Genomic DNA, 71,183 nt, shown 5'->3' on the forward strand with positions numbered 1-71,183 from the left:
TCCCTGAACTCTCTGGGTGCCTTTGCAAGATTAAACTTTGCAGCTGCAAAGAATGCCTTACTAGGGCTTTCTTGTCCTGGCAAACCCCTACTTACTGCACTGCTTCCGTTTCTTCTCTTTTTTTTTTTTTTTTTTGAGACAGAGTCTCACTTTGTTGCCCAGGCTAGAGTGAGTGCCATGGTGTCAGCCTAGCTCACAGCAACCTCAATCTCCTGGGCTCAAGCAATCCTCCTGCCTCAGCCTCCCGAGTAGCTGGGACTACAGGCATGCACCACCATGCCCAGCTAGTTTTTTTCTATATATATTAGTTGGCCAATTAATTTCTTTCCATTTATAGTAGAGACGGGGTCTTGCTCTTGCTCAGGCTGGTTTCGAACTCCTGACCTTGAGCAATCCGCCCGCCTTGGCCTCCCAGAGAGCTAGGATTACAGGCGTGAGCCACCGTGCCTGGCCTGCTTCCGTTTCTTCTCAGGGCTCCTCCGCCTCCTGCCGAGTTAGGGTGCACTTGAACCCGGTATTGCTCTTCGCCATGACATAGAAGCCGTGGTTAAGTCACTTAGAAATATGTCTGCTCACTGAATTGTGAGTTCCTCAAGGGCAGGGAATGAGGCTTAGTTGTTGTTGGTGTTGTTTAAATTCTTCGGGCTTATCATAGAGCTTGGTAGACCACAAATACTTGAATGAGTGAGTGAGTAAAAGAACAAATTGTTCTTCAGTTGTATTTTACTATTGAAAAATTAGTGGCTGGATGCGGTGGTTCATGCCTGTAATTCTAGCACTTTGGGAGGCCAAGGCGGGAAAGTTGCTTGAGGTCAGGAGTTTGACACCAGCTTGAGCAAGAGTGAGACCTGTCTGTACCAAAAACTAGAAAAAAATTAGCCAGGCATGGTGGTGCGGGCCTGTAGTCCTAGCTAGTTGGACGGCTGAGGGAGGAGGATCCCTTGAGCCTAGGAGTCTGAGGTTGCAGTGAGCTATGATGATGCCACGGCAGTCTAGCTAGGGTCACAGAGTGAGACCCTTTCTAAAAAAAAAAAAAAATTATCTCAGTGGCTGGAATGGTTTTATATGTGAGTTGGATTGTTTATTGAACTGAAGATATGTTCAATTTCAACAGCAATACCAAAAGTTGTAACTCTAATCTTTGGAAATCATACATCTGTTTTTGACCTTTGGCCTTACCACCTACTAGCTGTGTGACCCTGGGCAAGAGTCTTAACCTCTCTGAGGGTATGTTTCTTCATCTGTAGCATTAGCATCTTAGTAGTATCTATGTCCAAGGGTCACTGAGAGGCTTGGATGTGAAGGGCTGGAAATGTGGTGCTTAATCACTGTTAGCATTTCTGGTTGTCATTGCTACCATCTTGAAGGACAGTTCTGTACCTGAAAGAAATTAGCCCAGACTAAAGGAAATTGAGAAAAAGGACATTTTTTTTTTTTAAAGTGACAGGGATTTGCTCTGTTGTTCAGGCTGTCTTTGAACTCCTGGCCTTACTCAATCCTCCTGCCTCAGCCTCCAGAGTCGCTGGGATTACAGGTGCGTGCCACCACGCCTGGCTTAAGGACAATTTTTAATATGGGTTGGAGATACAACTCCATTTCCCAGTTACTGTCTCCCTCCCCGCCTCCTTATTTATTTATTTATTTATTTATTTATTTATTTATTTATTTATTTATTTATTTACAATGAAGCCTTCTGTTGCTAAGTGCTAGCAGATGTATTATCACTAGCTCCATAGGAACTGGAGGAAGGACTGGAGAAATTATTTTGCAAAGTGAGGAAGAATGGGGGAATTGCGTGCACTGGTGAAAAATGTTTCCAGGCCAAGGAGCTTGGGAAACCTATTTGCAAGACTGGCAATCAGGGAGGCCAGAGCCTCTCCGACTTGCCTGGTAGCCCCGGGTCTGACTATTGGTCATGAAAATACTTGGAGATCAGCTGAGCTAAGGAAACCAGGAAGCCTGGTGGGTAGGGCTATTGCATTAGCCCTGGGGCCAAAAGTTCCACGAACTTCCAGACAGTGTCCACCTTTTCAGTGGGCTCCTTACGCCCAGAACTTCTGTATGGCTAAACGTGCTGACAGGAGGTGTCCTCAGAGGCTCTGTCTGCCTGGCAGAGTGATCCTTAGCCCACTCGCACCCCTGGGGAGAGAGGGCGGGAGGTAAGGAGGGGCGACTGATGTGCATTTTGTGTGGCCACACCCAGAATCTTCCTTGGGTCTAGCTGCAGAGTGTCCCTGGGTGTGTGTCATGTGGAAGCAGAGAGCCATTCCTCACCCGACCTTCATAGCTGTAGAGGCCGAGGGGTGTGGCCCTGGGAGTGCATTAGGGGCCAGTGAGGACAGAGCTAAGCTCGCAACGTGCTGGTTTACATGGCACTTTCCCGAGGGAAGTATTTTGTTTGCTCTACACGGTGTTTGCAAAAGTAATGATGGCAACAGCTAAAACTCATGTAGTGTTTAGTATGTGCCAGCCACTGTTCTCATCTTTTTTTTTTTTTTTTTTTTTTTTTTGAGACAGAGTCTCACTTTATTGCCCAGGCTAGGTTGAGTACCGTGGCGTCAGCCTAGCTCACAGCAACCTCAATCTCCTGGGCTCAAGCGATCCTGCTGCCTCAGCCTCCTGAGTAGCTGGGACTACAGGCATGCGCCACCATGCCCAACTAATTTTTTCTATATATTTTTAGTTGGCCGATTAATTTCTTTCTATTTTATAGTAGAGACGGGGTCTCACTCTTACTTGCTCAGGCTGGTTTCAAACTCCTGACCTTGAGCAATCTGCCCACCTCAGCCTCCCAGTGCTAGGATTACAGGCGTGAGTCTCATCTCTTTTATATATACAATTATTGTATAGAAATTTATTTTTCTCTTTTACTCCTCATAGTAACCATATGACATAGACACTAATATTGTCTCCATTTTTTAGATGAGGAGGGTGAGACATGAACCGGTTAAGTAGGTTGTTCGAGGTCACAGGTGGGTAAATGGCAGAACTGGGATTCAGAAACCCAGCTGGTCTGATTTTGGAGTCCGTGCTCCTAACTGTCGCAGTATATTGCCTCTCAAATTTTTTGTGTTTTTTTTTTAGAGGGAGTCTCGCTCTGTTGCCCAGTCTAGAGTGCCATGGCATCAGCCTAACTCACAGCAACCTCAAACTCCTGGGCTCAAGTGATCTTCCTGTCTCAGTCTCCTGAGTAGTTGGGACTATAGGTGCATGCCCTAGTGCCTGGCTAAGTTTTTCTATTTTTAGTCGAGATAGGGCCTCACTCTTGCTCAGGCTGGTCTCGAACTTCTGAGCTCAAGTGATCCTCCCGCCTCAGCCTCCCAGAGTGCTAAGATTACAGGCGTGAGCCACCACGCCCGGCCCCTCTGAAATTTTTTGAGTCAGCATTTAAAAATTGGGAGAGTTCACAGAAAAATATGGAGCGTTGGCTTCTGTTGAAAAAATCAGAAGGAGGGAGGACACTGGGTGGGTCGCATGCCCTGTGGTGACAATTGGCTGGAGCCGCGTCAGGCCAGCCCCTTCCTGGGGTGGTGGTCTCCCATTACCCCCAGACACCTGCACTCCTGACTCTGAGTCCCTGCCCACTGGACCCCGTTCCCATAAACGTTTCTATCTACAGACAGTTCAGTCTCGAACCCCTGGGCTGAAGTGCGTGAGGATGTTTATAGATAGGAGTGTTGATAAAAGTGCCAAGCCATTTTCCTCTGACACAGGGCGTATTTGCATCCCCATTTCACCTGGGCGGTCGCTGAGGCGTGGCGAGGGCCAGAACTCTCATGGAATAGCAGAGACAGGGTCTGGACTGTGCTTCGCCGACTGCATTCTTTCCCCGCCCCGCAGGGTCTGGGGGTTCCCACACCTCGTTAGAGATTCTGCTGGTAAAGTTGATCGTTCAAGCAGTTGGAACTTTGGTGCTGAAGGAACCCAGTGTGAGGAAGCCAAACTAACAGCCCGTGTCTGTTCTTTTTTTTTTTTTTTTTGAGACAGAGTCTCGCTTTGTTGCCCAGGCTAGAGTGAGTGCCATGGCGTCAGCCTAGCTCACAGCAACCTCAAACTCCTGGGCTCAAGCGATCCTTCTGTCTCAGCCTCCCAAGTAGCTGGGACTACAGGCATGCGCCACCATGCCCGGCTAATTTTTTCTATATATATATTAGTTGGCCAATTAGTTTCTTTCTATTTATAGTAGAGACGGGGTCTCGCTCTTGCTCAGGCTGGTTTCGAACTCCCGACCTCGAGCAATCCGCCCGCCTCGGCCTCCCAGAGAGCTAGGATTACAGGCGTGAGCCACCGCGCCCGGCCTCCGTGTCTGTTCTTGTCTCTGCACTGCGTGGACTCTAGCCATGCAGAGCGTGGCCGATCTCTACAACTCTTTGCTCAACGGAAAGTAGACCGGGAAGAGTTATCTACTGGGAGTTTTTTTTTTTTTTTTTTTTTTTTTTTTGAGACAGAGTCTCACTTTGTTGCCCAGGCTAGAGTGAGTGCCGTGGCGTCAGCCTGGCTCACAGCAACCTCAATCTCCGGGGCTCAGCGATCCTTCTGCCTCAGCCTCCCGAGTAGCTGGGACTACAGGCATGTGCCACCATGCCCGGCTAATTTTTTTTTGTATATATATTTTTAGTTGGTCAATTAATTTCTTTCTATTTTTGGTAGAGACGGGGTCTCGCTCAGGCTGGTTTCGAACTCCTGACCTTGAGCAATCCGCCCGCCTCGGCCTCCCAAAGTGCTAGGATTACAGGCATGAGCCACCACGCCTGGCCTACTGGAAGTTTTGTACAAAGAGAAATCTGACGGAATTTCAAGAAGTGAACCAGCACCTTAGTAGAAGTTAAAAATTATCTTAATTACCAAACTTTTTTTCCCTTTACAAATTGAGGAAATGCCCTGCTTTTTCTAGCCGGTGTCATTAAGGATTTTTTTAGTTTTGTAAGAAAAGGGTACAGTTCTGGCCCATTTCTCAAGTAAGTTGATTTTTAAAATCCCAGGATTCTCTTTAAGTGGTTTGGGAGTCGGAGTAGGGGATAACGAGGGCGGCTGAGAAGTGAGGTTTAGGTCTGGTTATTGTCTGACCAGGTGGGCTGGGAGCCCGAACTTTAGGAAGCTTTTGTGCTTCCAGCTGTACCAGGGGGATTAGTGGCTTAGTCCTACCTCATGGGAGCAAATTGCATTGTTACCTCTTATAAGGCTGAAACCATAATTTTATGGGTTTTTTTTTACACAGCACCATCTGCTTCAGGATTTCAACGTGCTTAGAGTTTTCCCCTCCCCTGAGTCCCTCCCTCCAAATAAGTTCAGTAGCTGGAAGAGTGAGTTCACTTTGGGCACAGAAGCAGATGTGCATGGTAATATGTGAAATGCAATCGGTTAGTTATCGATCAGTCATGCGGTCGTCGAGTGTCTAAGGCAGGCAAGGCAGTGTGCTAGACTGCTGCGACGGAAACAAAGATAACTGAGATGTGGTTTTTGCCTTAAGGGACCTAGCTGGGGCGCATTAGACAAAAGCATACAAAAAGTTTAATAGCTATCGGAAATAAAAAAGTTAATGCCGATAAGTAGAAGAGAGACTACGCCGCTCGTGATTAATTCCCAAATGCAGGCTGCAGGTGTTAAGTGCTGCAGGAAGTCTGAGTTCTCTCTGATAAAGTTCCTCCTCGAGAAGCAGCGGGGTCCAGAATGAATGTGCACAGTGCAATTAGAGGGACACCGTGATGGGAACAAAGCTGCTTGGGTGAGTGCAAGGGCAGGGGGGGATGGGGGGGCTGGTCTCTCTTCGGCATAGTCCGGAAATTCATTCCGTAACAAAGGACTGTAATTCCAAGTCAATGACACCTTCTAAATCCTCTCAGACGCCGCCCAAAATTAGAGAGAAGGAATGGCGAGTCAGTTGCCCTCAGTCCGAGCTGGATAGCTGTGTGCTCTGCTCAGATGCCTGGGATGCAACGGAGATGGGACAGCAGCCAGGAGACAAAGCAAGTCAATGCAGGAGCGGGCGGACTCTGATGCTGGAGCAGATAATGAGGAAGGGGCCAGGGTTTGAAAGCCTGACCTCTCAGTCTTCCTGTGTAATGAACGGAGTAAAATGGGGGCTGAGACCCGAGACCCCAGCGCACCTGTGTCTGTGCCTGGCCTCCTGTCTAGGCAACTCGGATGAGCTCTGTGGGAACGCGACAGCCCTCAGCCTACCTGTCCTGCCTGCTGGAAAGAGTAGAAGGCAAGAGATTTCCATTAAAGGAGATTGGAAGGGGCTTAGTGGTTAAGAACTTGAACTTCGGTGTCAAGACCTAGCGCCTCCATTTACCAGCTGTGTGGCCCTGAGTATGTCGCTTACCCTGAGTCTCATCATCTGCAAAATGGGATAAAAAAAAATGATAGTACCCACCTAGTACCTAGGTACAATCCTTACTATTGTAAGGATTCAGAAAGGGACAAAAAAGCGCTTAGCAGTGTAGATGGTACACATGAGTGCACGAGAAATTGTATCTATTAAAAAAAGTGATCCTGAAGATAAATATTTTTAAATTACTTTTTCCTTCTCTAAGTTCTGGCCCTGGCTTAGAGACAGAGTGGGAACGTCCCGCTCTTGCCTTAGTTCTCTGTCTGCAACCTCTGAGAAGATGTAGACCTCTCCCCATGGAATGGGGAGAGGGTGGGCTGAGGATTTAGAGCAGGGCCCTCACTTCTCTAGCCTCGAAATCCAAACTTACATAAAGCCGAAAGGGCAGCTCTCTGAAGGCGCAGGTGGGAGACTGCTGCTGATGGGCCAGAGTATTTTTATTTCTCTCTCCTTAGAGAATCTTAGACAGATTAGTGCTTAAGGTCTCACATGCATGTGAGTCACCTGAGAGATGCATTTCTAACAAGCTCTGGGCGATGCCAGAGCTACTGGCCCTCAGACCTTGAATCATTTAGAACCCTCTCCACCACTTCCTTGAAAATTCTCACCCAGTTTTGCTTGAAAGCCTCCAATGCTGAAAAGCTTCCTACCTGCCAGGTAGCCATTTTTTTTTTTTTTTTTTTTGCGACGGAGTCTTGATCTGTCACGTGGGCTAAAGTGCCATGGCATCAGCCTAGCTCACAGCAACCTCAGACTTCTGGGCTCAAGCAATCCTCCTGCCTCAGCCTCCCAGGTAGCTGGGACTACAGGCATGTGCCACCATGCCTGGCTAAGTTTTCCTATGTATTTTTAGTTGGCCAATTTATTTCTTTCTATTTTTAGTAGAGATGGGGGGTCTCACTCTTGCTCAGCCTAGTTTCGAACTCCTGACCTTGAGTGATCCTCCCGCCTCGGCCTCCCAGAGTGCTAGGATTACAGGCGTGAGCCACCGTGCCCCACCCTTTCAGTTCTTCTGAAAAGTATAGTATCTTCTTTGGAAATGTTAGTACACTTGACAGTACTAACAGTTTGGAATGTTTATGTTGCAGATTAAGAAAAAAATCCAACAACATTTAAAGAGAAATTGTTGGTATATTTACAGAGCTGGGGACAGCGGGGTAGCAGTGCCTTCAAGTGAGGCTTAATCCAAGGGGTCAGACACCTTTACCCAGGACCAAGCTTTTTGTTCTACCCTAGGCCCCATCTTCCACCATCCTGAATGCTCTGTGGTGGTTTTTGGACCATGTGTGCAGGACTCGATATTTATTCCTATGAATAAGTATCTTGTTAGCCTGTAGTCCTGATTATACCATCGCCCCTCTCAGCCTCCCTGTCCAGCGTGGAATCATCTTGAAACCTGGTCAGCATGCCAGCAAATTAATGATGTTGAACTAGACAGGGTCAAGAATGGAGCCAACGACAATGGCCCCAGACACCCCTGCCAGGGGTGATGTCACGTATACTTTGATCATGGATGAGTGTTTCTCAAAGCATATATATATATATTTTTTTTTCAATTTCCTCTTTTGAGCTCACTTCTAGCAGGCTATTTATTTTTATTTTTAGAGATAGGGTCTTGCTATGTTTCCCAGGCTGGCCTCGAACTTCTGGGCTCCAGCAATCCTCCAGCCTCAGTCTCTTGAGTAGCTGTGAGTGGCCACCACGCCCAGCTCAGAGTATATTCTGAAGGACGCTGGCCTGCTGGATGGTCCTCCAAAACAGGGCCCTATAATAAAACATGTTTAGATAGTGCTACATACCATAACCCTTCCTCAAAAACTCATGATGCTGGCCGGGCGCGGTGGCTCACGCCTGTAATCCTAGCTCTCTGGGAGGCCGAGGCGGGTGGATTGCTCGAGGTCAGGAGTTCGAAACCAGCCTGAGCAGGAGCGAGACCCCGTCTCTACTATAAATAGAAAGAAATTAATTGGCCAACTAATATATATAAAATAAAAAAATTAGCTGGGCGTGGTGGCACATGCCTGTAGTCCCAGCTACTCGGGCGGCTGAGGCAGGAGGATTGCTTGAGCCCAGGAGTTCGAGGTTGCTGTGAGCTAGGCTGATGCCACGGCACTCACTCTAGCCTAGGCAACAAAGTGAGACTCTGTCTCAAAAACAAAACAAAACAAAACTCATGATGCGTATATTACAAAATCTGAGAAAATAAATTGTTAGACATAATTTTCTAAACATAGCCACTAGGCTCTCTGCTCCTCTTCCCTGCCAGGTACCACTTAATAACCTATATATAAACATCCTATGGAGCACCATCTGAAAAATGCTCGTGTACATGTTCAACCAGCTATCAGTCCATTTAGTTGTGTTATCATCTGGCCCAAATTCCTCTATCACTGACCACACGGGCGAAATGACAGATGACATAAAATGCGTTGCTGAAAACCAGTTTATCTTGTCAGTGCATCACCCATTCAGAAGGGAGACTACCTTCGGCTGAGCACTATTTGCCTGTGGCTGCTGTCATCCCAGATCTGCCAGGTGCAGCTCAGGTGCCCTGGGTGGGTACTTTTCAGATGTTCTCTTAAGAGCAAAACCCAGGCCGGGCGCACCGGCTCACGCCTGTAATCCTAGCACTTCTGGAAGCTGAGGCAGGAGGATCGCTTGAGCCCAGGAGTTTGAGGTTGCTGTGAGCTAGGCTGACGCCACGCCATTCACTCTAGCCTGGGCAACAGAGTGAGACTCTGTCTCAAAAAGAAAAAAAAAAAAAAAGAAGCAAAATGCAGACATACTTGGAGGCTGTCGGGAAAGCTAGGTAGTAGCTTGTCATCAATCACAGTTTATGATAGTAATCGAAATATAATGACAGGCCACAGACACTGAACTTTTACGTTGTGCCAGGCCCCTCCTATGTAACACCCACTGAGTCCTCACAGGAACCGTATGATGCGGGCAACACTATTATCTTTATTTTACAAACGCAGAACCTGAAGCGCACAGAGCTTATAGAAGTTACTCAGAGGGACACAGCTAACAAGAAACGGAGCCAAGCGTCAAGCCCAACTTTGACTGCCCCCGGGAGTCCGTGCGCTCATCAAATTCACTGCTGGTTTTTATTTCCTCACAGCCACGCAGTCATCAGGCATTTATCAAATGTCAGCATTCGGGCCTGGCCCTGTACTTAGTGAAATCGAAGACGCCGACAAAATGGACAGTCCTTAAGAGGAATGGACGCTTTATTTGGGGAACTTTTGTAGTCCAATGACGAGAAGACTTAACCAAGCAAACAGAAGCGGATGCCTGAGAATAGAATGCCACGCGCCACGTACGTGGCCCCGGACGTGCTTCTGTGGCCGCCTGCTCAGACCTTGGCCGCCCGATGTCTACGGCTTGCATTGGGACACCCACTTGCCTGTGATGTCCTCCCCGCATTCTTCCTCTTCGCCCGTTTCTCACAAATGCCCCCTCTTGGCCTTCATCTTCCCCTTGCGTGACCTGGACTTGTCCCCAGGGGAAACCACTAGCCCCCTGGCTCCCGCCCCCCTGTCTGTGGGGAGCTCCCAGCTGACAGCCCCAGCACTTGGAGGTGACCTGGTTTCAGTGAAATGCTGGCTTTTCAGTTATCGCTGCACCAGGCTGAGCTGGCAGCCTGTCAGCAGGCTTATGTCACCTAATGACTGTGTCAGTTCCCCCCTTGCCCGGCTTCCTGTTAGTAAATATCCTCAGGATGCTCTTGGAATCCAGAGGTGCAGGAGGCCTGGGAGGGAGCCGGGAAGAAAACAGGAAGAAGAAAAAGCGAGAGAAACAGAGAAAGCCTGCCCCTCCCTGCCGAGAGAAAAAGAATGTACAGGAGGGGGAAAATTCTCTGAAAGCACAGGGAGAGATGCTTGCGGTGGGTGTCTCGCTACCGAACGGTTTTGCTCCAAAGGCCGGTTGCTTTTTTAATATATACACACAGACATCTTCCAGCTGGCTCTGATCTGCCCGACTCCCCCTGCCCTTCCTTCCTGTTTGGCGCTTTTGCACTGGCAGTACTTCTCGTCCACAATGGGGACCTGCTGGGAGCAATAGCAGAGGCATTTCCTCTCCTGCGGTTTGAGCTGTATTTTTAATAATCTCCCCCCTCTCCCTTTCCCCTCTGTTTCTCTGCATAAACATTTCCCTAAGTCGGGGTGGAAAAGCTTCAGGTGCGCCCATTCGCGCTCTCAAAGGTTGGCTGTGTTTGGGGCTTGGCTTTGTCCTTCCCCCGGGGTCCAGCCTCCTGCCCCTCCCTTTCCTCCCTTTCGCCTGGTGAACTGCAGCCCTGAGCGTGGACGGTGCGCGCTCAGAGGTTCGGCTGCTGCGTTTGAGGGGAGCAGTGACTTTGTGCCCCCGCTCCGTGAGAGCTGCTCTCGGTCTCTAGGCCCTCCCTGCCCCGGTGGAGCTGGGTTAACGGTTTCAGGCAGGGATGGGGACCTTGCCTGTCCCGCCTCGCCTGAGGCCGCACAAGGTCATCCTCAGAGGCCTGGTGGGTTGCGTGGTCCTCCCCAAGGACTGCTGCTTTGCAAGGCAAAGTTCAAGTTTGCACAAACCACCAGAACAGATGAATTGGTTGAGAGTTCTCTCCATCATTTTCTCCAGACAGGTGAACACATGGATTCACAACACTAACGTTTAGTCTCAACTGTGTTTTTTTTTTTTTTTTTTTGCCAGAATACTGCTGCTCTTAGTGAATGTATATCTCGCAGACTTGAGAAGCAAGTCTTCCCTCGCTTCAGCCCTTCCTTCTTTTGATTGATTAGTTCATTCATTCATTCGCCCATCTGTTCAGTCGATAAGCGTGTTCACCCAGGCACCGGGCGAACAGAGCGAACGAGACCCCTGTCCTTCCGACGTCTGTGGTCTGTGGGGGTGACAGATGGGACAGATGTGAACCAGGACTGTGTGGCAGCCCAGTGGGGACGCTACTCCGGAGGGAGGCAAGGGAAGAGGCCTGGAGAGGGTCATCAGGTGAGGCCACCTGAGGAGGGGGCGTTGGAGCTCAGGTGCAGGGGACGAGGCAGCCGGCAGGTCTCCCGAGCTTCCCTGCGGAGGGTCGCAGGTGTGGAGGCTCCTCTCGGCACAAGCGAGCTGGGCGGACGTTTCCTTAAACAGAAACACGTGGGATTTGGGGCGAGGCTCTGCGTGTATGTTGCTTGCAGTGGTCTTGATTATCTAGATTTAAAGGTACCAACCACCACTGGTAGAGCGTGGGATGGTGGCTCCGAGGGCTTAAATAGCCCACAGGTTTTGCAGCCTGGGGGAGCGGAGGAGCTGGGGACCAAACCTGCAGTTCCGGACTGTTCCGTGACTCTCTCGCCTCGGTGAGTTGCCGTTACCGTCACGGACACCGGCAGGGCACAGTTTCTGTTTGGAGTCGTCTTGGGAAGGGGCAGAACAATGGAAAACCTCTGGAATCCAAAGAATCTGCATCCGCAAACCCCCTGTCCCTCTCGCCTCCCCTGAAGCCCGCTCCGCTTGTCCCACCCTGGCGGGACTTTAAAGCTGACCCTGAGCTGAGACGCCCAGACGGAGTAAGAGTATGTGTGATGCTGTTAGTATTTAATAAAGGGCGTGTTGTTCCCTGCTTGGCAGGTGGGACCAAGTGGCCGTTCTAGCAGGTGGGGGGGGGTTAACTGGACCCAAGCCCCCGATCTTCGCTCAGGAACTCCCTGGCCAAGCCTTTGATATCAGAACAAGAGGAGAAAGCAGTGACACAGGACACTTCCTGTCCCAAAGGGGATGTGACACAGGACACCTGAAACAACAGGCAGAAGGAAAGCTGCCCTAGAGCTGGTTCGGGAGATCTGGCCTCAGCCTGCCCTCCACAAGTCCTCTCAGATGGGTAAGGAGCGGGCGGGACGGGGACGGCCGCTTCCACGAGGCTCAGCTCAGCGTGCTAGTGCGCGGCCTCTGTGGGCTAGGCGCGCTGGGCGCTGACGTTCCAGCTCCTGCCACCGCTAGAGCGTGTGGCCCGGTGATGGAGGTGGATGGGCTAGCAAGCGGGGAACAACAATTAGTGTAATGAGGCTTCATTTAAAAAATTTTTTTTATTTTCAGAGACAGAGTCTCGCTCGGTTGCCCAGGCTGGAGTTATAGTGGTATGATCATAGCTCACTACAGCCTCCAACTCCTGGGCTTAAGCGATCCTCCAGCCTCGGTCTCCCAAAGTGCTAGGATTACAAGCGTGAGCCACGGCGCCTGGCCTGAGACTTAATTTTTAATAGAGAAGGTACAGAGGGTTGTGGGAGCCCAGGTGAAGGGGTCCTAAACTATCCTGGGGAAGTCAGGGAAGATTTCCTGGAGGAAGAGAGATCTAAGTTGGGTCTTGAAGGATGAATAGGAGTTTGACCATGCACGGCTGCATGGGCTCCAAAGGCCCTAGGTTGAAAAGAAAAAGGAAAGCTCAGCCTCAGGAATTTTAACAAAAATAAAAAAATTAAAATTTTAGTGCTAGGCTTGTTCCCCTCTCCTCCACCCCCAAATCCCTGACCAATTCTCTAGCTCCACACTCTTGTTAGAGATATCATTCCCATTGCATGGGGCAGTGGAAAGGACTGATATTTAATTGTTTGTCTCAGGGGTAGAGGTATGCAAATGAGAAGGCTTTTATCTTCTAAGGCAAAATGCCTGGAAGCAAGAGTCCCAGGTTAAAATCACCCAACATGCTTCAATTGTTTTAAGCTGATGCATATCCAACCAGTAATTAACTGCAGAACCCTGAAAGTTACCTGGATTGAGAGTGTCATGAATTTCAAGTGAGTTGTTGTGTGCAGTGGGCATTCAAAAGATCTGTGAGTTTGGATATTTTGGTCATAATCTCGACTCTGCCAGAAACTATTGTTATGATCTTGAATAAATAACATCACTTCAACCAAAAATGAGGGAGCTCTGACATTAATTTATCCATCTGTTATTTTTATTTTCCCCTAACTTTTTACTTTGAAAAATTAAAAACCTACAGAAAAATTGTTGAAGAAGGTTATGTATAGGTGTGTATAGACTTACAATTTATTTTTTTATTTTTTATTTTTGAGACAGAGTCTCACTCTGTTGCCCTGGCTAGCGTGCCGTGGCGTCAGCCTAGTTCACAGCAACCTCAAACTCCTGGGCTCAAGAGATCCTCCTGCCTTAGCCTCCCGAGTAGCTGGGACTACAGGCATGCACCACCATGCACGGCTAATTTTTTCTATTTTTGGTAGAGACGGGGTCTTGCTCTTGCTCAGCCTGGTCTCGAACTCCTGAGCTCCAGCGATCCACTGGCCTTGGCATCCGAGAGTGCTAGGATTACAGGTGTGAGCCACCGTGCCCGCCTTAGACTTACACTTTATTTTTGCTGAGCCATTTGAAAGTAAGTTGCAGGCATTATGGCATTTCCTTCCTAAGGCACTGCGGCATGCATCTTTCCAGTCTCCTACCTAACAAGGGTGGAATGATCAAATTCAGAAAAATTTTTTTAACAACATTATGCATTTTATGACAAGAACGCGTACAGATTCAGAGTACCCTAGGGCTCTCTCTTTATCCTAAAGAAAACGAGAATTTACATTATTATGGGTTGTACCGAAATTCAGAAAATTTAACGTGGATATGATACTCTAATGTGCAGTCCATATTAAAATTTCCCTAACTGTCTACATCAAATCCTTTATCATTTTCATTTCCGATCAGGCCAGTCAAGGATCCATCCTGCATTAAGTTGTCATATGTCTTTGGTGTCCTTTAATGAAGAATGATTCCCTAGTCTTTTTTTCTCATGAGTTGACATTTCTGTGGCGTCCAGGCAGGCAATCTGCAGGTTGCCCGGCTTGCTTGTTTAGCAGTTAGTGGGGCTCGAATACCTCCGCATGTGTGCAGGTGCCGCTGACAGGGAAACGCCCGAGGCGGGTGGGGTCCTTTTCCTTGTGGTGCTCACAGTCTATTGGGAGAGCCAGAGGGTAAGTGAGTAGAGTGCAGAAAAGGGAAAACTGTGAAGGACTGAAGAAACTTCCAGGCATCTGCTGCAAAAACAAACAAACAACAACAAAAAAAACAAAGTGTGGTGGGGATGCCAGGTAAGAGTGGAGAAAAGTATTACTTTTGATGGGGTGCTTTTGAAGGAAGGTCACTCTTGGAGGTGGTGATATTTGCACTGAGACCCAAAGGACGGGAGAATAGCAAGGAGGAGGCAAGGGTGATGCTGGTGGCAGTGGCATTCCAGGCAGAGGAAATGGCGTGTGCAAAGGCCCGGGGGCTGGAAGCGTTCCGGCCTGGTTGAGGAACTGAGACGTGGCCAGTTCGCAGGTGGTGTGGAGGGAGTGGGAGGTGGGAGGTAAGGCTGAGGCCGTGGGCAGGGCTCAGGTCATGGTGTGGCTTCTCCATCTAATTCTAGGTGCAGTGGGAAGCCCCTGGGGAGGTGATAAAGTGGAGCCTCATGAACGGAGGCATAATTTTAAAAGATCACCAGCTGCTGTTTGAAGATCACCCCTGGGGGTAGTTGCCAGGTTGGAATGAAATTTCTTCCACAAATTAAAGAGAATTTATAAATGCAAAGTTTTGTTTGCAAGAATGTAGAGGTATCACAGAGGAGGGTTTAAAAATCCTGATTTCTGTTTGTATTTTAAGTTATACCTGGGTAATTTCTGGGGCATGGACTTGGCCTTGCAGAGAGGTTGGTGGGGATGTCTCTTGTTCTCTCCTCTTGTGTTTGGTTTGTCCCCTTTGTCAAGACATCATCACACCCTGGAAACCACACAGTGGTCCCAGTGCCTCCCTGGCAGTTTCTAACCTGGACTTGGGCTGGTGTCTCTGCCCCCATTGCTCTCCCAGTACGCCCCTCCTGCACAGCCACCACCTTGGCTTCCGGCCGACCCCACTGGAACTAAACCAAAGCTTAGGAGGAAACGCAGCAGCAGGCCCCTCGAGGCACCCGCCTGTTCCTGGGCAGGCCCCGTGTGGCTGGAGGCGCAGGTCAACAGTGCCCGTGCTCACTAGCCTCCTGCCTGGGCCTAGACGGCCAGTGGGTGGGAGAGGTGTCCTCCAGCTGCCCAAGGGCCACAAGGATGTTAGCAACGAGCTCTAAGCTTCAGAGTTGGAGAAGAAAGAATCCTGGTTTGCAGAAGGCCATCTCCAGGGGTTAACTGCACTGAAGTTCAAGTTAGCTTTACCTGTCTGCTCCCGCTTTATGCCGGTTGCTGTGTATTGAATTTGCAGGCTTGCATTAGTTCCTCTGCTGTACATCCTCCACGAGGTGTGTCCCCGTTACCGCTCTTCTCTACTCGCATTCAGCCGGTCTTTAGTGCCTCCTGCATCGGGAGCCGGAGGGAGGTCACTGAAGAAATGTGCCTGACCCAGAGAGTTTGGGGAGGTGGGGACAGCTGTAGCGCAGGGCTGCAGGTCCCCGGGTGCTTAGCAGATGCCTCCTCCCCAGGCGGCTGGCCCCTGCCGTCCACACTAAGCTGCGGGAACCCTCTCTTGGGTTCTGGAACATGCCATGCTCCCTGCTCTTTAGGGTCTTGGCACCTGCCGTTTCATCTGCTAGAATGCTTTTCCTGCCTGCGTCCTCCAGCTAGCCACCTGCTGCCCACCCGACCGTGCCTGCGTGCAGTGGGACTCTTTCCTTCGGAGTACACAGTTACATTTTGAATGACACATGTAGGAATGTGCGTGATGATCTGATTGCTGTTTGTCTCCCCTACTTGGCTGTCAACCCTGCCATCGGCGTGAACACCTCCGTGGTTGCTGGCGGCATAACCCCAGCGTACCCCATGCCTAACCCCTCAGCGGTAGGTTCTCCAGAGAACTGCTAGTTACGGCTTGAAGCTTAGGAAGTGTGTGTGTGTGACAGGCAGCTTCTGTAAAGTCTGGAGGGCCAGTCTTGCTCCCAGCAGGCACGAGCTGGTCTGTGACCCACCTTTGGCAGATTTCAGAGAATCCTGGAAGATGAAATGAGAGCACGCTGGAATGAGGAGCGAGAGGGAGTGTTTGGAGACACCGGGCCTTTTCTGTGCTCCTGAACAGCGAGGACCCAGCATGCCCGAAACAGCAGCCACCTCTTCACCTTCAGAGCAGGCCGCAAGGAACCTTCCTGTTTGTCTTACCGTCTCCCCCTCTCCCTTTTGACATCTTGGCTTCCGTTCCCCATCTTGAGAGTTTTCTGGAGAGAAGCAAGGGGTGTGTTTGATTTTTCTGTTCTATGCCAAACCCCAGCTAGGGAGAGGAAGTTCTGTAATCAGGTTTTCTCCTTCTCGGCAGCTTTGTTAGGATGTTGCTCTTGAAGGATGCCCCGTTCCACTGGAGTCCTGCGCCAGCCCCAGCGTGAGCACGCTTCCACTTGGACCGTTTTGACTTCCGAGTGGCGATAGGCAGATACGCTTCTGTGTCCCCACTTCCCCGCGATGTCCTGCTGAGCAACTTTTTGCATCAAAACGGAGAATCTGTGTGGCGGGGCTGAGTAACGCAGGGGCTGGGTGGTGACGTGGTAGCTGCAAGGTGGAGGAAGAGACTCTTCCTGGGTGGTCCCAAACTGCGATCCAAGCTTGAGCGTCCAACTAATCCTTCTCCTTCCCCTTCTGATAAGGATCTCTGCAGCAGCAGTCAGAGGCCAGAAACTCAAACGCCCACAAAGGCTAGGCAGATGGATGCCCAGTTAGTTGAAAACTACTCTCCATCTAGTTAACTTCAGTCCCCGCCACTCCATACTGGCCCCAAGGTAAACACGACTACCGGTTTTGAAGAACAGACTTTCCCTGGGTGGTCACACGTCTTCCGTCTTCCCGTTTCTGTTTTGGTTGTTAGATGTTTAGGGGTGGGGACGGCAGGGAACTAGAATGCCTGTGCCCACCTAGGGTGGCAGCTGCTTCTCAATTCAAGATGATTGTTGCCATATGAAAATATGGGCCCAATGTCACCAGATAATCTGTTTCTCAAATAGAAGCCAGATATCTGGATTTGTTTGTAAACTCTTCTAATTTTTAAATGTCAATAACAAATCTATGCTAAAAAAAAAAATTCACATGTATCAGACGAGACCGGTTAGCGGGCATTGGTTTTGCTTTGGTTCAAGCGATGTCAGTTAGCAGACCCTGGGCCAGTGCTGGGTGGGACGTCTGGAAGCTTCCATTTCTTTAGGTGGCAGAACCGGAGCACGTGGGTGTCCGTGAGAGGAGGGTTTGAGCCTAAGGAAGAGCTGCAGGGGAGTTCCATGGGCTGGCGGGAGGAGGGGGGCTTCGGCCCGGAGAGGCCCAGATTTGGGCCCCAGCTGTCCCATGTATGAGCGTGTGAATGGCCTGGTCACTGTGCCTCGCTGAGACCCGGCTTTGCAGTCTGTGAAATGGGAAGAATGGCGCTTGTTTCGTAGAGTGACAGCTGCTGTCACTTGGCAGACCTCGCCTTTGACAAGCTGGGACATGGCCCCGGGTCTTCCTGCTGGTTGGTGAGTAGCCCTGGGCTCCCAGTCCCAGCTGTGGCTCAGTGCATTGATCCCTAGGCATTTTGGAGTCCTGTCCCACCTCTGTGCTGTCTCTCTTGAATTCCTTCCACTTCGAAGACACTCGTTACCTTTTAGCTGGACTGTGCTCACTGTTCCATACCCGGAGCCCTGCTTCCTCCCAAGTCGCCTGCCTGTGTCTGCAGGCCACCTCCCTCGGGTGCAGCTCTGCCCGTGGCAGTGTTCGGACCCCGCAGCCTACCGCCGGGCCTTCCCTAGCCTGGCCTTTCGAGCTCCCAGCAACGGGCCTCCATCGCTGTCCCTTTTCTCCCCTGCCAGCCGCTCCCGACTCGCCTCCTGCGCTCCTGCCTCACCCACCTCACCTGTGCACTCTGGTCCTTTAGGCTTGCTTTCACCCCCTCTGATTTGCCGCCGGGTCTTCGCAGCTGTTGCTCCCGGTACTTGGCACATCAATGTCTTCTCTCCCCCAGCTAACCCTCACTCCTCCGTGGGGGCTGCCGCAGATAAGCCTCTGTGACCTCCCCTCTTACCTGCCTCCCCTGCGCCCCAGTGCCCCTCCGCTCCTACCGCAGTGGCCGTGAGTGGCTCGTGTGTGCGCTGCGTCCGTCCGCGCTGGTAGGCTGAGCTCTGGGGCGCGGCGCCGTGTCTGGCCGTGGAGTGCATCTCGCCAGTGAATGAGCGTGGACTCTCCTTCCGCAGCTCATCTCCCTCCTGCTGCGGAGAAGCGGGATTGCTGCTCCCTGCACGCACCTCGGAGTCCTTACGTGCACGAACTCTGGCATCGTCTGTCTAGGTTTCAATCCTGGGCAGGATTTGCCCCTTCCTGGCTGTATTGCCCCGGACAGGTCACTTTACCTCTCTGTGTCTTAAATTCCTTCATCTGTAAAATGGGGCTGATAATAGCACCTGCCTCGTATTGGCCGTGCAGTGCCGGGCCGCTTGACCGCCCTGAACCTGGGTTTCCCTGAAAGTAAAATGTGGATGGTGATGATGATAATAATAATAAAATCCCCATTGTTGTGGGGATGAAATGAGGGAACGTGCAGGAAGTGCACGGCCCGGTGCCTGGCGCAGAGCATGGGCGCGTTAAGTGCTTATTGCTGCTCTGACTGCTGTTAGTCTAGCGGCGGTTCTGGCACAAGTTACGGAGACCTGTGTTGCTGGTGTGCTTTAGGGTCACCTGTGGGGAGGTGCATTAGACCCTCCCGGAGTCTATCCTGGCTTAGCAGTACAGGAAGAGAAGGGACTTATTAAATAGACCCCCCAATCTGATCCTCCTTAATCTGGCTCGAGTACTTCATCACTGGGTCTGTTTTGTGCCTTGGAAATAAAGAATTAGCAGAATAATCTGTTTTGTGTGGCTCTTCCGCCTCGGGTCATATATGGCTTCCCCGGGGCAGCCATCCCTGAGGCCAAGGTGGGAGGATTGCTTAAGGCCAGGGGTTCAAGACCAGCCTGAGCAAGAGTGAGACCCTGCCTCTACAAAGAAATAGAAAAATTAGCCAGGCACGGTGGAGTACACCTGTAATCTCAGCTACCTGGGGAGGCTGGGGCAGAAAGATCACTTGAGCTCAGGAGTCTGAGGTTGCAGTGAGCTATGATGACATAGCTCTGCACTCTAGCTGGGTGACAAAGTGAGACTGTCTCAAAAGAAAAAAGAAACAGAACTTTATTGGCATCAGTGGTGCAGTTTTGACTCGGTTATTGGTGGCCTAGCTGAACCCAGATCCTCTCTGGGTGACCTAGATCACAGGAATAGAGCAGGTAGTAGAAATAACTGCAGCTAACGCTCGTCTGCAGACCCTTTCCTGCGTGCTTGGTGCTTTGCATGTGTCATGTCATTACATTCTCATAGTGACTCGGTGAAGGAAATCCTCTTGTTATCCGCATCTTATGGAAGAGGAAACTGAGGCTTAATGAGCATAAGTCGTTAGCCTTTAATCATAAAATTTATAAAGAGCAGGGCCGATGTTGGAACCCTGCCATCTGTTTAAAAGTGACTGCCTAGCTGCTGAAGACGTCACATTATTGAATTTTGGTTTTGGGACGTACTGCGGGCAGGGAGAGCGAGACGGAGCAGGGGAAGAACATGTCGCAGATTTATTCTCCTAATTTTACTTGGCTTAGGCTAATATTAAAATTATTTTGAGCACTCCACTGACAGAGGCGGAAGAGAGAACCCAATTTGGTATTAAATATTTGCAATGGAAAATTCGCAAGAAGTCTCTTTGCATGGAAGATATTTCTGAGTAACTCCCGTGGGACTCATTCCGCCAGTCGTGCCCTCCTGCGGCACGCTTCCTGTGGTTGCTTCACTGTTCTCAGAAACGAACGTTCCTGACTTTGAAGTCCTGGGGTTATGCCGGGCTAGATGCGGAGCTGTGCCTTGCTTTCCCTGGCAGTGTACGAGTAAAGGGGACAGGGCTGCGAGTTGCACTTAATTGCCTGCGTTGCAATTCTGGGATCTGTGCAAGTTACATTAAACCAGGCGCCTTTGGTCAGGCATGGGCTCGATCACGATCGTGCTAGTCACAGTGGCTGGTGCTGAGTGGGCATTTGCCTGCCGCACACGACGCTGAGCACTTTACGCGCCCCGACTCCTTTAATCCTAATGACTACCTTGTAGTGAAGGTTCCATTAATCCTGTTTTATAGACTAAGAAACTGGGGATCAGAGAGGTTAAAGTTCTGGGCGCAGTCGGCAGCAAGCAGAGCTGGGACAAGGAGCTAGGATGGTAGGACTCAAAAATCCCACGCCCTGAACTGGTACGGCCGAGCCACGGTGGGGACTGCAGCCGGCTCATGGAGCAGCTGGCGATCGCTTCCAGACCTGTTGCCACGGTGAGCTAGAATCCCTGGCATGGAGGGTGGCTCCTTGTCGGACTCAATTGCCCTTGTCACCTGCTGCCGCATTCCCACGGATGAGCTCAGTCTGGCCTGCATCCCAACAGATAGGGAAGGAGGGGCTCTCCTCACTTTAGGTTTGGAGGCCCATGCCGTGAGCCTTTCAGCTGAGAAAGCTCTAGAGTGTAGGAGGTAGTACTGTCTTTTTCCTCGTCACGGCCGTGTAGTTTGAATTAACCCCATGTCTGGCAGAGTCTGGTTTCCAACTAGGGTTAGCCTCTGGGACGTCAACTCCAGGGACAGGGACTTTGCATATTGTGTTCACTGCTGTGCTCCCAGCGCTCAGAAAAGCAGCCGGTGTGTCTCGGGGCTCGCTGCGCACCGTGGCTTCTCTGCTCCTAGCCGGTCAGCCGCCTCCACGACAGGCCCCTCCAGTCCGCCTCCGCCTGAGCTGGGCCGTCCCATGTGTGCTGTTCCCTCGGAGAAACACGCTGTTCCCTGCTCTTTGCCTGCATCGTCTTCTCTCCCCTTCGGGTCCCAGCCTCAGTGTCACCCCTTAGATAGGCCACCTCAGATCTCCGTGGAGCCTGTCCCCTGTGGCCAGGTGGGGGTCTGTGTTAAATGGTCTCATGACACCTTTCACTTTGCCTTCAAGGCGTGGGCCTGAGTGTGCAGTTTTACATACGTGAGTGGAACTGCTTCACCTCTGACCTTTCCCTGATCTCTCGGTTCCACCAGGGCGGAGACCCTCTTGTCCTCGTAGGGCTTAGTGAGCTCTCACTGAACATTTGTGAGCAAAAGAGTTCTTCACCCTCTGCCCCCAACCGACACCCCCGGGAGGATGGGTTCTAAGGTATTTAAATTTTTTTTTTTTTTAAGACAGAGTCTCACTTTGTTGCCCAGGCTAGAGTGAGTGCCATGGTGTCAGCTTAGCTCACAGCAACCTCAAACTCCTGGGCTCAAGTGATCCTCCTGCCTCAGCCTCCCGAGTAGCTGGGACTACAGGCATGCGCCACCATGTCTGGCTAATTTTTTCTATATATATTAGTTGGCCAATTAATTTCTTTCTATTTATAGTAGAGACGGGGTCTCGCTCTTGCTCAGGCTGGTTTCGAACTCCTGACCTCAAGCAATCCACCTGCCTGGGCCTCCCAGAGTGCTCGGATTACAGGCGTGAGCCACCGCGCCCGGCCGTATTTAATGCTTATAATGGTCTGAAGGCCTTTCTCCCCAGCCCCAACCCTCATGGCCACTTCCTTGGTGCTAATCAGACTGCCTGCATCCTACACGGGAGTGATTTATTTTCCCTTTGGATCCACGGCAGTGGGGGTTCAGGGGAGGCTGCGGGCTGCCCTCACCATGGCTGCCCGGCCCCTGGCCAGGGGAGCCGGGGCTGCCACCTCGAGTAACTCCAGTCCTCGAGACTGATCTACAAAAAGCCTTGGTTTCCAACCCTTTATTCGGTGGGCAAGGTGAAAAAAGGTGTGTGTCTGCAATCCTGCCCGCCTCCTTAGCACACACTCTCCCTCTTTTGTTTCTCATTCCCTGCTCGCTGTGTCTGGTTAGGGCTGAAATGAATGGATCTTTCACCGGGGAAAATGGGGGAGGTCGGAAACATCAAAACCAATAATACTTTTCATCAGGTAGGAGCTGGGTTGTTGCGGAAGTCTGGGGGTGAGCAGAGAGAGCACTAGCTTTGGAGGTCAGAGAGGTAGGGAAGCATCTGGAAGCATCCGAAACCTTTCTCGGGTTGTGAACTGTCGCTGGGCCTGGCAGCCCTGCGGCCTCTCTCACGAGTCGCCGCTCTGGAGGATGAGACTTGCAAGAGAGGCCAGAAATCCCGCTTGGCTCCCGCTGGTCTCGCCCATTCCCTCCTTCCCCTTTCTTCTCTTCCAGCGCAGCCTCGGCCCTTCCTCGCTCGGCCCGTCCGCGTCAGTATTGGCTTTCAGCTCTCCCGGCCCCACATCCTGTGGACGCTGCAGTTCCGACAAACAGCAAGATCATCAAAGAGAGCAGCGTGAATGAAAAACTGCTTTATGACGTGCCTTCAAAGTGTCTTTTTAGAAGTTCAAAGGATGTGGAGAGGAGGCAGGGGAATCAAAGAAGATGGGGAGAGCAATGAACTCTCCAAGGAACCACTGGGTTTTTCATTGTATATTTCCTACGACGCTGGCGATGCAAAAATCAAAAGTGTCCCCAGCCCTTGAGGGTTCTCCGCAAGTCGGCCCGGCGCAGGGAAGGAAAGGACACGCCTTGCTGGTGGAAGGCTTCACCCCGGCGGCGCTCTGAGGCGCTCGTTTTCGTGTCTGCATTTCCTGTGTGGACCTCGATCGAATATTTTGGTCTGGGAAGACTGTGCAGAGGTGGAGATCGAATGCTGCCTGTGTGGTTTGATGGAGATGAATAATTTAGTCTGTGCAGAAATCCCCCATCACCTCTTCCGTTTAAAGACAAACTAGAGGCCGGAGGTAGCAACGCATGTGCAGGGCTTAGAGAAGGTGGGGCTCAGAGCGGACGGTCCCAGGGACTTCTCTCCTGGCAGACAGGAGAACCAAGATTCCGCTGGGGACTGCAGTTGGCGCTGACGGGTATGCGGGTGGGAGCACCGCTGATGTTTTCATGCAGAAACGCCTTATGCCTAGTCTACCCAGAATGTTTTTGCAGCTCACAAGTCAGTGCCTGGCACATGGAGGGTGCCTGAATGAAATGAAAGAATGACCAAGCAAATGAACAGCTTTGCTTCTGTACTCCTAGAGTAGACTCTTCCGTGGGGATTCTCCTCGGGCCAGTCAGGCCCAGGATGCAAAGACACGAGATGAGATTTGAATTGCTCTATTAGCCAAGTCTGCAAGGGATTGCAGCTGCAAGGGACAGGTACCCCAACTGAAACTGGATTGAAGTAAGAGGAATTTTGTTGAATTAATATTATTGAGGCCAGGCGTGGTGGCTCATGCCTGTAATCCTAGCAGTCTGGGAGGCCGAGGTGGGCGGATAGCCTGAGGGCAGGAGTTCGAGACCAGCCTGAGCAAGAGCGAGACCCCCATCTCTACTAAAAATAGACAGAAATTACTGGATAACTAAAAATATATAGACATAATTAGCCAGGCATGGTGGTGCATGCCTGTAATCTCAGCTACTTGGGAGGCTGAGGCAGGAGGATTGCTTGGGCCCAGGAGTTTGAGGTTGCTGTGAGCCAGGCTGATGCCACGGCACACTAGCCCGGGCAACAGAGTGAGACTCTGTCTCCAAATTCTCAGTCCATCACTTACTAGTTGTACAAACTTACACAAATCCCTTAACATTTCTATGCCTCCGAGTCCTTGTCTTTAAGTTAGAAATGATGATGATGATAGCCATAGCTAAAATTTATCGAGCACTTGCTGAGTGCCTGGTGTTCTTCTAAGTGTTCCACATATATAAACTCACTAGTCTTCACAACCACCTATGAGGTAGGTATTATTATTAGCCCCATTTTATTTCATTTTATTTATTTTTTTTGAGACAGAGTCTCACTGTGTTGCCCAGGCTAGAGTGAGTGCCGTGGCGTCAGCCTAGCTCACAGCAACCTCAAACTCCTGGGCTCAAGCGATCCTGCTGCCTCGGCCTCCCGAGTAGCTGGGACTACAGGCATGCACCACCATGCCTGGCTAATTTTTTCCGTATATATTAGTTGGCCAATTAATTTCTTTCTATTTATGGTAGAGGTGGGGTCTCATTCTTGCTCAGGCTGGTTTCGAACTCCTGACCTTGAGCAATCCACCCACCTTGGCCTCCCAGAGTGCTAGGATTACAGGCGTGAGCCACTGCACCCAGCCATTAGCCCCATTTTATAGAAGAGGAGACTGAGGCAAAAAAGTTTAAATATTGCCTATACACAGCGAGCCACAATTCAAACCCAGGCACTCTGGTTCCAGAGTCAGTACTATTGACCTCTAAATTGTACTACCTCAAATAACAGAACTTACAACTCATGGAGTTGATGTGGGAATTAAATGAGATAATATATAACAAAGGTACTTGAGGCAGTTCTTGGAACAGAAGGTTGATTTAATTTTATCTAAAAGAAAAGAAGCTGCTGGTAACTTTTGGCTTATATTCTAGGCTCTCAGTAACATGAGCAGAGAAGAGCAATTCTTCCTAAGAGTTCCACAAAACTCTTAGAACTGGGTCTTGTTGTCTCTTTTTGGGTCACTTATCCCTTGTTGAACCAGTCATTCTGGCTACGAGATCGCATGTTCCGATGAGCCAGGCTGGTTCACACGCTCACCCTGGGCCTGGGGGTAGAGTTGGTACCATCCGGACCACATCGACTAAAACGTGAAGAAGGGTCGTTTCTTTGGAGCGAAAAAGGCGGAGTCCCTACTAGTAGAGAAACCAGAGAAGCCCCCCGCAGCAAGCTTCCACGCCGGCAGTCTGGGCTGTCTGGGTTTCTTGGGCAGAAGTGGCGTTGCGGCTGGTGAACCAAATGAGCAGGGGGCAGAGGCCCTCCCTCTAGGTCCTACTGAGTCCTGCAGTCTGGAGGGTGAGGGAAGAGGGGCGGTCTTCGGGGCAGCAGCCGCAGAGGCAGGGCAGGAAGTCCTCGCTAGTCCTCTGCCTGTGCAGGAGGGCAGGTGGGACGTAATTAGCCACACTGCGCGTGGGCAGGTCCCAGGGCCGTCCCACGCGCAGCGCTGGGCAAGCGTCCGCAGCCACTAACGATGCCCCTCCAGGCCCCGGTGCTGCTCAGAGATGGCGCTACCAGCCCCGGAGCCCACGTTCCCATGACCCCGGGTGAGTCAGGCCCCCACCTGATTCACCAGCCCCACTTCCTTTACTTCCTGGTGGTCCCCACCCACACTCCCACCACACCCAGGTTAGCACTCACCAGTGGGACAAAATTAGCTTCGGAGGCAAAGTGGGAATCTTGGTCTGAGATCCTGTGGGTGGTGGATAAATTGCAGAGGAGCCCAGAGCTGGAGATAGCGGTTCACCAATGCCCACTGAAGTCCTGACCGCCTTCCCCTTGCTGGGCCGTCTATTGTTTAAACAGCTAACTCCCGTCAACCATGTTTAAGGGTTAGTTTGGAGATGAGAGAGTGTGGTGGCGACTAGCACAGCAGAAATAACTTGGTGGTGTTACCGATAAGTAGCTGCTTTCATAATTGCTGATTTGTGTGTTGGGGGTGGGGTCTAGTCATTCCGGATACTATTCCCAGGCTTGTTATTCTAAAGACGACTTCTCCTACCCTCCCCTGTCTTACCCCCTTCCATACGCTGATGACTTTGCATAGTAAGTCAGTGAAAAAAATGAGACCAGCAACTTGACAGCTTTCCTTCAGCTCCTCACTGAGATCCTAGAACCATCTCCTCCTGTAACTTTTTCTATTATGTTATTAATTTGTCTTTTCTGATTCCTTCCTTTAAACCTATATTAAAATGGCCCATCTTTTAAAATTTGTTTTTGGAGTCAGAGTCCAGGGTCTCGCTCTCTTACCCGGGCTAGAGTGCCGTGGCGTCAGCCTAGCTCACAGCAACCTCAAACTCCTGGGCTGAAGCGATTCTCCTGCCTCAGCTTCTCAAGTACCTGGGACTACAGGTGCACATGGACTACAGCCATCATGCTCGGCTAATTTTTTCTATATATTTTTTAGTTGTCCAGCTAATTTCTTTCTGTTTTTAGTAGAGACAGGTCTCACTTTTGCTCATGCTGGTCTTGAACTCCTGACATTTTAGTTGAAAATCAATTGACCATAAATACACGTTATCTATTTCTGGAGTCCGTTCTTTCTCATTCATCTGCATGTTTATCTTTATGCCCATACCATGCTGTCATGATTACTGTAGCTTCATAAGAAGTCTCCAAATCAGATGTGTAATTCTTTAACTTTTTAAAATCAAAATTGTCTAGACCTCTTTACTTTTTTTAAAAAATCTAAGATAATGGGAACAAAAGACCTCTTTACTTTTTAATGTAAGTGTGTAAGTCTACCATCTTGCTATTTGCCCTGTCTGTGTTTTGTTCTTCCTTTTTTTTCTTCCTGCATGCTTTTGGACCAAGTGCATTTATTATTTTTATTTCACTTTTCAGCAACTTTATTGAGGTGTAATTTATATACCATAAAAGTCTCCCATTTTAAGTATGCAAATCAATGATTTTCAGTAAATTTATAGAGTTGTGCAACCCTCACAACAATCCAGTTTTAGAATATTTACATCACACCAGAAAGCTTGCTTATGCCCATTTATAGTCAATGTGATTTCACTTTATCTCTTTTATTGGTTTAATTAGCTATACCTCTTTTTATTTTATTTATTTATTGAGGTTCCTTTAGGGCTTACGGTATCAATCTTGAAGTTATCACAGGCTTTCTTCAAGTAATGTCACACCTTTTAAAATTTAGTGTAAGAACCTTCCAGCAGTATATTTTTATCCATTAACCCCTTATGTCCTTTGTGCTATTTTTGTCATTCACTTTATTTCTACATGTGCTATAAGCCCCTCAAAACAGTGTTGCTATTTTCCCTTTAAACAGTCACTTGTCTTCTAAGAAGATCTTTAAAAGTCAGAAAAATAAGTATTTTACATTTACCTACATATTTTCATTTCTGCTGCTCTTCATTCCTTTGGGTAGATCTGCATTTCCATTTGGTATCATAAGCCTTCTGCCCGAACAGTTTCCTTTAGCATTTCTAATAGTGGCAGTCTGGTTTTGATGAATTCTTTCTTTCTGTGTTTGAAATGCCTTCATTCACCTCTGTTTTTGAAAAGTGTGTTTGCTGGGTCTAGAATTCTAACTTGACGGTTTCTTTTTAGTTTCAGTATTTTAAAGACATCATTGCCTTCTGAGGTGCATTGGTTCTGACAAGAAGTCTGTTGTCAATCTTTGTTTTCTCTTTATGTTTTGTCTCTGGCTACTTAAATTTTTTTTCTCTTTATCCCTAGTTGCAAGCAATGTAATTATCTTGGTGTAGTCTTCTTTATGTTTTTTTTCTGTTTGAGATTTGGTAAGCTTATTTCATCTGTGGGTTTGTAGTTTTCCTTAAATTTGGAAAATTTTTGGCTGTTATTTCTTCAGATGTATTTTCTGCCCCCTACTCCTGTCCTTTGTTTTTCAGACTCCAATTACAAGTATATTAACCTGCTTAATGTTCCACAGCTTACAGATGCTCTATCCTTTATTTTTGCCAGGTTTTTGCCTGTCAATATTTTAGAGGGTTTCTATTACCATGTCTTTAAATTCATTATTCTTTTTTTCTGCAACATCTGATCTAGTCTGCTCTTAATCCCATCCAGTTTATTTTACATCTCTGATATTGTATCTTTCATCTCTAGAAGTTTTATTTGTAACTATCTTCTGTCTTCTATGTCTCTATATCTTACTCATGATTTCCTTTAACTTTCTTGAGCATACATAGTTATAATTCTGTTTTAATATTTTTATATACTAATTCTGTCATCTGTGACATTTCTGGGTCTGTTCTTTTTTATTTTTTTTCCTCCTTATTACAGGGTGTATTTTTCTACATCTTTGTCTGCCTGGTAGCTTTGGATTGGTTGCCAAATATTGTGAATTCCATATTGTTAAGTGCTAGAGTTTTTTGCATTCCTGTAAGTGTTGTTGAGCTTTGTTGTTCTGTGATGCAATTATGTTCTATGGAATTCATTGGCTCCTTTTGAGCCTTGCTTTTCAGCTTTGTTATGGTCAGTCTAGAACAGCATTTAGTCTAAGCTTGGGATTGACAAATTGTGTCCCACAGGTAAAGTTTTATTGAGCTGGGTGTGGTGGTTCATACATGTAATCCCAGTAATCACAAGAGGCCAAGGCAGGAAGATGGCTTGAGGCCAGGAGTTTGAAACTAGCTTGGGCAACATAGCAAGACCCTAGCTCTAAAAAAACTAGGTATGGTGGCTGGAGAAGATCCGCTTCATACTTTCTCTGTGACTTAAACTCTGTATATGCTTGTTAAGTGTTTTGTATGGTGTTCGATACATAGTAAGCGCTTAAAAGCAGGAGCTGTTATTACCGGTCTGGTTTCTAGCCCTTCTGAATATATTGCAGCAGACTTTTGTCGTTCTTTGTAGCTACCCAACATCTGAACCTCATTCCCCTGTGTGGGGCATCTCCCTCCCTGTGAGGCCTGACCCATTTCCCACTCTGGAGGCTCCCCCACCCTACCCCACCCCACCCCACCCCACCCCACCCCACCCCACCCTACCCTGCAGCCAGAGCACAGGCCCCACCTGTCGGAAACCCGTGCCCTGATTCGGCTCAGAAGCAGGGCCCTGCAGAGCTCATCCTGGTGAGGATGGCAGTGGCGGCCGCATCCAGGCTCTTGGGTGGCAGGAGTGTTCTGGAAGCTGAGCCCCAAGACAGGGCTGTGAGCTAGAGTCTGTCTCCAGTGCTATCCACAAGGGCTTCCTCGGTGGACACAGGTTCTAGAGTGAATCTGATGCTTGCTCCTAGCTTGCAAAGGAGCCAGTCTTGGTTCTCTGGCTGTTCTGGAAATTCTATCAATTGCCAGATGTCCTTTAGAAATTTCCTTTTGTGCTCGAATTAGCTAGGGTTGCTTGCTTTTCACTATGACTGAAAGCGCTGATACCTGTACCGTCTGGATGTTGTAGACATTTCGAACTTATGGGTCCCAAACTGAACTCGCTGCCTTCCCTCAGAGACCTGCATCTCTTGTGCTGTTCCTCTCAAGCACAGTTAGTTCCTCAGTATCTATTGGATTTATGAAATTAGAAAGCAGGGAGTCACCTTAGACTCCTTCCTAAACCCCCAGCCCTCTGGGCATCTATGCCTCTTCTGGGTTTTCCTCTCTCTCTCCTCTGCCGCTGCCTCCACGCAGGCCCCGTGACCCCTCACCCTGGTCACGCACAGCCTCGGCTCTGGTCGTGTTTCTGCCGTTCCCCCGCAGAGACTCGGAGCGGGGAGCAGAGAGGGTCCGGTGTGGCTGGCGAGGGCTGGGATGAGGACAGAACAGACGAGAAAAGGAGGTGGATGTGGGTGGATTCAAACTGGGGAACTCAATCCCTGGAATGTGAGAGGAAAAACCTTTTTCTGAAGGTTCGAAAGGAGACAGAGTAATAAATACAGTCGATCCTCCTCATTCAGGGATTTCGTATTTACACATTCACTTGCTCGCTGAAATGTGTTTGTAGCCCCCGAAATCAATAATGGCAGTGTTTTTGTGGGCATTCGTGGGCTGACTGGGAACGGTGAAAAATTGGTGTCTCCTGATGCAGATGGTCCCAGCTGAGGTGGAACAAGGCTATCTGAGTTGTTTGTTTTTGACACAGGGTCTTGCTCTGTTGCCCAGGCTAGAGTGCAGTGGTGTCATCACAGCTCACAGCAACCTCAAACTCCTGGGCTCAAGGAATCCTCCTGCTGCAGCCTCCTCAGGAGCTAGAACTGCAGGTGACAGCCACCACACTAGGCTAATTTTCTATTTTTTATAGGAACTGGGTCTCACTCTTGCTCAGGCTGGTCTCAAACTCCTGGCCTCAAGCAGTCCTCCTGCCTCGGCCTCCCAAAGTGCTAGGATTATAGGTGTGAGCCATCATGCCCACCCAAATGTTGGTTTTGATGTGAATTGTTGTGTTTCTGTAAGTTGGAATGATGAGTTCTGCATGAGTGAGGTCACATGGTTTCACTTGGCTGTCATCATACCCACCCTTGTTTCACAAGGCCCTCCCCTCTGTTTCCTAGGACCAGCCACCATTCTGAGTGCCTTCCACAGACCAGGTACTTTGACCGCCCCCATTTTATAGGAGAAGATGCTGGAACACAGAAGAGTTAACTAACTCCGTGAAGCCATGGAGCCAGGATTTGAACCCAGGTAGTTGAGAGCCAAAGCCTGTGTTCTTCACCTTCCTGCTATGCCAAGTCTCAACAGGGCCTTGGAAACAAGTCATTTCTCTTCAAGACTCCTACATGTTTTAGGAGGTGTCGGGCTGTACAAGGACCACATGAGAACTTGTGGTTCATGGCTGTCTGGTAGCAGAAGGGGGCATACACTCTTTTTGGAGCCCTTAGTGTCCCTTTAAGTGCTGGAACTTCACCCTCTATTTCCAGACCTCCAGGCCCTCTGCCCCTTTTCTTGGGCCATGTGCCATCCAGAGTCCCTTGAACTATGTCATCTTTGGAGTCATGCAGCTTCCCCACTTGCCCCACACTCATGCCTTATTCTGCAAAGTCGCCCAGATTTGTGCCCCGAGGCTTCCAATAAATCTCCTGGCCAGGTTAGACCTTCGCACAGAACTTTCCTGTTGGGCCCTGTCCCCTCCCCCATTCATTCACTCATGCATCCGTGCAGCCGAGCAACCCGGTGTTTGAGCATCTCCTATGTGCCAGGTGCCATGCTAGGGACTAGGGATATAGATGTTAATAGGACAGACAAGCTCTCAGCACCTCCAAAAAGATTACATTCCCATGTCCCAGAGAAAAAGCCCGGGGAGTCGAACTGCCTGTCCCACGGGAGAGTGGCCCGTGACGCCTTGCGTACTGCCTTTCTTCCTCATTCAGCAGATACTTGCAAGAGTGTGTGTTTCTTCTCTTATAGGTGACATATTCAAATAATTTTATATCGGTGAAAGTCCCTCTTCACCAACCTCCTTGGCCTTTTTCTTCCCTGCCCCCTGCCACTGTCTACTCCAAAGGTGACCCTTATTATCCATTTAGTATGTATCTTTCCAGATCTTTCTTCCATGCACGTATAAACAAATACAAGCATATGGTGTTTGAAAGGATTTATAATTGTACGCGACAGTTATTCCATAAATGCTAATTGGCGGATGGATTAGTTTTCACGCGTGTTTTTCCCCAGTTTCTCTGCTGCCCTCCCTGAATTCTGTACCCTTCCCAGGCAGCGTGGCGAGGCAGGTATGGAGAATAGTGTCTTTGGAGTCCTGTATTTTTCCCCCACGAACCACGTTGACTGGATGTAGACATAAGAGCTTGTTGTCTGTGTAAATCGGCTCGGGCTGCCATAACAGATCCCACAGGCTGAGTGGTTTCAACAGTGGAACTTTATGTCTCACACTTCTGGAGTCTGGCAAGTCTACGATTGGGGTGCCAGCATGGTCAGTCTCTGGCGAGGGCTCTCTTCCTGGTTTGCAGACAGCCACCTGCTCGGTGTGTCCTCACGTGGCGGAGAGAGACCAATCTCTCTCTCTGTCTTCCTCTTCTCATAAGGACACACCAGTCCTAGTGAATTAGGGCCTCACCCTTATGGTTCTCATGCCTCAATGACCCCTGAGAGGCCCTGTCACCAGACAGAGTCATATTGCGGGCTTAGGACCTGTGAATTTAGGGGCGGGGGAGACACTGTTCAGCCCATAGCATTGTCCTGTGAAGTCTATATGTGCCTCAGGGCCACTGCTACAGAGCTGGGTTGCTCCTGTGTCCCTAGCTCGGGGCTCTGCCCCCAGTGGGTGCTCTCTAGGAGGTTTGTTGACACATGCATTTTTTTTTTTTCTGCATTTTTTAGAGCAGAGCTACTTGCCCTGCGACTCAAGGGGAGCTGGGGGCCTCCTGTGGCCTCCCTCCCTGGCCCAGCATTCCATCTGAATTAGTGGAAATTTCAAGCACCACTTTGTGAATGGTTCCAGATGTGCAGGCTCGGCGGGGAGAGCAAGATAGCGGGAAAGCCAGGCTTAAAACTAAAAGTTAAATTAAGCTTGGGGCGGAGGACGGCGACTGTCACCTAAGGATTTAAGAAGGGGGAGACATGCTGTCCGGGGACGCCTTGAGGCCAGTTAAAAACGGGGGTCTAGACCCGTGCCCTGATGGCACAGGTGGCACGAGGGAGACCTGTTAAATAACCCTGCCCCTTGGCTCAGAAGGACAAAGGCAGAAGCAGATAGAGGAGGAAATGGAGTCCACACTGAGCACCTGAGAGGACTGTTCGCTGGGAGATTCGAGGGCTAATGAAGAAGGCGACTTCAAAGGAGAAACAGTCAAGTGCCCAGACGGAGATTCTGCCGTGGGGACTTCCGGTCCCTGGGGGTGCTCTGAGACACGTCTCTGTGGCTGTTCAGAGGCCAGCATGAAAGAGTATGAAGCAGGGTTTGGGGTAGATGGAGCAGAGGGTAATGGTGGAGGAAATGTTGGGGGGGGTGAAGTGAGTTCCTGGCTAGACGTGGCAAGAATGCTCATGCGGCAAGCCAGGCGTGAAGACCGCGTGCATCACCCAGAAAGGATATGACACAGCCATGTAGCAAATGGGACCGCAGAGTGAGATGTGCAAAACCCGGAAGTGAGCAGAAGACCAGGACTGTGAGGCTGGGGACCTGCTCTCATCGTGGGTCGACTTACATCAGCTATGAATGTGGATTAGGGACAATTGCTCAGGCTGAACTGTTCACATCGGGCAGGTGGCTACAGTGTGGAAAATGACTGTGCATCACCTGGCATTGGGGGGAAAAGGTACCAGAATGGTTACAGTCCTAGACCTTATGATCAGACGTCTCCTCCAGCACTTTCTGTAGACAAATTATAATTTCTCTAAGTTTCCTCATCTGTAAAGATGGATAAAAATAGTTCCTACCTGTTAAGGCTGTCAAAAGGACTAAATTGAAGAAATGCCCCTGGAAAGGGTTTAGTGCATGATAAATGCTTAATAAATGTTAGCTGTGATTATCACAGTTATATAATACAGTTTGTGTCCTTATGATGAGAAACTCAAGTAAAAATGCCCTTCCTTAAGTCGGAAAGAATAGACAGGTGGAGAAGGAAATAAATAGGATACAGGTGCGATCAGGATTTAGTCCCAAGTCACGGAGCAGGGAGAGTTCTCAGGCGATGGTAGAAGTGTTCATGGAGTTAGGAAGGGGAATTCAGTAACATGAGTGTGGGAAGGTTGAAAGGGAGAAGGAAAAAAGGAGTGAACTTTATATCCCTGTTATCTCGACTGTCATCAGCCTGTGTAAAGCACCCACTGTGTACCGTGTCCCCCATTAGATAGGGGGTTGCATGGAAATAGACGGGCTGGCACCTGCTCGCGTGGAGTTCCCTGTGCACATTGGCGCAATCAGCAAGTGAGTGGAGCAATGATGTAAGAGTTAGATACAGTGAACGGCGGGATTGCAGTTCCAGCGCAGGTCTGATTCTGTCTAGTCGAACGCATACAGCCTCAAGGACTTCACATATATCTCTGACAACTAGAGTGCCCGTTCCTTGTTCTGGCTTATTCTAGATACTCTATGAGATATACAACCTGATCCCTGATTTTAGTCCCATTTTGGAAGAAAGTAAATGGGGAGGCCATTTAGGAAGCTTTGGTGATATTCCAGGTACAAGGAGATGAGCTGAAACGGAGGCGGTGGGCCTGAAAAAGAGGCAGATGCAGAAGCCAGAGGTGCCATTGGTGAACGTCAGGAGGACCCAGCAAGAATGAGGTGTACAGGGAAGACCCGCTGGTTCTAGCCTGCGTGACCAGAAAGTCCTATTAGGAGAGCTGGGGGACGCTGAAGGAGCTTGGACCATGATCCTCACATTTTTGAGTGTTCAGGAGTCACGTGTAGAGATCGTTAATACTGCAGATTCCCAGGATCCACCCACAGCCTACGGAACCAGAATCTCTGGGCTGGGCTTGGGAATCCGCCTTGTTAGCAGGTGCCTCAGAGGGTTCTGATGCAGGTGGTCTGCAAATCACACCTCCAGAAATGCTGGACTAGAGAAAATAAACATCTGAGCTTTGGTCCTCCAGAAAGCAGTTAGCGAAGGCTACTTGCTAGTACTTTACCAGGGAGGTGGCATCCCAGGGTGAGGGTGCGGGAGGCAGGGGAAGATGCAGCAGGACCCAGTGGTCTTGCTGTTGGTGACCCTTTCGATACAAGCCCTGATGAATCAAGCAGGTCCCTCAGCACGTGGGGCCGCTGCAGGCAGGCAGTTTACAGCAGGAATCCTCCCTCTGCACGGTTGGAGGGGGCAGAAAACGGGGGGGGGGCTCTGGCACCCTCCCCACCTTGCCCTGACTCCTGTTTCCTGTTGGCAAATTCGCCCCACTGGGAGCTCACTCCTCTGCCTTTGAGGGTCACCCCACCTGTGCTTTGGGCGGCTCCTCAGGAAGCCACACCTCAGGCCTCTGGAAGGAGAGGGGCAGAGGGCAGAGGACAGAGGGCATGCTGCCTGGAGAGAAAGGAGGAAGGGAGCCGTCGAGAGGGAGGGTGTGAGCAGGTGCACAGGTTTGTTCCCCAGTAGAGTAGAGAAGTCAGGCTGGGAGGGACAGATTGTTCGGTTCCACAATTCCTTACAGTTTTGAAGCCAGATATTAAGAAGAAAGTTCATCTAAACTGAGTTATGTTAACAGTGGTAATACGAAAGGAAGTCTAGAATTTGTGTGCATAGTAAATGTCTTTAAATTTTTCTTTCTTTGTGTTCCTTTCCCCAGAACAGCTTCCAGTGAAAGAAGGCACCAATGACCACATGAGACATGGAAGCGGTTGCAGGTTTTTATAAGAAGGAGGCTGCGTAAATTCAAGGTATCACTTGTTTATATTTACATCCTGAATTAACTTCGGATTGGGAAGGTGGAAAGTTCTAATAAAGAGGTCTCACCAGGACTAGAGAGCAAATGAGTTTGTGAATCTCATCCAAAATCCCACAGCTTTTTCTCTGAAGACCTGTAAGTTCCTAACACAACTCTAAAAGGAATGTAAAAATACTAATTGTGATTCTTAAGGGCTGCCAACTACCTACTGGGTTCCAGAGAGTAATAACCTCGCTTAACGTTTACACCAAGCTTTCCATCTGTGTGTTGCAAGAACTTGGCGAACATCGCACGCTGGCAAACAGCATCAGTCTGTCGTAGAAATAGGGGGAATTTAGTCACAGGAAGTTTAAGTAACTGATCATGTCACAGAAGGAATTGGCAAGGAATAGACCGTTAGACTGAATTTCCACCGCCGTCCTGCACTGTGTAAAAATATTTCAGGTGACTGAGAGATCGGATCCTGGGAAGAAATATCCCTTGACTGTCCCGACAATGTTGATAACTCAGTTGTGAGCAGTTGATTTTTAGCTGTGCGTGTATGTGTTGGCTCGGGGCAGGGTGTAGAAAACTGTAGCTGTTTTGAGTGCAGTCGAGCTACCTGGAAGGCCAGGTAAAGGATGGGTGAGGATGGGTGAACTACCTCGTGGAGTGAGGTGGAAGTTACGGGATGGAGAAATGAACAAGGTGCAGTAGATTCTTAAGTGCCTGTAGGCAATGTAGAATCCAATTAAAAAGTAAAGAAAAGAGGCCGGGCGCGGTGGCTCACACTTGTAATCCTAGCACTCTGGGAGGCCGAGGCGGGCGGATTGCTCGAGGTCAGGAGTTCAAAACCAGCCTGAGCAAGACCCCGTCTCTACTAAAAGTAGAAAGAAATTAATTGGACAACTAAAAATATATATACAAAAAATTAGCCGGGCATGGTGGCACATGCCTGTAGTCCCAGCTACTCAGGAGGCTGAGACAGGAGGATCACCTGAGCCCAGGAGATTGAGGTTGCTATGAGCTAGGCTGACGCCAGGGCACTCACTCTAGCCTGGGCAACAAAGTGAGACTCTGTCTCAAAAAAAAAAAAAAAAAAAGTAAAGAAAAGGTTTTGAGCCAAGTGAAAGGCAAAATGGGGAATAGAGAGAAACAAGAAGCTGGTGGCAAGCAAGGAGAGGAGGAAGGAGAGAGAGGGATTGTTGTAGAAGATGAAGGTAATGCGTTCAGGATTTTTTTCCAGAGAGGTATTTGCCATACAGAGATAAGAAAAGACAACTAACTAGTACATTAGCTGCGTGTTTGAGAGAGAGGTTGGTTATTGGTGACGGGATCTGTAATGTTCGGTCAAAAAGGTTTTATTTAAAATATTTAAATGTTTTAATTCTGAAGTATTGCAAATAACAAATCTGTAACAGCGATGACAAGTAGAAATATTATGCAAGCTACATATGTGATTTCATATTTTCTAATAGTCACAGTTAAAAAAGAAAGAAACAAATGAACTTTTTTTTTTTTTTTAAAAAGGTTTTATTGAGCAACAAGTACATATTATACAAGGCCGGAGGTAGCAATGGGAAGAAGAGCTGGTTTCTTGCTTACTGCGTGACGTCTTTCCTCCCTGGGCCTTCGTGTGCATACCTGTTTAGAAAAAGAAAGTCAGCAATGATGGTTGAACAGGATGTTTTGTCCCCAAGGTGTCTTCCACCTCTAGTATTCTTTGATTCTGAGCCAAGATCTCGAAGAGTCCACGGAGGCTGTACGGAGTGTGTTCTTTGCAGACTGGCTCCCTGTAGGGTTTTAACTTCCTGCCTCCCAGTCTTATTTCTACCAGATAGGATGATTTTAGTTGCAAATGGACAGAAAGCCGGACTGAAGCCAGGTGAAGCATAAAAGGAATTTATTGGCTTACGATACCGAAAAGCTGTGAATGGTTTTATTCAGGAACGGCTTGGTCCAGGACCTCAAATGCTCTTTGGTGCTCTGGCTTTCCTCTTTTCCTCTCTCGGTTCTGCTTTCTCTGGTTTGTCTCCATTTTCGGATCTGCTCTTCCCTGTGGCAGCAAGATGACTGCCACAGCTCCAGACATTACCTTTCAACCCCAGCTTCGGTAAAAGACACGTCAACCCAAATGTGAGCTCCCCCACACACGTCCTAGGACTCGTGCTGATCATACTGGTTCACGTCAAATGCCCATCCTTGAACCAAACGCTGCAGCCAGAGGTATTAAATTGTGCCCACTGGTTAGGACTGGGCCGCCTGCTCCTCATCTGGAGCCTGAGGTGTAGCCCTGTCTGAGCCTCCTGCACTGGGGAGTCTGGGATGGTGTCACCAAGAGGCAGGAGAATGATTCTGGGTAGCTGGAAATTAGTGCTGGGCTACCCCAGGCTCTGTGAGACCTAGGAGGAGGCCTGAGATTCTGATCCAAAAAACAAGAAATGGACAGAGGGACAAGAAAGGATTTCGACCCAGAGATGGCCCAGAATTGAATGACGTGTCCATGGTGGCAGCTCACTGCCCACTCAGGATGTCCTTTGTTCCGGGCACTGTGTCAGGGATTTTGGATAACCCCGGTACATAGTTACTTCCAGGAGATTACAGGGAGGGAAATAACTCCACTTCCTGTTTAGGATTACACTCCTAACCCTCCCCTCCCACGCAAGCCATATGTTCATTCTGAGCCTCAGCATCCAGCCAGAAAAGCCCTTTGTGTTTTCTTGGCAAAACTAGGGCCCAGTAATTAAAGTCCATATGCAAAGCTGCTACCTCCAGCCCACACCGAGGTCTTTTAATTAGTATGTAATTGGTCAGAGAGGTACTATCAAATCGCTCCCAGCCTGGCCGGCTGGAAATGCAGTGTTTGAAAAGTCCCAGACCAGAGGGGGATAATAAATGTTTTGAGTCCCATCTGTTGGAATGATTTGTTGAAAGTATATTTCTGTTCTGTTACTATTTTTAACACGTCTGCTTGTAGCATTTCTTCAAACGCCGCGACAACTACCAGAGCCTCCCTTGGAGGTAGGAGTGTGAGTAAATGAACCAGAAGGGGGCTTAGCGAAGCCATGTTTTCCCTTGAAGGAAACTCATATAATGTGGTGGGGGTCGGGAGAGTTGAGAGGGGAGCCGGGCATTTGGTGTGAGTGGCAGGCGGGCACTCTGGGGACATGTCCTCCCATGGGAACAACCGTCAGGGAAATCGGCCCGTTAGCAATCCATGGTCTTCCCTGTCGTCCTTCAGCCTGGCCCCAAATGCACCATGTGTGAGTCTGCCCTGATGTGAGGAAATACTTCGGCCTCACCTTGGTAGACAAGGGTCAACAGCCCTGGAGAAGCAAAGGGAGCAAGAAGCAGGGCAGCGGAGACCGCATGCCCTGCGGAAGCCAGGGCAGAGCGAGGGTTGAGAAGCCGTGGTCTAGGGGATCTCCAAAATTGTGTCCAGCTCTGACAACGAAGATCGGCAGTGATGATATTATTGCTATCGGTAGTAGTAGTAATAGTAACAGTGATAGCATTGTCACCGTGGCAGCCAGCATTTACGGCTGCCCCCTGTGTGCCTGGAGCACTGTGCTCAGCGTTTTGCAGGACTTGCTTCATCCGATCTTCACACCGAACTATGAGGTTGCAACTGTGCTCCTGCTGTTTCAGAGATGACTTGCACTCTAATGGGTTTTCTAACTTGAGCAAGGTGACCAGCTGGCAAGGGGCAGAGATGGGAACCCCAGGGACCTCATGCTGGGCTCCTACCCACCATGCTTGCTCCCTCCTGCCCAGCACGGTGGGGTGCCTTGGTTTTACTTGATGGGCATGCCAGGGAAGAAGGAAAGTGGACAAGAGGCACGTGGCAGAGCCTCTTTAGGTTCTTTTTGTTCATTTAGCTCTTTAGGAAACCTGTAGTGACAAGGTTTCTTGTCACTAACAAAGAACAAAAAAGTCTAAACTCGTTGAATTTGGGCTGGGGGGTGGGGGAATGGGGAGATGTTGGTCAAAGGGTACAAACTTGTGGCTATCAGATGAGTACATTCTGAGCATCTAATCACCACATGACTATAGTTAATAACACTGTATACTGGAAATTTGCTAAGAGGGTAGACCTGTGCCTTCTCAGCAAAAACAAGAAAAAAAGTAACTACATGAGGCAGCAGATGTGTTAGCTAACTTGATTATGGTAATCATTTTACAATGTGTACATACTTCAAATCATATTGTACTCTTCAGATACATACAATTTTACGTGTCAATTTTACCTCAATAAAGCTGAAAAAGATACAGCACAAAAAATAAAAACAATAAGACAAGGGTTAGAAACACAGGCGGCCATGCGGCACGTCTCTCGGGGAACCGAGAACGAGTCTGAGGTCCCGGCGCCCCCCCCAGGCGGCTCTCCTGGGCGTGGGAGTGGGGAGTGTTGCTACCCCCCAGGGCCACAGCGCGGGGCGGGGGTGGGACTGTGGTGTGCCTGGGAGGGAGGCTCAGGACACTGGAAAGTTCCACAGCCTTGGGCGGGCCTTCCTCGTTCTCCCTTTCTGTGGCCAGAGCCCTCAGCGTGTTCCCTCCTCGGACCTCCTCTCTCCCGCCGTCTCCTCGTCTCCTCGCTGTCCGCTGCTGCGGGAAGAGACGGGCCTGGTCTTGCTCTGGACGCCCTGCCTCCCGGGAGGCTGAGAAGTGATTGGGACGGAGGCCTGCCCCACCGAGAAGGCCTGGCCGTCCCTTTCTCACCAACACCTTCTCGTTGTTTTGTCCGTCTGTCCCTCCGTTCCACTCGTTCCCGCGTGCGCCCCCTTCTCCCCCTCGGCTGGTGAGCTTCTCGGGAGAAGGCCCAGGCAGACTCCGCTGTAGGCGCTGGGTCCGTCGTTCCGTTTTTCTCGCTAGTGTGTCAAGGTGGTGGCTGGCTCTTGGTGGCGGCTCCGATTTGGGCCAGGGGGGTGGACGTTCTGAGGAGCCCCACTAGCGTTGCTGAGCCCCGCTTGGAGGCCGAGGCCAGCCCCGGCCAGGAACGGCGCTGCTTCGCCTTGCTGTCTCCTCTGCCGTCCCCTCCTCTCCCCCGGGCCTCGTGGGAGGGGCGGCTGACTTGCGGGGACATGGGTTTTCTGCGTCCTGCCAGTCTCTCCATGATGCCCTGTGACGCTCACTCCCGCAGACTCCGCGTTCTCATCCCGGCACGTGCCCGTGGGTGACGGGCAGACTTCGTTAGGTGCTCGGGGTCTAGGCGGAAGACGCAGGAGGAGCTTGCTGGGGTCTGGAGGCGCTGGGCAGGGCTGGGCAGGGCAGGGCAGCGGGAGGGGACCCTGTCTGGGTAAAGCAGCCTGAAGCCAGGGAAGGGCGGGAGCTGTGGGAGCCCACAAGACAGGCAAGTCAGAAAGTCCAGCTTCTAGATGCAAGTCCTACTGGGAGAGAAAATGAGTGACGGTTTAAAATACCATGTTTCACATAAATTAAAGGGGATCCAAGCTAGGATCTGGAGTAAGTGTTATTTGTCCGACACTCAACATCCTTGCTATCAGCATGCTGTCTCCTCTCCAAATAACAGTATTTCAGGTTTTGATCGTAATGCCTGCTGTAGGAATAGATCTTGGTGTAGAAGAATAATTGATTGGCCCCACGTGAGGGTTATTGATAATACCTTTCATTTTTGTAACATTTTGAAACAAAGGTTGGTTTTAAAAAAAAAATCTTCGCATAAAACTAAGGGCCTTGTCTGATGGTGTCACTGCACGCAGTTTGGGTTGTAATCTAGGGATGGATCCAGCATGCAGAGATTAAAAGTGGGTTTCTCTGTGGCTTGTCTGCACCTGCCGCGGATCGGGCGCACCTATGAAAGTTACAAGGCAGCTATTAGCCACCGGCTGACACCGCGATTATAGGTTAAACTCTGAATTGGTTTAAACGATGTCATATGTCCACCAGGGCGGACAGCACGGTGGCAGGCATGTGTCTGGCAAATGGTAGGAAGTCACTGCACCCTGGGGAGGAAAGTCTGCTGATTAACGGTCTCACACAAAGGGGGGGTCTGGGTGGGCTTGTTGGAAAAGCCTTGGCTTTGGAGTCAGAGAGGAGCATAGCAAGACCCTGTTTCTCAAAAACAGAATTTCCTTTCAGTTCTGACAACAAGTGCTGAATATTAATATTTCTCTCTTCTTCTGAGATCCGAGCAAGTCCATATTTCTAATGCCTCTCCCCTCCCCTCTGCCCTCAGCCTTGTAACGTGGGAGCATCTGTAATTCCTGCCTCCCCGTTCCCTGGCAGCAGTTCTTGCCACGTACGCCCACCTCTGTCTCCATCTGCCTCTCGCCATCCCCGCAGCCCGCTGCACTTGTGGTCCCTCTTCTCCCTTCTCCCCTGTTCTCTTTCCTCCAACTTACTCTTGTTGGCTCAGCGTCCTTTTTTTTTTTTTTTTTTGTTGAGATAGGGTCTCACTCTGTGCCCAGGCTAGAGTGCCGTGGCGTCAGCCTAGCTCACGGCAACCTCAAACTCCTGGGCTCAAGCGATCCTCCTGCCTCAGCCTCCCGAGTTGCTGGGACTACAGGCATGCGCCACCATGCCCGGCTAATTTTTTTTTTTCTAATATATTTTTAGTTGGTCAATTAATTTCTTTCTATTTATAGTAGAGACGGGGTCTCACTCTTGCTCAGGCTGGTTTCAAACTCCTGACCTTGAGCCATCCTCCCGCCTCGGCCTCCCAGAGTGCTAGGATTACAGGCGTGAGCCACCGCGCCCGGCCTGGCTCAGGGTCCTTAAGGCACAGTTTTCATCGTCTCGTTCCGCTGCTCTCCTGCCTCTAGCGGTTCCCTGTTACCCACCACGTGGTAGCCAACGCCTTGGCCTGTCACTGAAGCCTCTCCACCACGTGGCTGATCCCGAGCTCGTCTGTGTCCCGAGCCGCAGCCGAGTCCCACGCGCCATTGCCCCACTCGGAGCTGCCCCGCACCTGCGTCGTTGCCTGTGCTGTCCCGTGTCTGAAACGCACTTTGTCTTCCCCGCTGTCTCCTCTCCCCGCTGCATCGCTGTCTCCCGTAGACATGCAGGACCTTTCTCTGCCCCGCCCCACTCGGGGTCCGGGGGACCTGCGCACGGCGCCTGGCACCCATCATGCGCCCCTGCCCGTCCTCAGGCTTGCCGCTTCCCTGGGGGCCTGCGTCACCCCGGCTGTCACAGGTTTGAGACCTGTCTGGAATCTTGCCGTGCGCCCCTCCCGCGGAGCTCCTCCCGTCTGCACGGTGGCGGCGTGGGAGTCTCCTACCTCCTGTGGGATCGGAGCCTTGCTCTTCTGTTGTCACGCGTTTCCCTAGTGTCAGTTACTAGAGTCCATTCCGTTCCCAACAGGGTGCAGGCTTTGAAGCCCTGAAGTAATTTTATTTCTTTTCTTTCTTTCTTTTTTTTTTTTGAGAGAGAGTCTCACTTTGTTGCTCAGGCTAGAGCGAGACCCCGTCTCTACTATAAATGGAAAGAAATTAATTGGCCAACTAATATATATAGAAAAAATCAGCCAGGCATGGTGGTGCATGCCTGTAGTCCCAGCTACTCGGGAGGCTGAGGCAGCAGGATTACTTGAGCCCAGGAGTTTGAGGTTGCTGTGAGCTAGGCTGACGCCACGGCACTCACTCTAGCCTGAGCAACAAAGCGAGACTCTGTCTCAAAAACAAACCAACCAACAAACAAAATACCCAAAAAGGCCCCTGCTGGGGTTGTGGGGAGATAGATGATCACACAGATACCTTCAGATGTAGACAAGTGCTGTGAAGAAAATCACACACGTAAATGTAAAACCACACAGGAGGAAAGGTACGCCGTGCTCTGATAGAGCAGAACAGAGACCTGGGAGGGGTGCTTATGCTGAGATCTGAAAGGGGAGTAGGAATAACCAAGGCAGGGGACACAGCAAAGGTGAGGGAGAGGAAGGGCAGAGAGTTTCAGGTAGAGGGAAAAGCATGTGCAATGGCCCTGTGGCAGGAGGAAGTATGTCCCTGCCCTCATGGAGCTCACAGCTAATTAGTAGAGGGGATGCTCTTTCAGCTACTATGGCAAGCTAATGAATTATTTAATTCCTGCCTGTTACTTATTTAGGAGCTCTCATCTTGCTAAATGTAATGTAATCCATTAAAAAAAATGACAGCATGTTCTTGGTACATGCTGTTTTGTTTTATTTTGGTTTTTTTGAGACACAGAGTCTTACCCTGTTGCCCGGGCTAGAGTGCCGTGGCATCAGCCTAGCTCATAGCAACCTTGAACTTCTGGGCTCAAACAATCCTCCTGCCTCAGCCTCCCAAGTAGCTGGAACTACAGGCATGTGCCACCATACTCAGCTAATTTTTTCTATTTTTAGTTGCCCAGCTAATTTTCTTTCTGTTTTTAGTAGGGATAGGATCTCTACTGTTCTCATCACTTCTGTTCACGTATCTCTGGCCAGAGCTCAGTCTCATTGCCACAGCTTTCTACAAGGAAGATTGGGAAACGTAATCTAGCCCAGGAAGAAGTAAAGACTTTTAAAAACAAATAATGAACCTGTCTCTGTGACCCTCTGCAATTTAATTGGTCCTGGCATCTTTTATAGTACGGTTCATGTTCTTCTGTGGCTTATGCCTGTTCCTTAAAAAAACAAAATAAAACTGTAGTTGGAGAGTGTTCAGGCCGGGCGCGGTGGCTCACGCCTGTAATCCTAGCACTCTAGGAGGCCGAGGCGGGCGGACTGCTTGAGGTCAGGAGTTCGAAACCAGCCTGAGCAAGAGCGAGACCCCATCTCTACTATAAATAGAAATAAATTAATTGGCCAACTAATATATAGAGAAAAAATTAGCCTGGCATGGTGGCGCATGCCTGTAGTTCCAGCTACTCGGAAGGCTGAGGCAGTAGGATTGCTTGAGCCCAGGAGATTGAGGTTGCTGTGAGCTAGGCTGATGCCACAGCACTTACTCTAGCCTGGGCAACAAAGTGAGACTCTGTCTCAAAAAAATAAATAAATAAATAAAAAGAGAGTATGTTTATACATGGTGCAAATAAATGGCACCCCTAAAAATTGCTTATTATTTTTACTTTCTTTTGTTCATTCATTCTTTTTTTTTTTTTTTTTTTTGAGACAGAGTCTCGCTTTCTTGCCTAGGCTAGAGTGCATGCGCCACCATGCCCAGCTGATTTTTTCTATATTATATACATTAGCTGGCCAATTAATTTCTTTCTATTTTTTTTTTTTATGGTAGAGACGGGGTCTCGCTCAGGCTGGTTTTGAACTCCTGACCTTGAGCAATCCGCCCGCCTCGGCCTCCCAGAGTGCTAGGATTACAGGCGTGAGCCACTGCGCCCGGCCCATTCTTTTTTTTTTTAATATGAAAGTCAGGAATTTCTATTAATTTTGATTCTTATTTGACAGGTTTGAATATAGCCAACTTGTCTTTTATATGTATTTGTCAGTCTAAAAAAGTCAATGGACAATTTATAACTTAGAAACCACTTACCTCCATTTGGAGGAGGAATTACGGGAATGTAGTTAGCTTTGGAGAGCATAAGATTATTTGGTTTTAGGGGCCACCTTGTCCTGAACGCATGAAATGATAAAATGGAATTCAAGTTTTTTGTGACCCAAACCTTCAATGTCTGTCCCCATCCTTAATACCGAATGGGGAGGGGGAATGATAACGGAGTCCTGTTTTGAGAGCTATTATTATCGTTTCCCCCTTGATTATACAGTGCTGTGACATATGAAAGGCATTAGGGACTCCGAGTATGGATCCCCTAAATGCCCTGTTGCCCACGGGGAATCAGCCAAAGGGCTGGTGTTGGCTTCAGATGGCTGGACAGGTGGCTTGGTAATTAAAACCTTTCCCTTCTAACTGCAGGCCTTGTTTTGCCAGGAATCTGAGGTGAAGAAAATGTTCTGGTTGTGCGCCTATACCAGCTGCTTTGAAAGCTTCCTCACAGCTGTCCTCAAACCACAGCAGACAGCCACATCTCTGCTTTCAAAATCTTGGGGGCTTAGTGTTGTTTGAGATGGGATAAGCAGACACAGAGAGGAGGGAAGATTTCTGCCTGATCTCAAACGTTCTGAGCCTTTTTGAAGAATCAAACAGCACAAAAGGAAGTCTGGGATGCATGTATTTCCTCCTCACAACCAACCCTGTGAGGTAGGGGCTGTTATTAGTCCTCATTTTATAGATCCACTGAGGCACAGAGGATTTAAGTAGCTAGATCAAGGTTGCATGGGTAAGTGTCAGAGTCAGGCTTCAAATCCAGGCTCTCGTAATCTCTACTCTTGATGTCCAAAATGTAACTCCTGCTTTTTCTCCAAATATAGGCTCTACTCTCAGTGTTCCTCCATCTCATTCATGGCCATTCTGTCCTTCCAATTGCTCAGGCCAAAAACCTTGGAGTCGTCCTTGAGGTCTCTCTCTCTCTCATATACCCCAAGTAGAATTTATCAGGAAATCCAACTGTCTATCTTCAGAATATACCCAGAATTTGACTACATCTCACCATTTCCAATGCTACCACTTTGGCCAAAGCTGCTATCCTTGTGTGCGTTTTTAGGAGAGTCTTGACACTGATCTCTCTGCTTCTGGCCTTGCTGTCCCCCAGTCTCTTCTCATCACGCCAGCCAGAGTGATCCAGGACTGGTTGGCAGCTCTTCTCTGCAAGATCAGTCTGGGATCGAGTTCCTTCCGTGATGTTGTCCACCTCCTTTAGGTTTCTGTGCTTATCTGTATTGTCAGAGCTGGCACAGCTCCATGTCTGCATTCAAACCCGTAAAAAAGAAAGCAAGAGGCTGGGCGCGGTGGCTCATGCCTGTAATCCTAGCACTCTGGGAGGCTGAGGCAGGAGGATTGCTCAAGGTCAGGAGTTCGAAACCAGCCTGAACGAGACCCTGTCTCTACTAAAAATAGAAAGAAATTAATTGGCCAACTAAAAAATATATATAGAAAATACTAGCCTGGCATGGTGGTGCATGTCTGTAGTCCCAGCTACTCGGGAGGCTGAGGCAGTAGGATTGCTTGAGCCCAGGAGTTTGAGGTTGCTGTGAGCTAGGCTTGACACCATGGCACTCACTCTAGCCTCGGCAACAAAGTAAGACTCTGTCTCAAAAAAAAAAAAAAAAAAAAGAAGCAAGAGAGGAAATCCTGGGAAGCAATTTCCTTTTAAGCAAGTGATACAAAATTTGCACCCATCTTTTCCACTCAGATTTTATGGGCAAGTATGCGGTCATATGACCAACCTAGTTGTAGGGAAGTCTGGGAAATGTAGTCTGCAGATGAGTCTCCATATTCTCAGCTCCCCAAGAAGAGGAGAATGGATTTTGGGGAAACTAGTAGTGGCCACAGAGTCCAAGGGGGGAAATAAGCAGACAGTTAGGAGGCTGCTCGGCAACCTAGGTGACCGTCGATGATAGCTGGGCCTAGGGAAGAGGCAGGGGACATGGAGAGAGGTAGACAGGTTTGAGATGTATTTTGGAGGTGTGATTGACGTGACATAAAGTGGGGTGGGTGGAGGGGCTGAGGAAAAAGCAGGAATCAAGCATGATTCCCAGATATTTCTGGCTCGAGAGACAGGGTGGTGTCATTTCCTGAGATGAAGCAGCAGTCATTGGTGGTACCTCCCTCTGAAGCAGCCGCCTGTGGACCAGCATATGACTCCCCCGTGGGTCCCATCTTGTGTCATTGCAGAAGCAGCCATGGGAGGTTGGAACGGCCCAGAGTGAGAGTGTGAAGGGCCACGTTGAGCAAATGCATTCACATGCTGCAAAGAAAGAGGGTGGGTGGCCTATTCTTGGTGCATTGATAGGCCAAGGTGCTAGGCAAGGTGGAGGTCGATTAAAAGAAGCCAGGACTTGGAGCTCACCCTGCGTGTGGTTGAAGCCCCTGTTAAACCTGGAGAGCTGTTTTTGGTTTTGGGGGAAGGGAGGGGCTAGGTAGAGGCACCTGCACTTCGGCACGTGGACCAAAGGGGTCATGTTCCCAGCACCCTGATGCCCCTTGACTTTGAGGACTCTCAGATGTGTTTCTGTCTCCTTTGCCTGGGTCGGAGTGTAGTGTAGGGAACTGTGTTTGCAATTAGAGTAGTCAAGAGCGTCTGGAAGGAGGAGGAACTCACACAGCTGGGCGGTCATGAGGCCTGCTATGGCCGTTTTGAGGGGCAGTAAGGATAAGGGGTGGGTGGCGAGGCTCAGGGGTTAGACACACCTCACTTTGAGTCTGGGGACAGGATGCTCAGCCTGGGATGAGCCCAGCAGGTGCTGCCACCTGTAAGAACATGCCTGGAGCATTGTCAGTTTCCGTAAATGTTAGCTATTTTACAAACACTGCTTATTAGTAGTTTCCAAATCACTCAGTCCTCTGCCATGCAGTTTTTTTTTAACCTTTCTGTTTTAGAGCTGACAAAGTTAAGGTTGGGTAACTCATACGAAGTACCACAGTGCGTGAGGAGAGCCGGGGTTCGAACCCTTGCTCGTGAGTGCTGTGGGGTGGCGCTCACCTCCCGGCTCCCGTGGCGCCCAGAGTGTTAAGCACCAGCAAGGCGCAGTTCGGGGACAGAGCCCCTGCTGTGAGGCCAGCGGCCTGGCTTTGAGTCCAGCTCCGCCTTCCGTAGCTCTGGGACCCTGAGCCTCGGGTCACGGTGTCACCTCCGCGAGTCCATTTCCTCTTCCTTAAAATGGCAGGAGACTGTTTCCCTGCCTGCCTTGGCTGGCATTGGTGGGGGAATCCCACGAGATGGGACCTGTGAAGGCACCTGGATGTCGGTAAACCGCAGCAGGACACGAGGCCTCGCTGTGGTCTCGAAGAAGTGACCAGAGTGCGGACGTGGGGGCCCCAGTGCTTTTAGTTGAAGGCCCTGGATGCCCTTTGTGAGTAGGGAAAGGCAGCTGGGTGTTGGAAAACCCAAGTTGTTATTTAGTGATGACCGAAACTCTCGGATCAGTGAATTTGTCTGTGTCACTGTGATCTCGCCCACTTGTCATCGCAACCTGGGACACACAGGAATCATCATTATCCCCACTGAATAGACGGGGATGGGGCAGGCAGGGCCGGCTCTGCGCATGCCATGGCGGCATCCCCGTCTCACCCGGGACCGGCCACGCGTGGCGGCTCCCTGACCTGCCGCCAGAGCCCGAGCCACCGCCCGAGCCACCGCCCAAGCGCTAAGTCAGCGACGTAGTCCCGGGGGATGGAGAAACTGCCGCAAAAGCCTGAGAAGATGTTTCTGGGAACCTCAATGTTAGGACCGAGGAACCGAATTGCTCTTAGTAAGCATGAAATCAAATCAGGGGCTTGGCCAGCCTTGGTGGGGTATTTTTTTCTTTTTTTGAGACAGAGTCTCACTTTGTTGCCCAGGCTAGAGTGAGTGCCGTGGCGTCAGCCTGGCTCACAGCAACCTCAAACTCCTGGGCTCAAGCAATCCTGCTGCCTCAGCCTCCCGAGTAGCTGGGACTACAGGCATGCACCACCATGCCCGGCTAGTTTTTTCTCTCTCTATATATATTAGTTGGCCAATTAATTTCTTTTTTTTTTCTTTTTTTTGAAAGCAGTCACTGTTTATTAACTGACCAGATTACAAAAATAATCATGGTAGACACCTTAGTTCATTCTTCTAATAAGCCTATTGATCTGGTCCTCCCTGTTGCCAGCATCTCCACCTTCTACAAGATGGGTTGTCTTTTTCTTCATTCCACCCCGTGGAGATGATAACTTGAAGGGCCACAGGAAATTATTTGCTTCTTTGAAGCGTTTCCCAACAGTATAGATCTCATGAATCAGACCCTCCATGCAGATGATGCCATATTTACCAAGAGATCGAGCAATCAAATCGTTATCTGTCAATGCAATTCGTTTCTTACTGATTTTGCCATAACCACGCTTGTAGATTAGCTCATTTACTGACTTTAGGTTTGGGTACCCCCATGCAATATATGGTTCTACAATCCTCAGCATGTTAATTGAAGCCTTGTTGAGTTTAACAAAGGTTCCATTGAAGATCTGGCGAAGGCGAAGAGGCTGCAACACCTTTCGGACCTTTGGGCTCACACCACTGATACCTCGGATCCTGATGACAAATGCCAATTTGGGTTCTGCAGGTACATAAAAGTTGCCTGCTTTTCTTGCCATCCTAGCCATTCCAATCTCAGTTCTGTACATCTGCCTGTATTCCTTGTGATAATGCTTAGCTTTTTCATAGATAAGCTTCCTCCTTGCCTTTCGAAGCATCTTTTGGGCAAACGTCTTTCTCAGGTGTTTGATCTTCAGCTCTGTGAAATTTCTTCGCTTTTTCTTAAGGGTTTCTGGCACAGCAGGAACCTTCTCTTCTCTTCTGCGCCCTCCATGGTTCCATCCGGAAAAAGAGGAAGTCCAGTTAATTTCTTTCTATTTATAGTAGAGACGGGGTCTCGCTCTTGCTCAGGCTGGTTTCGAACTCCTGACCTTGAGCAATCTGCCCGCCTCAGCCTCCCAGAGTGCTAGGATTACAGGCGTGAGCCACCGCGCCCTGCCCTTCATGGGGCATTTATCTAACGTATCTGCACGGAGAGCACATGAGCTTCCTCTTCATCATGTCGCTTTCCAGACCCTAACTCTCCAGCCCACCAGATGCAGGCCCCCCAATCCTCCCACGGGGTCTTCGCATCCAGTTCTCCCTTTTCGGTGTCCCCTTTGAGCCACCGAAACCTTCTGCCGTCTCAGCTCGTCCTCCTCATGCTGCTATGACGATGTCTGAGGCCAGACCGCCTCTGCCCTCCGGTGAGTTGAAATTAGTGTCCTCCTTGTGAGTCCTTCTGACCCCAGGAGCCCTTGTCACGTGAGCTACACGCTTAGCCGTCATCGCTTATGTGGGTAAGTTCTGGAGGAAACGGTTCCTATTCAGCTAACCAGGTTTCTTTTACGCCGGTCCTTTTAGCCTCCACACCGCAATATGAGGCATCTTCTAACCTGGTCTTCTAAGTCTGCGTCCTCTTTGGGCACGCCCCCTCCTCTGCACTGAATACGTTAATATTTATTTCAAGCCAGCGAATGTTCGTTGAGGGCCTCCCGTGTGCATGGCTCTGTGGTGGCCACTGTGAGTTTAGCAAGATTAGAATGATGTTTTGGTGAAAGGACGTAGGCTTTGGGGTCAGACCTGGGTTCACGTCCCAGCTCCATCACTTACTGGCTGCGTCGCCTTAAGCAAGTTACTGACTTCAGTGTCACCCTCCGTGAAATGTGGCTAATCGTAGTACTCAGCTCAATAGAGTGTTTGTGAGGATTAAATGAAGTAATAGGCTGTGCACGGTGGTTCACGCCTATAATCCTAGCACTCTGAGAGGCCGCGGTGGGTGGATTGAGCTCAGGAATTTGAGACCAGTCTGAGCAAGAGCTCAGCCCCTAGTGCCCGTGGCGGCGCAGGAGGTGGGCTCTCGGGCCCCCTTCTTCCTTTCCGGCTGTCGAGCGTCGTTGACGGCAGCGCTTGGTTTGGGTTCCCGTCAGCATTCTACTCTTGCCACGTGGCGCTGTCTTGGAATGGGCTGCCGGGCAGCTAGCTCCGTCAGGAGACGACGAGTTTCTTGAGGACACGGACTGCCGTGTCCCCAGAGCATGGGTGGTCGTGCCTGTCATGCAGGGGACTATTGATGGAGGAGGACAAGGAGTGCCTGCGTCTCGTGGGGACGGAGCTGTTCTGCACGGGCAGCAACCTCCAGGGAGGGTCTGTGCCAGTCTCCACCTCCACCCCTCGGTACCCAGAAATTGTTCTGACAGATGGGCGTTTAGCATGTTCTGGAAGGAGGAGGGTTCCATGCCCCCCTCTCGGGAAATGTGTGCTGGCTTTAACCACATAATTCAAAACAGGCGACACGATGCCAGCGTGCCCACCTCTACCTCTAGCCTGGATTCTATTTTAATGCCCCAGTTTTTAAAAGGAATGAAAGAATATTGATTTTTCCAGTGCAAGGGCTGTAACCAGATTTTTATTATTTTTAAAATCGGAGATATATTTTTAGGACATGGAAATTTTGTGTTTTAGCTAAAGCCTGGTTATTCTAGGGGCGCCTAATGTCAAGACGGTGGCCTTTCTAGGCGGGTTTTGCCACCTGCCTTTTTTTTTTTTTTTAAAGAAAAGATTCTGAGGAAGGGGTGTCAGACAGAAGTGCCTTCAGGGGCCAAGCAGGTAAAGTAAGTGAATGGAACTGATGGAAAGTGAGCGAGGCAGACCAGAGAACCGCAGGTTTTCGCTAACGGGTGTGGCTGCTGCTGGGCTCCAGCCAATTGTTGATGCATAGGAATTTAGGACCCGTCCTGCCAGATTTTCCAATTTTCCCCGAGAAGCCAGAAATACATAATCCTATTTGGAATTTCTCAAAGGTTAAATGCTGGTTCAAATTTTTAAAAACGTCTTGTCTGAACCAGAGGCCGCCTGGGAACCATGCCTGACTGGGGACCACCAGCCTGGGATGGATGCGGTCTGATCGCGTACTCTGAGCGCTTCGCACCTGTATTCGGATGCCCGTGGGCACTTCGGATGGAACCTGCCCCAGATCCTCTTTTCCCCAGACCCACCTCTCCCCTTACCTTATCTCAATTAGCAACGTTTCTTCTGCCCGCTCACCCAAGTTAGAAATATAGAGGAGGATGTCCTTCCCTCCTTCCTTTCCCTCCACCTCCCCCCCTACGTTCTACCCACATAACTTCCTAAATACGTTTAATTAATTAATTATTTTTTTATTTCGGCATATTATGGGGGTACAGATTTTAAGTTTTCAATAAATGCCCTTTCCCCCCCTCCCCCCACAAGTCTGAGTCTCCAGCGTGACCATCCCCCAGATGGTGCGCATCTCACTCATTATGACTAAATACATTTTGAATCTGTCCCCATCTCCTCATCGCTTGCCACCGTCATCTTAGTTTGGGCTGCAGCATCTCTTGCCCGGACCAGTAGCCGCTCACGGGTTTCAAGTGAGGATTCGTAGTCGCTAACTCTCCCCATGTATGAAGTATTCTAAGCCAAACTTGTAATCTCATTCCCTCGACAGGGATTGGTTTCAGAATGGGCTTGTGACCCATCAGGGCCAGTGGGATGGGGGGAAAGTTTGCTGGGTAGCTCCTGGAAGAGTTTTCCCTGCTGAGAAAGAGACACGTAGAAGAGACAGCTCCCTTCTGTCTGTCTGGTCATCGCTATGTCTGGGTGTCGCCCTGTAGCCACCTTCAGAAAATGAGGGAAGGTGGCCTGCAGGCAGAGCCAAATACACAGAGGCAAAGTGGAGAGAGGAAGGGACAGAACTCGGGTCGTGGTGACGTTGAGCCACTGAACCAGTCTTCTCTGCTGCCTGTCATCTCAGAGCTTACAGCTATGTCAGATAATAAGTTTCTTTCTTTCTTTCTTTGTTTTTTTATTGAGACATAGTCTCACTTTGTTGCCCAGGCTAGAGTGAGTGGAGTCAGCCTAGCTCACAGCAACCTCAAACTCCTGGGCTTAAGCTACCCTCCTGCCTCAGTCTCCCAAGTAGCTGGGACTACAGGCATGTGCCACCATGCCCGGCTAATTTTTTCTCTATATATGTTAGCTGGCCAATTAATTTCTTTCTATTTATAGTAGAGACAGGGTCTTGCTCTTGCTCAGGCTGGTTTCGAACTCCTGACCTTGAGCAATCCGCCTACCTCGGCCTCCCAGAGTGCTAGGATTACAGGCGTGAGCCACCGCACCCAGCCAATAAGTTTCTTAATAAATGTAGCCAGTTGGAGCCAGGGCTTTGTGTTTAAGGAAGCCAGAGGTGTCCTGGCTGGTACCCTCATCTCCCGGCTCCAGGCCTGTGCTCTGTCACTGCATGTGGTGCCTGGCCACCAGGGTGGTCCCTTTGGATGCTGATCTGATGGCATCGCCTCCTGCTCGTGGCTCCAAAGGCCCACAGGATAAAGTCCCAGGACCTTGGCAGGATATACAAAAGTCCCCATGACAAGGCCCCTGCCTCCACGGCCAAATCAGTTCTCATTCCTTAACACAAACCGTATGTGCACTGTGGTCTGCTCTGCTTGCAGTTCCCTGCGTGAATGATGCTGTTTAACTCTTTGATTCATTTCGCAAACACGTGTGAGTGTGGACTGTCCCAGGAGCAGTTCCAGGTGTGGGGCTATGGAAGGGAACAAGACAGGTGAGGTCCTGCCTTCCCTGCCCAGACCAGCTCCTGTCCTCTGCTCTCACCACGTCCTCTCCCTGGAGTGCCTCCCCGTCTGTCTTTATCCGACAGACACCTACTTTTCCAATCCAGTGTTGAGCTCTTGAAATATCTTCACATACAGGTTGAGTATCCCTTATCTGAAACACTTGGGAGCAGAAGTGGTTCAGATTTCGGAATACTTGCCTTATACCTACTGAGCATCCCAAAAATGAAAATCCAAAATCTGAAATGCTCCAGTAAGCATTTCCTTTGAGCATTGTGTTGATACTCAACAAGCTTTGGATTTTGGAGCATTTCAGATTTGGGATGCTCAGCGTGTATATGTATTTGAAATTGTTTATCAAATGTTTTATTTTGAAAAATTTCAAACAGAAGGAATAGAATGAAGAATGAATTTTCATGTACCTTCACCTAGATTTAGTAATTAACATTTTGCCATATTTATTCCCTGCCCACCTTATGTACATATGTATACACATAGATACACACATGCACAGAGACACAACTTTTTATGAACTCTTTGAAAGTAACGTATAGATACCACGGCTCCTCACCCATAGATAGTTCAGCCTGTGTCTCCTAAGAATAAGAACACTTGCCAGGAGGCTGAGCCATGATGATCACTTGTGTCCAGGAGTTTGAGGCGGTAGTGTGCTTTGATCGCACCTGTGAATAGCCACTGCACTCCAGCCTGGGCAACATATCAAAACCCCATCTCTTAAAAAAAATGAGTAAGAATGCTCTCCTACATGACCACATGTACAATGTCATTATCAGACCTGAGAAATTTTTTTTTTATATATATTTTTTTTTGAGACAGAGTCTCACTCTGTTGCCCGGGCTAGAGTGAGTGCCGTGGCATCAGCCTCATTCACAGCAACCTCAAACTCCTGGGCTCAAGTGATCCTCCTGCCTCAGCCTCCCGAGTAGCTGGGACTACAGGCATGTGCCACCGTGCCCGGCTAATTTTTTCTCTATATATTAGTTGGCCAATTAATTTCTTTCTATTTATAGTAGAGACGGGGTCTCGCTCTTGCTCAGGCTGGTTTTGAACTCCTGACCTTGAGCAATCCATCCGCCTCAGCCTCCCAGAGTGCTAGGATTACAGGTGTGAGCCCCCGCGCCCAGCCAGACCTAAGAAATTTAATATCAATATAATATTATCTAATATGTGGTCCCTATTCAAATCTCCTCCATTGCCCCAAATTGGTTTCTTATTTTCCCCCATCTAGGATCTTCTAGGCCAGGGGTCCTCAAGCTTTTTAAACAGGGGGCCAGTTCACTGTCCCTCAGACCATTGGAGAGAGCACACTGTGGGCCCGGGTTGAGTCGGCTGCTAAGCAGGACAGGCAGTGGTGGCAAAAACACCCGGTGGGCTGGATAAATGTCCTAGGCGGGTGGCATGTGGCCCACCTGCCATAGTTTGAGGGCACCTGTTCTAGGTCAAGCTCCCATCTCCTTCGGGAAGCCTTCCTTGAACTCCTTCTGCCACTCAACCTCCTAGTGCTTCCAGAACGCCGTGTGCCGATTGCTGCCATGGTGTTAACGGCTCTGGTGGTGTGCTCACCCCTCTTCAGACTGAGTCTCATGCCACGCTCCTCTTCCTGTTCGCAGTGCCTAGTGCAGGGTCATAGTAGGTGCTCAGCACCTCTTGGTTGAGTGGATGCTTAAGTGGCAGAATTAGCAAAAGCCATGAGCAAAGCCCATGGCTTCCCTGCTGTTTCTTGCTTTCACACTTAACTGCTTTTTGCAGATGGTGATGTTAATAATGTAAGAGCAGAAAGTTCCATCTGCCAAATGGTGAGAAGAGAGAGGTAATCCAGACAGAAAAGTGTAAACAGTGGAAAGAACTAATGATAAATGATGTCCAAGGTCACACTAATATAGATGCATAACCCAGATATCTGAGAGCATCAGTGGAGAAAAACAACCCCCTTCTAACAGTTGTTGTGTAGTCTCCATTGTATTCGCAGGCCTATCTTATGAGCAGAAGCCAGGACCCCTTCCCAGTGAAATTACTGCAAAACTCCACATCTACCTGGACTCTCACTGTCTCCCAGATTGAATTTGTCGACCATCCGGGATGGGCCTATCACACCAAGAGAAAGTGTCTTTAGCTCTCATGTAGCATTTCCTCCTCCTACTGCTCTAACTTCATTTCTGGAGTTAGCTCTGAGGGGTTTTTAAAGTATACAACAGCACTTGCCATGATTAATATTTGGATCCAGGACTCCACATGGGAGCCTAAAGAACATTTCCATTCTACTGGTGACCATTCCCTAACAAAGAAGAGAGTGGAGGCGGGATCAGGACCAGCCAGGTCACTCAAGAAGCTGCCGGCCACTCGTGGGGAAGTGACCACTTGCTACCTTCCTTGGAGGACTCATTTTTCTTTCCTAACTGGCCACAGTGTGTTTTGCTTGGTCTGTGGGTTCACTGATGATCTTTTTTCAATCCTCATAAGCCATTAAAACACTCAGGTGGATATAATCCTTCCACCTACCATAGGGGCTGACCTAAAGGCAGAGTAACCCGCCATCTTACTCTCCTGCTTGGGCCAGCTCAGGTACCTGCTAAAGGCCAGGTGTGTGGATATAACAGTAAACAAGCCGCTGCCGTGGAGGAGCTCACCACCTACTGGGGGAGGCAGACACATGCAGAGTCTCCAAGTTTATGGAGGATGCAATGGGAGGGGTATGTGCAGGACACTACAGGCCTCCAAGGAAGGGCACCGATCCGACCTGGGGAAGGCAAGTCAAGGGAGGGCTGGTTGGCAAAGGTAGGCATAGGAGGGATGGGAATTAGGGAGGCAGCTCGGGGGACCTTCTAGACCAGGGGCGTGGAAATGGACAGTGACAGAAACATTCATTATCCTGGCGAAGGTGGGGACCAAGTGGGCACTGGCTATATTTTCAGAGCGTGCACAGAGAGCTCTGTTTTCTGATGTCACTATGCCAGTACTAGAAGGCCGAAGACTGTCTCCGAGCCGACTGGGAAAGATTCTGCTTCCCTGGCTTTGGATGATCCTTGCACGTTACTCCTACTAAGGGTTAAAGGTAGAAGACATCCCTCCCCACCCCGTCAAAAAAAAAGTCAGTGAAGGTAATTATACCGCCATCTATTTAGCTGCTAAAGAATTTACCATTCAAGGAGATAGGACCCTGCCTCACCAGAGGCGTTTAGCAGTCCAACACTATCGCATTACCCAGATTGTATAAAGAGCATGAATGATTTCCGCTCACAGACCTCTAATGGAGGTATCTCTTTACAAAGCCCCTGCTTCAGGCCAGCTGAATGCCTCGGCAGTGCCTCCGAAATCCTGCAGTCCTAATCCCTTTAGCAACAAAGGTCTGTTTCTTTGCTTAGCATGAAGTAGGCCTCAGAGGCCTGCGTGTGTCTTCGCCTGTAGGCCAGAAGCCTCCTGTTTACAATTTCCCTATTCCTGTTTTTAATGTTGTTCTGAGAGCAGCCACAAAGGGCTAGTTTTGTCCGGCAGGAACAAGGGAGCTATTAGAGAGGGAGGAAGGAAGGAAGGGAGATCGCAGGGAGGACTCCTCCAGGGATTAGCAGACACAGCTGTTCCCGAAGGGAGAGGAGCTTTAGGCTGTTTATAATTTCCGTCACATTTACATTTTTTAATATTTTATTTCCTTGTTTGTTTATTTATTTATTTTTCTCTAACCGGTTTCCTATCCACCGTTTAAAGCATGCGTCTCGTTGCCGTGTTGACGGACTAAGGGTACCTGTTTAAGCGAAGTTGGGTCAGATGGAGGCCTTCTGCAGCTCTGGGGTGATGGCTCCAGCTCTTCTGTGAGACCGCAGACCTCCAGACGACCAGGTGCCCCGGGGAGATCGACTGTTGAGGGGAAGGGTTTCAGGTCTTGTCCCATTCGTGTGCATGGCTGGAATCTGGTTTGTTTAGATCCCGTAGACCACCGCCTGTATCCACAGTATGTCAGACCTGCTTGTCAGATGCATCTCATTCTTTTCTTGATGTTGTATATCCAACCAGTGTGTTATAAAGGGGGCTGACGGCAGGTAAAGAATCTACCCTAGTCCATATTTCTTTTAAGTGCCTTATGGCAATTGCTTTAAGAAAATGATCAGTGGTTTCATCCTGAAAGCAAATAAGTTTCCTTCCATTTGTGTCACCTTCTTGTTTTTGTCTATGTACATATTCAATTTTTGCATATTCAGGATAAAGCCACAGATAGAATTTTAGTGTTAGTTTTTCATATTATGCCATACATATTTTTCTATCCAAGAATAATTTGTTTCTCTCCTTTAAAAAAAAAAACAAAACTCCTTCTTCACCCTTCTCTTACCCTCCTCCTTGTTATGAATATTGGCAACGAGTTGTATGGCCTTTCCTATCTAGCTCTGTACTCAAATAATCATATTAAAAATGTTTATCTTAGATTAGGATAATCATTACTTTATTAAAGTGGGATTATATATTATCTATCTCCCTACATCTTTCCTCACTTAGTATACAGAGAAAATTGCATTTAATATGATAATTTTAACCTATCATGTTCTATGCAGGCTAATTTTGCCTAAGAATACTCGTTGGCTAAAGTTGCAGATGCCCACGTACATGGCAATTTCATTTTTGCTCTGTTTTTGTTAAGTTTTACTTTTTCCTAGGGAGCTTTATTCAAGATATAAATGACTTTCTCGAATGTCCAGTTAGACCATTGCTGGCCCTTGGGGCTCTTGTTGCCTAGGGGTAAGTTTCCGGACTTGAGTATCCTTTAGATCCGGCTGACATGCTACTACTGTTACAGAAATGTTCCTCACGGTAGTCTCAAAAGTTAAGTATATGCGGTTTCCTTTTGCAGGCGCATGAGATGTGAGCTAATCTTTAAGTAAAAGAGAGAAGGGACAGTGATTAACATTCTCCCAACTCACTCAGGGACAGCTGTTCCAAACCCTTCCTTCCTGCTCAAAGTAGTAACTAGTTTTCAAGAGGAACTTTAAAAAAATTTTTTTTTTTTTAAAGAAGACTATGGAGTTCTTCCAAGATTGCTCAATTTTTCTTTCTCTAAAGTAAAATAGTTCAAACCATGGGCCAATCCAAATGCACTTTCTGTATTCGGCCTCATTGCAAATGTGGGCCATAAGATAACACGCGTAGCCTCTGGAATATTGCTTTTCAAAGCTGGCCAGGAAAAAGCCACAATTTCAGCTGCTTTGATTTTTCCCTGTGCTTTTTAAAGAGGAATGCTAAGGGTATCGTAGAGTGCGTGAGCTTCCGCAAGCCCCTGTCATCTAACTGCTCCTGTCGAACAGGCTTCTTTGGCAGGAATACAGATTTGAGGTGGTGATTATTGTTTTGGTGATAACATGCATTTTTTTTAGGGGGTGGGGTGCAGGGGGAGCCACCTTCTGATGAAAAATCGTTTTAAAGTGTCTTTCCATTCCAAGTATAAATTAAAGGCTCTGTGAATTTTACTAAATGCTTTTATTAAAAAACCTAGAATTATCCAATATCCACATAGCCTTTAGGTTATGGATGTTATAATTTTCTTAGCCCCTGCCAAGGCCATGCCCCCAACGGAAGAACTGTCTTCCTTCTAGTGGAGATGGGGTTTCTTTGATGCAGGGTAGCGGGAGGCAGGTGTGGGGCCATGACGGCGGCTGAGAACCTCTGTCTAGCCATCCAAGACAACAGAGTCAACCTTGACCGTCAACCTGTGTGATGCGTGGCAAGCACCACAGTGCCAGCATCTTATATTCATAAACACTACATCAGCGAAAATGCAGGTGGGAGAATGCAGAGGACCTTTTTGTAGCTTTAGAGTGTATATCAATGTGACTGACGCCATAGACATGTGTCATTATTTGATCAAATTATAGATGAAGAAAAAGGAAGTTGGAATTTGTCCCTTGTACCCTTTTCGGTTTGCCAATATACAATCCAAGAGAAAAATTAACCAAAAGGACAAAAAAGAAACTCGATAAAATAGTAATTCTTTTCAAAATATTTTTAAAAGTAAAAAAAAACAAACAAACCTGCCTTTTCTGGCAAATAATAAAAATGCAAATAATACTGAATCAAGGAAAGTAACAACAAAAGTCAACCCCCACCCTCCCCCAAATTACACTCCCTGGTAACTACTATTTGTGTGAGCTCTTAAAATTAATTTAGGAGAAAGGACATACATACTCTTAGGGCTGAAATGAGGACTAGCTCTTAAAGGATGCCAGTTCAGTCCACTGAAAAATGAGAAAATTCATTCTGAAACTATTTTTTTCCCCATGTGTTTATGCAGACAGTAGGGAACAAAGAACAGTATTGGGAGGGAGCGGGAGGATGGGGGGAGATAGGGCTGAGCATGCTGGACCCTTACTTTGCAGAGTAAGGGTTTCTTTTATCTGCTTTATATATTCATACTGTGCCCAAGACTTTGGGTGTGCTCTGGTGGGGCAGAGAAGTGGAAGGGAAGCATTCTGTTGCTAATAAAAACTATTTGAAAATAGCAGTTTTATCTACATGACAACTCATCTCTCTGTAGGTTTTTAAATGCTGCCCTAGTTTTAATGCTGCATTGACTAATATCGGGCCTTATGTGGATAAAGTCAGTTGTTTTTTTTGAGACAGTCTCGCTTTGTTGCACAGGCTAGCTCACAGCATCCTCAAACTCCTGGGCTCAAGCAATCCTGCTGCCTCAGCCTCCCGAGTAGCTGGGACTACAGGCATGCGCCACCATGCCCGGCTAATTTTTTTCTCTATATATTAGTTGGCCAATTAATTTCTTTCTATTTTTAGTAGAGACGGGGTCTCGCCCTTGCTCAGGCTGGTTTTGAACTCCGGACCTCGAGCAATCCGCCCGCCTCGGCTTCCCAGAGTGCTAGGATTACAGGCGTGAGCCACTGTGCCCGGCCTAGTTATGAACGGATTTTTGAAAAAGGTACATGTTTCACAATCATCCAGATTTAAAATTTTTCAGGGTGATTGGAAAACATTTTTTTCATGTTGAATATTAACAGAAAAATCCCAAGCTCCAAATGTGCCCCCACAGGTATCTGTATTACAAAGTGCCCAGAATTATGAGAATACTTTTCTGTAGGAAAAATCATGGTGGCCATCCACATAAAATGTTCACTTTGAGTTGCTGGTGAACACTATTAGACCACAATCTTGGTCCACCAAGTTACATTGTGGAGTGAAAGAATCAGAGGTCTTCCTTTCTATTATTGATTGTTCTCCTTTTCTCATTCTGATAAAACATTCTTTCCTTGGGTTTTAACCAGGGACATGGTGCAGAATTAGATCCACATGTGCTGATTTTTTTTCCATTCTATTTATTTCCAGTTGTTTTTTTCTTAGAGTCTGAAGAAAGTCAGTCCTGGATTACATACATCAACAACATCAATAGAGAATCTTTTATATTAACAAATACTCTGTAACTACAAGTGCTGGAGTTACAGTAAAATATATCCATGATAATCCCCATTTTCGCTTGCTTCTAACTTTCCAATAAGGTTTCCTTTAGGGCTGAAACTTTCCGTGCTTCGTTTCAGCGCAAAGGTGAATTTATTTTGGAAAGTTCGCACTAATTTAATTCAGGGACTTGGAAAGGGATGTGAGAGCAAAAATATACCTTCTTCTGCTCTACAAATAAATGTAAGACTTCGGTCATAGATAACTCCAGCGCAGCCAAGCAGTGGAACAATAAACAGGTCTCGGAAAATCTCTGTTAAAATTAAGCAGGTTGAAGTGATTAACCACAAATTTCCTGCGTGCGCTGAACGGTTTGGAGTTCCTTGAGGCTCTGTGGTCCCTTCTGAAGAACAATGGCCCAAATGGGGAATTTGGAGGTGTGGATGGAAGAGACGAAAGGTTTAGTTTGGATCAGGGCAAGCTATGGTCTACAAAGTTTTAAAAAACATTGATTATTGGCCGGGCGCAGTGGTTCACGCCTGTAATCCTAGCAGTTTGGGAGGCCGAGGCGGGCGGATCGCTCAAGGTCAGGAGTTCGAAACCAGCCTGAGCGAGACCCCGTCTCTACCAAAAATAGAAAGAAATTAATTGACCAACTAAAAATATATATACAAAAAATTAGCCGGGCATGCTGGCGCATGCCTGTATTCCCAGCTACTCGGGAGGCTGAGGCAGTAGGATCGCTGAGCCCAGGAGATTGAGGTTGCTGTGACCTAGGCTGACGCCACGGCACTCACTCTAGCCTGGGCAACAAAGTGAGACTCTGTCTCAAAAAAAAACCAAAAAACAAAAACAAAACATTGATTATTGTTGAAGGCTCTTCTTTTTATAAAGAGGGGCTAATTGAAATGCCACAGAGACTAAATGACCCAAGCCTTTAACATAATGTCTGCAAGTGTAAGTCCAAGATCTCTAGGATGTGGAAACGTGATGGTCTAGAGCAGGGGTCCTCAAACTTTTTAAACAGGGGGCCAGTTCACTGTCCCTCAGACCGTTGGAGAGTGCGCACTGTGGGCCCGGGACGAGTCGGCTGCTAAGTAGGACAGGCAGCGGCAGCAAAAACACCCGGTGGGCCAGATAAATGTCCTAGGCGGGCGGCATGTGGCCCACGGGCCGCAGTTTGAGGATGCCTAGTCTAGAGCAAGGTTTCTCAACCTCGGCACTATTGACATTAGGGACCAGATAATTCTTCGTGGAGGGCAGGGATGGTGGAGCTGTCCTGTGCATTGTAGGATGTTTAGAGCATCCTTGGTCTCTACCCACTGGATGCCAATAGCAGTCCTCCTGCCCCAACCCCAGCTCGAGCCATAGCACTCAAAAATGTCTCCAGACATTGCCAAATGTCTTTGGGTGGGGGGTGGGGATAGCCCCCAGCTGAGAACAACTGGTAAGACTTAGAGTTGAGACCCATCTGAGCAAGGCTTTGTGAGAGAAAAGAACCCATGCAGTGGAAAACCTGGCTTCTTTAATGAAGGCTTCCTAAAAAGTAGAGTCAGCATTGCAAAGAAGTGGCCCTCCTGCCCAAAGCTATCCTCCCTCTGATTTGTGCCTGGTGCAAAGTGGATTCAAACCCAGGTTCCAGACTCCAGAGCCAGCCTCTCAATCTCTGTGGCGCACTCTTTGCCCATACGACTGTATAAACGCCTCCTTGCCATTATTCAAAGGAAAAGTTTTAAAGTATGTCTTTAATAACCCAACAACTACTTACTAGCTATGACAAGGTCCCCGTACTGCACATCGTGTGGGGCGGTGGTGCTCACAGTGTAATCCCTGCCCACAGTGTGGCCCGCAGTCGGAAGACTTAAACAGATGCGAGCATCAGAGAACAGTGCAAATACAACCGCAATACAACCAGTGAAATATAACCATAATGAAAGTACAAACCAAGGACTTTGGGGATGGTGGGAGACAATCGGGCATGCAGACCCCCTGGAGGGAGCACGCTGACCTGCCTCCCGTGAGACCACGCTGCATGGCGGCACCGGCTGGGCAGGAGGGATGGCTCTCGGTCTACCGAAGTGGCAGAAATCAGATAATCACACACATTTCCGAATTTGAAAGGGGCAGGGTAGATGAGAGTGTCTGAAAGGGGTTGGACTTTGGGTGAGGGGTCAGGGAAAGTTTCCTGAGGAAATGGTGACTGAAGGATGAGTAGGCATTGGCCAGGCGAGGGGTGTGTGCGCGCACTTGTATGCCTATGTGTGAATCGTGGGAGTGGGGGTGGAATGAGGCTTTTTGAGGTAGAGGGGCCGGCATGTGCGAAGGTCCTGCGGTTTCGGGAATATATGGAGCAGAGGCAATACAGGAATCCAGTGAGAGTTAAGGCAGAGAGAGCAGGGGAACAGGGACCAGAGCCTGTAGGGCCTTCTGAGTCACGGTAATGATTGCAATCTTCATTGAGAAAGCAGTGGGGACATCATTAGGGGATTTCAGGGAGATGAATAACATCATCTGATTTGAGTTTTCAGAAGATCCCTCTGGGTACAGTGTAGAGTGTAGATTGAAAAGGACCCGAGTAGACTGGGGCTTTTGTGGTTGTTCAGATGAGAGACCATGTAGCACAGAGGCCCACAAGCATGTTTGCTTTTGTTCTCTTTCACTGAAAGAGTTTGCCTTTTTGTAAGCAAAAAAAAAAAAAAAAAGAAAGAAAGACAGGAAGGAAGAAAGACAGGAAGGAAGAAAGACAGGAAGAAAGAAAACTCCAACAGAGTCTTGTCTTTAACCAGGTGGTTCCATGCCTCTGTCCTAGCTTCTGGCGGTCACCAACAATCCTTGGCATTTCTTGGGATTCCTTGGTTTGTAGATAATACGACTCCATTCTCTGCCTCTGTGTCGTATCATGTTCTCTTCTGTGAGTATGTTTGTGTTGCTCTATTTCTTTAAAGGACACCTGTCATTGAATTTAAGGCCCACCCCAATCCAGTATGACTTTATCCTTAATTTAACTAACTACATCTGCAAAGACCCTGTTTCTAAATAAGGTCATATCCGGAGGTTCCTGGTAGACATACATTTTGGGAAACCAGGATTCAACCCAGTACACAGAGCGTCCTGACGGTGTGTCCGGACGTCATGTATGGTCTTGTTTCAACCAGAAGAGAGCTTCCAGGAGCTCTGTGCCAGAAGAGCATCCTGAAGTTAAAGCCAGCAACCGGAGCTGGGAGTGGCTCTCCCTAGACAGGCAAGGAAGGACTCGCTGGTTGTCATGCAGCCTGCCACCATCATTTATATCATTGGCTGGCTCCCATAGACATTTGAGTTTGTAACCCCAGATTTATAGATAAAAGAACAACATTATAATGTGGGAACAACTGGAGGCTGCTGGGGGGTGTGTTATAGGGGACCCCATTTAGTAAAGGTCGCTAAATGGATGAGTGACTCTATTAGAAGACCGCGGCAGGGTTGTTCTGGCGACTTTCATCTCGGGAAGACCACAGATGATGTCTATTACAGCCCCATGCACCAGCTATTACCTTGGAAACAGGCCATCCTGACAGCATGTCAAGGAAGTTGTTACAGGGAATTATTTCAGCCAGAAGATATCTCTGCAAAGCAATCTGTTCCAGCCTACTGTGTCATGGAGTAGTCCCCATGTCCCCAGTTGTTTTGCTGGAAATGCAGCAGCAGCCAGCATGAAGCCTACACCTGTCATGAGCTAATGTTTGATTCCTGCCAAGGTTTGCACTCGGGTTCCATTAACGGGGTAGAGGAGACCTCGCAGGGAAGCATGTTAATGTTTAACCCTTTACCCACAAAATCTCTCTCTCTCTCCTGGAGAAACTACCACTTGCCAAATCACCACTGGGCCATTTGGAAGTTTGCTTTTGCGTTTTAACATTCTTTTGGTTTTGGAGGCAAACTGGAGGAAGGAAAGTTAATAGAAACTAGGCTTTGAGTGCAAGGTCCATAGGTCTTTTTAAAAAACGAAGGAAGAGTGAAGCAGAGTTTCGGCCTGGCGAATATTCCTTGGCAGAAATGATATAGAGCTGAGACAAGAACCAAACCCCATTAGTGCTAAATGTCTCTCTTATCTCCAGCTGCGGCCAGAGCAGAACCTCCGGGCGTGTGGTCGGGAGGCCAACAGATCCAAGCCTTGGAATAATAATCCTGTTCCTGTGCCTACCAAGGGCTGGGAAGCATTTTTCAGATGGAGATTTGCATTTCACTGTGTAATTTTTTACCATGAGACTTGGGGGAGGGCGGTGTCGGTACAGAAGACCCCTCCCCATCCCTAGCCTGTGTAGACTTGATGATGCTCCCATCAGACCAGGGTGGGAGTAAATGAGCTGGAGCTAAGTGGCACGGAGGCTAATGGTTATGTTAATATTTGTCAAGGAAGAGCTGAGTGCCAGGGAGAGTGACTCCCTGGGAGGCTGGGGCTCAGGCTAAGGGTTTGGAACGCAGAGCTGGTGAGTCTGGGGACCCCTGTGGAAAGGAGTTGGGGGTTAAGAGTGAGTTACGGGGAGCATCGAGGAATAAAGAAACTCCAGAGTGGGAGGCTCTGTGCTGCGAGGAGAGACTAGTTCACAGAACTGGGCTTGTGTACAGTAGGCCCTCGGGGAGTATTTGTTGCATGAGTGAGTGACCCTTCTAACCTTCTGCCACGTGAGGGCACAGAGTCCCCTCTGGAGGATGCAGCAGCTGGGTGCCATCCTGGGAACAGAGAACAAACCTTGCCAGACTCTGTATCTGCTGGTGCCTTGATCTTGGACTTTCCCTCATCCAGGACTGTGAAAAATACATTTCTATCGTTTATAAATTATCCAGTCTGTAGTATTTCGTCATAGCAGCAAATAGGATAAGACGCTATATCACCCTGCAAACCCAAATCTACTTGTTCGTAGTCACTACCCGTGTTGTGGGCGTGTTCTGGCCCCAAGCTGGGAAGGTTCCTGATGGGGGGCAGCTCCTTCGTGTGATGTGGGATCGGTTTCCCATTTCCTCTGGGCTGAGGTTGGAGCCTCCATCAGTTAGATTTCACCCATTCCCTCTCTTGAATGAGAAAGACTGTTTCTATTTTAGATACAGAAGGAGTCAGGTCTCTTTGGTAAGGTCTTGCCAGCCTTATGCCAACCTAAGGCACTCTGATTTTCTGTGTAGTCCGTCAAGTCGTCTTGACCTCTTTGGTGTCCTGTGCTGCTCAGTGGGTCTGCAGATCATGTGTGGACCAAGTGAATAATCCCATCACAACATCCTCATAGTTTGCAAAGTATTCCGTAACATGTATTATCCTTCAGATAGCAAATGCGTGTGGTAGACTGCATACCCCTGACCCGGGGGGCTTGGTGCTGAGGGCACGGAGGTGATTGGCAACGGCAATATTTCCCTTCCACTGGGTCTTTCAGAAAGATTAGGATAAATGCATATTTGATCATTTTACAATTAATGAAAAACTTTGTATGATCACTTTTAAGCATACCATTTGCACATCCTCAAAGACGACACCAGAGGACATGTTATCATCAGTTTTCCCATCTTAAGTCACCTTTGACAGTCTTCTCTTAAGTAACTCAGTTTCCTGCAACAAAACTTTGAGTGCCAAGGGAACTTTTTTAATATCCCTCCCGTGTTTTTATTTGCCTTTCACATTCCTTTCCAGGCCCCGGAGCCTTCAAAGAGAGGTCTTCCCTGAATTGTCACTAAAGAAATCAATGTTTTTTCCATTGGGATTCAATGAATAATCTGTGCACTTATGTAAATTTCTCACCTCGCACACTGAAATGTCTTCAAATCATAAAAAGATAATATTCTATACCATTGAATCTGGTTTGGCTAAGCTTTATATGAAGGTCAAGTTTTCAAACCTTTCTATACATTTTCCTCTGTCGAACCTCAAAGCACCCTTGGTAAATCGAGTAAGGCCTCCTTTCTCTCTGTGCCGGTCAAATACGCAGGCTCTGGAGTTGAAGTCGTCAGTTTGATTGAGGCCTGGCTCCATCACATACCAGCTGTGCGCTGGCTCTGTCATTTAAAAGTTTTGAGCAGCAGGTTTATCACCTGTAAAGTGCTAATTATGATAGTGTCTATATAGTAAGTGTATTGTGAGGATTAATGAGGCAATCTATATAAGACATGGTGCCAGGCACATAGTAAGAGCTCAAAGTTTAGGAAGAAGATGATGAAGATTCCATTACCAAATATTTTGGAGAAATCACCAGACAGGAAACTATAAGAGGAGGTGAGAGGCTGGGAAGTGGATGGAAAACAATTGTTATTTTTCCCCCTGCGCAGTTTTGCATAGCTATGTCCTTATTACGTGAGAGCCCCTACCTTGTTCACCTTCTTATGCCTTTAGGTTGTTTCATAAAAAGCTTCAATGCTAAGACCTACAATAGCTGATTTTCTAAAAACTCAGAATTCCCTTTATAAATTGAGAGGAATATATACTGAACCTCTGCCCCATCCCTTGTTCCTGCTGAAAAACTGCATGTCCTTGTTTTGTGGGAGCTTCCTGGATCCGTTTCAATAGAACAAATTCAAGAGTCCATTCATTGGTCATTCACTGAAATCAGAAAGGTTGAGGACGGGCCGCAGAGGTGGCCAGCTAAGGCAGTTCAAGATGATTACAGGACTCAGGACGTGTAAGTCTGTATTTACCCTGAGTTGCTAAAAATGCAGTCTCAGTCTTTGGAGGGTTCCCGTATTATTTGTATCAGTTGCCAAGAATATGCTGAGAAATCGTTTTACATAAATCAAGAGGATAGAAAGAGGGTGAAAACATCTCCCTGAAAAAGGCTCTACTCCAGCCCCCCCCACTCTAGCCAAAATATCTGATGACTGCCAGAGCCAACACAACCTCCTGGTAGACTTCAGGCCAACCTGATGTGGTCCTCGGTGAGCAGCATTGAGGTTGAGCGATTTCCTCTTTTTCCGTTTCCATCTTCTGCCTTGGCTCGAGCACCTGAAAACCCATGGAAGCTATTATGCTATGCTGGTGGTTTTCAACATCTTCGAGTTGTTTGCTTGTTATTTTTCTTGATCCGACATCGCAATCTCTAGGCAGGGTCTGGAGGCCGTGGCATAGGCACACATAGAACATGACCATGGAACACAGTCTGCAGACCAGCGTGACGGTGGCTCTACCCCACAGCCGAGCGGCCAGAAATGTGCTGACATTTGACTGTAGGACCAGTGGTTTCTTTCCCAAGGTGAACTTGCAGGACAGCTTGACTATTGGCATGCACAGCTTTCCACCTCGCAGGAAATAAGGTGTTTCTTACCAAACAGTGGAATTTGTTAATAGTTACCAGGCAGGGTTTCCTTCTGGGCCATTCCCCTCTCTCATTTATTAAGTTGGGTCGACAGAGCTGAAACCCACATTCTTAACATCTCCTGAACCTTCCTGGTGTGCCCCATGTGCTTGCCTTTTCTTGTCTTTGGAGATCTTTTCCCCAGTGTATTTGTAGAGCTAGGATAACATGCAACACTTGGACAGGGAACGTATTTCATTCTCATTTGGAAGGTGCTTGAAAAGATGCAGGGAGGGAGGGTGGTGGAGGGTTGAGGATGCCGTTGTGAAACAAGGAACAGACACTGTGACCCTGGGAAAGGACAGGGAAGGGACCTTGAACTTGCACAAAGCTGGTGGGGAGAGCAGGAGGGGGGGGTGTCACCGGAGACCTCCTGGATGTCACAGGAAGATGGAAATCAACAGGGACACCTCAGGAAGGCGTTCCCCTTCAGAGAAGGAAACCGCTTCTCAGCTCGCTGGGGCACTGAGAAAGTGTATCGGAGTCTGGTCACAATACCGCTGAATTTCTAGTCTACATCCCCCGAACAGAACTCTGAGCCACTGTGTTTACTTTCACGCGGAACGTGTTAACCTAACGTGGAGAAAGGATGAACACAACCGTGTCGTGAGCATTGCCCCACTTCAGTTCCCTGCAGCTACTTCTGCCTGTCTCTTGCCGTTGTTCCCTTTGCGCGCATCCTGGCGGGCGTAGGAGAAACCCCCGGTCATGTGTAGAGGCCCCTGGCCTGCACGGTCGGTCTCTCTCGCCAGTAGCCAGCTTATCGTTCAGCTGGTCACGCCCTTGGCACAGACTCCAGCAGATTTACTTCCTGTTCACGTTGAGGGAGGATGGCTGTGCTCCGCACCTCATGACCAAATAACTCAATCGGGACAACTGGGTGCAGCAAAGAATTTGCAGCACACTAAATAAATGTATTTATATTTATACGCTTTTTGCCAAAATAAACTGAAGGAAGAGTGACTAGGTCTTGCTTGTGATTGTTAGTACAGGTTTTAATTTCCACAAGTATATTTATATTTTAGAAATTCTACTTTTCATAAAAGGAAGCCAAACACGTCTTTTCATGGCCCAGCGTGAGCTTGCAGAGGAGAGCTACGGGAGCAGCTTTACATCCGGGTCTGTTGCGTGCTGCGGCCGGCCGTTTCCAGGGGGAGCTTAACATTGAACACGGTGCTTGGTGTGAACATCATCAATAGGTGGACGGAAGGAGGGAAGATGCCACAGACGGCATGGGATCAAAGAGTGGCTTTCAAACTTCGGATTGCCTGAGGATCCCCAGCAACGCTACTTAAAAACCGTGGACTCCTGAGCCCCACTCGCAAGAAATTCCAGTGCAGCAGTCTGTGTCCTCCACGAGCTCCCCCTGGTTTCTCTGAGGCGGGGAGCCCACGGGCCTGGCGCTGAGACGCGTTGTTATAGCAACCGTGACTGTGACTAATGGGTTTTGCCTTGCGGAGCATAAAGGCGGGTGTATCAGTCGCTATGAATGTTTCCCAGGGCGACAGCCATCACTCCATGGAGGAAAGGAGTCACTTATAGACAGAGTGATGCCGGCTGGGGGTGAGGGGACGAGCCGATTTACCGGTTCTGCCGCTAAATCAGAGGGACGGAGGGGTGCAGTGATGACCGAGACGTCAGCCTCTTCATCCCCTGGTAACCTCGTCACTGCCCACCTGACGTTCTCCTCTTCCTGAGGTTCTTCGCTTTCCATCGGATTCCAGCCAACCACATCACATAGCTTTATTCAGGGGACAAGAAACCATGCCGTACCAAAAATTTAAGCTTCTGGGCCGGGCGCGGCGGTGGCTCACGCCTGTAATCCTAGCGCTCTGGGAGGCCGAGGAGGGAGGATCGTTTGAGCTCAGGAGTTTGAGACCAGCCTGAGTGAGAGTGAGACCCCGTCTCTACTAAAAAAAAATAAAGAAAGAAAATAGGAAGAAATTAGCTGGACAACTAAGAATACGTAGAACAAATGAGCCGGGCATGGTGGCACATGCCTGTAGTCCCAGCTACTGGGGAGGCTGAGGCAGGAGGATCGCTTGAGCCCAGGAGTTTGAGGTTGCTGTGAGCTAGGCTGACGCCACGGCACTCTGGCCCAGGCAACAGAGTGAGACTCTGTCACAAAAAAAAAAAAAAAAAAAAAAAAAAGGAACTTCTGTGTCGTCCCCACCGCCGGGGTGTGTTCGGCTGTCACTCGAGGTGCAGAGGTCATAGAACCCTGCCACCGCTGTTGGCCCGGCGCGACAGCTCTTTTCTGTAACTCGAGTTTCTTGCGAGGTGAGACCTGCCACGGACTGATGGGATTCTGTTCCGGACGTTTTGCTCTCCTTCCCGTCTGACCCTCCTCTGCCCTCAACGCCCCACACGGGGACACGGGGCCGCAGGTGTCCGGCAGTGCCCGTGGCAGCCGGCACGGCTGGAGGACGTGGCATTTACTTTGTTCTGTGTTCAGCGTTTGTGGGTGTTATTTTTGTGTGGAAATAAAGAATTCCCCGTCGATTAAGATCCCGTGTGCCGACTGCCTGCCACGTCCGGGCCTTTGGCAGTCGCGGTAGGTCCCGTACCGCGCACGCACCCTCCGCGGCTCCTTGACTGCTGCAAACGTCTGTTGCTCTTGGCTCTTTACGTTGGCTGCTGTTGGAGAAGCCGGCAGAAGGCTCCACGCACCCCCTATGGCCGTCCAAGTAGGAAACGCAAGCGGCTCCTGGGCAGCTTTATTGGGGGCCCCTCCTGCGTTTGTGATCCCGTCGCCGGTGCTGCTGTAACCCGGGCCCGGTTGGGAAAGATCTGGTTCGGATGCTGGCGTCGGGATGTGGCCGTGCTAGGGGAGTCCGCGTAGAGGGTCTCACTGGAGAGGCCAGATGGCAGCAGACGCTGGAGTTCCACGCCGCGCTTTGCTCAAAGGTGCCTGAGGAATCGCAGCCTCCTGACAGCTTGAAGTATGGTGCGCCGGATAATTGGCTTCCTCATTTAGTAATTTGTCTGCTTTCTTTCCTCTCCCTCTGCTTCCTCTCCTCCTGTAAACTGATAGCCTCCTGCCTCTTCAATAGACTGATAGAGTCCCGAGCCTCGGCTCAGGGAGGGGCTGGCCGGAGCCCCGGGCGGATGGTCATGTGGAAAACTGACACGGAAAATAACCGTCCTTCTTCCCTGCCCTTCCTCTGGTCAGCGATCTTGATCTTCGTCTCTCCCTTTCACGTCCCCCATCTCCCATCACTGGTCCCTGCCCCATCATCCCATAGTTTCCTTCATCTTCTTAGGGATGGATTTCCCTATTTCAATCTCTCTCTACTTTTTTCA

General features: G+C 48.9%; 1 pseudogene; it reads right to left on the reverse strand.

Annotated features, from left to right (window-relative positions):
• Nucleotides 1-48,541: 48,541 nt before the first annotated feature.
• LOC105862500 (large ribosomal subunit protein uL30 pseudogene) lies at nucleotides 48,542-49,364 on the reverse strand (annotated as a pseudogene).
• Nucleotides 49,365-71,183: the final 21,819 nt, after the last annotated feature.

This window comes from Microcebus murinus, chromosome 21, assembly GCF_040939455.1.
Source record: "Microcebus murinus isolate Inina chromosome 21, M.murinus_Inina_mat1.0, whole genome shotgun sequence".
In the NCBI taxonomy this organism is placed as follows: domain Eukaryota; kingdom Metazoa; phylum Chordata; class Mammalia; order Primates; family Cheirogaleidae; genus Microcebus; species Microcebus murinus.